At 50.0% G+C, this 72,089-nt stretch overlaps 1 protein-coding gene across 1 annotated transcript; it reads right to left on the bottom strand.

Annotated features, from left to right (window-relative positions):
• Nucleotides 1-32,001: 32,001 nt before the first annotated feature.
• Nucleotides 32,002-61,360, bottom strand: BCL11B (BCL11 transcription factor B; the record flags this gene model as incomplete). Its single annotated transcript, XM_079912784.1, has 3 exons — nucleotides 32,002-35,160; nucleotides 60,407-60,562; nucleotides 61,282-61,360. The coding sequence occupies 3 exons, from the start codon at nucleotides 61,358-61,360 to the stop codon at nucleotides 33,089-33,091; spliced, it is 2,307 nt and encodes a 768-aa protein (XP_079768910.1). The 3' UTR covers nucleotides 32,002-33,088.
• Nucleotides 61,361-72,089: the final 10,729 nt, after the last annotated feature.

Here is a 72,089-nt window from a genome sequence, read left to right as displayed (position 1 = left end):
AAATGTTGGGTCTGTAAGCTCCTTGGAGACGGGGCTTGCAGAGCAGAGTGTTAGGCACGTGGCAGGCCATGGAGAGTTGCCTGGATGATGAAATGAATCGTCAGAAAGAGGGTGGATGTGGTCCCATCAATGACACCCAAGGCCCCCTTCCTCACTTGAGGTCTGGAGGTGACACAAGAGACAAGGGAGCAGCTTCTGTATCTCAAACCAAACCCAGTCCCAAAACCACAGGCTGGAAAATCAATGTGGAGCCAAACAAATGAATAGTCAAGAGGTGGAGGTTAAAACGCATAGCCAAGTTCACGTAGCTGTTTTCAACGAACAGAGCCTGGAAGCACTGCTTTTTTCGTTCAGGAAATATGGCCCCCATCGGTCGCTGGAGAGAAATTACCCATTAGAGCCACAAAATGCCAATGCTCTGCTCTCTCCACTTGAAATGAGCAAACTTTCATGATTTGGAGGGAGGAATAAATTGCTCTAAGTATGACATGTACAAACAGCTGGGCTCTGCCAGGACGCCTGAGGAGCCCATAGTCAATAAACACCTAGAGGGCGTTAGGATGGGCTCTGAGAAAAGGCCTCCTCCAAGGAATTAAAGCCCAGAGGGGAGCTGGAAATCTTCCTCTCCATCCTGGCCCCTTCCTTGCCCATCCCCCAGCCAGCAAAGCCAGGTATTCAGCGTGGATTTTCCCTCCATCTCTCCCACCTCCACCCCCTTCCACATCACCATCTCTCTCCTGGTTTGCATTAGCATCCTTCCAGGCCTCCCTGGCCCTAGGCTCATCCCTCCACTCCAATCTCCCCGCAGGCTACTACACATGCAAATCCAACGGCAGCACTCCCAGCTCAAAGCCCACCAACGCCTCCTCAATGCCTCCAAATCAAGGCCGCAGCATTTCACCCAAGACTGGACTTATTGCAGCAACCTCCCACCTGCTTTCAGCTCACCAGCCTCTCATCTAAACCCCAGATAATTTACTGCTTCTAGGGCAGCTCCACTGGACAGTCCACAAGTGCCTCGAACTCAGTATGGCAGGACCAAACTCGTCACCTCAGCCCCACCCAGCCCTAATTGCCCTTTCCCCCCCCCACCCCCGCTTCAGTAAATGGTCCCACCTTCCAGCCAGCCAGGACCACCTCCAAGTGGGCAGTCAGGACCTGCGGTCTTACCATCCTGATCTCCTGCCCCACACTCACCCTCTCTCCATCAGCCTGCAGCCCAGCTTCTGTCACTTTCCCCATCCCCATAAGTTCTCACATGACCTTCCTGCCCCCAACTGACCCACTTCTTCCTCAAGGCAATGCCAGCTGCTGTTAGAAATAAAAACCACAACTTCAGAGGTCTAGCATGATAGATCTTTATTTCTCATGTAGCTAAGGGGCCAGGGCCAGTGCTCCTGGTTACAGCAGGTGTTTTTTCTGCAGGTGGTGACTCAGGGACCCACGTTCCTTCCATTCTGTGTCTCTGCCAGCCCGCAGGACTCAGAGCTCTCTGCTTGGAGATAGTGGAAGAGCTCTCTATGGAAGAGCTTAGAGACCCAGCTTTATCTCCAGCATCCCAGCCCCTGACTGATTGAGAGCCAGTCACCTGGCTACACCTGGACGCAGGGGCTTCTGGGAAATGTAGTTCTTCCATGAACAGCCTCACCTGAGTCCTAATACCATATGGTGGGAGAGGAAGGGTGAGTTTCTTGGTGGTCCTCAGCCACCTCGCCACACCATCCCCCTCTCCACCCCCATACAGAGTGAGGCCAGTCCAGCGTCCTTGGGGGGCATAAGGGGTTCCCTGGACAGTGTGGCTCACCTCCTCAGCCTCAGCCCTGCCCACACGTGTACCCTGTGCCCCCAGGAGGCTGAAAGCCTTGAAGGTCTCCGAATGCACTGGCCTCCTCCTCTCCACACCTTGGCACAGGGGGATCCCTCTGTGGATGCCAGGATAAAAACACCAGTTGACTGTGGAGAGCAACGATGAACCTTCAGACAGTAGGCATGGCCCCTCCGAGCAGATCTTAGACCGGGAGGGAGCTGGCTTCCGGGACATGGCCCGTGATGCTTTCTTGCACTCCTGGCAGGGCCAGGCTGTGGACAGGACATTAAGACACTTCACTTCGCTGGGACCTCCCAGCGAGCCTGGAGGAGGGTCCAGTCACCGCCTTCCCTTTGCTGATTGGGAATTTGGAGCTCTGGAGGGCAAGGGGCTCCTTCAGCGTCACACACATTTGCTGAGTGGCTCCAGTGTGCTAGGCAGTGAGAACACAGGACTCGGGCAGGGCACCCTCACGCAGCACCACCACCTCGGGGCTCGGCACAGAGCCTGGATCCCAGGCCCTCTCATCCAAGGCGCCCTCTGGCCTCTGTCTCAGGGCCTCTGGGTGGGTGAAGGTCCATCCTCCCTAACTAACGGCCACCGGTTCCAGAAGGGCGGGCTGGAGCTGTATCTCCTCCCTGCTCCCTGAACCACAGACGAGCAGCGTCCTGGGACCAGAGGGCGGAGAGATCACATGCGAGGGGTGTGGCCTTGCGGTGGAGTGGGAGTTACACTCTACCAGAAAGCTTTTAACCTGAGGAGAGAGAGAGACAGGAAGGAGTCCTAGATGGAAGAATCGGGATGACAGGATGAAGAGACCTCAGAGAAGAGGCAGGGTGCAGGAGTCCAAGTGTCGGAGCAAAGAAGCCCTGGGGCCTGGTGAGGCTGTAGCCCAGGAGGCCGGGCCTAGAGGCGTCAGCAACCCCAGATCAGGAGGGGACTCTGGCCAGTGTCCCCGCCCCAGACCCACAGCATGGCTTTATCCAGAGCAGCAAGTCGGTCACCACCGACTTTGTGGAGAACAGGCCAGGGAGCAGCTGTCCCCAGAGCTCCTAACCCTCCTGGCACCGATCAAACCCCTCCCCCTCAGGAAGTGAGCCTGGGCTGCTTGGAACGATCCCAAATCAATAATACATCTTAATCAAATAGTAGCAAATCTTTAATTGAAACCAATCATGGAATTGCATTCTTCTCCCTTCCAAAGAGCTGTGCTTTTGATTAGGCAGACAGAAGACAGCATAATTTCCCACCCAGGGACTCAGGGTCCTGCCCAGGCCCCCCCTTTTCTCTGCTCAATGGCTGAGGAAGATAAGACCAGTTGTGGGGACTGTGAGCTCCCAGGCAGGCCGTGGTCTGGGGCTGGCTGCGCTGTGGGGTTCCTTGTGTGGTCCCACAGAGGCTCCCTGATGAGGCCTGGCTGGAGTGACCCCCAGGAGGTGGGAGCTGTCCCCACCTGGGCTCCTTAAGAGCCCGGGGTTGGGTGCTGCTGTCCCTGTAGCCCCAGGGTGAAGGATGGATGAATGAGTGTCCCAGGGCCTGGAGGTGCCAGGAGGGCCTCCCTGGGGGAGTCTGCAAGCAGCTGGGAGGTGGAGAGCTGGGGATCTGGTGACTGCCAGTAACTGGACCCGGCCTCTGTATCTCAAAGCCAATGTCCAATCAAAGTGCTGTCATCTCTCCCTTCTACTCCAGCCTTGAGCATCCCGTACACAGGATGCAGCTCAGCATCTTTCCATGAGATGTGAGTGGGCTGGACTGAAGTCATCTACTCATTTACCAGAGACCTTTTTGACCAAGCATGCCCTTGGCTCTGGCTCTAGCAGGGCGACCCATCCTCTAGAGGCCTGAGTCCCTGCCCGGCCGCAGTCCTGGGCTCACTGTCTTCACCTCCATGGGGAACCTCCTGGGGCCGGACTTTGCGTGTATAAGCACTTTGGGTCTCCCGAGCCAGGATTCTGCTAGTTATCCAGCTCACCTAGCCCCCCTCAGGACCTCTGACTCTTGCCTCTGACGGTCAGGGGGCCCACCTGGCCCTGTGGAGTGAAGAGTTAGTTAGCTCTGTGTCTACATGACCCATCCCCTCCTTGGCATTCCTTGGGAAGCCTCCCCAACTCCACACAGTACTGTAGGACAACTAATCATAGGTCCTGTCCCCCATCTATCAAAGGAGCCAGGCTGCCAGCGTACCTCACCCCTGGCCACAGCAGTTTGTTCTGGGACAGATATATGAGCCAGGCCAGTCACAGGCTTCTGCCAAGATTGCTAAGCTTGGAGGATGTTGCCCAGGCGAGCACCATCTTACCTGCCAGACGAAGTCAAGAAGTAGCCAGCAGAGCCGTGAGATGCATGAGGGAGGGGGGGACTTGGCAGTGTTGCTGGAGGTCCTGGATCCAGCTGACCTGAAGGTCCAAATGGGATATCTCAGTTATCGGGACAATAAATTCCCCTTTTGTTCAAACCCCTTTGAGTTGGGTTTTGTCACTATCAAAGGACTTCTAACCTGATCCTGATGAAAATGTCATGAAATGTCACAAAATGTGTGAGCAAATGCTGGACTTAAAACCACCCAACATCACGACCCTCACAGTGAACTCCAGGGTCACTGGTTCCCAGCCTTGCTAAGGACGAGGACTCCTTTACAATGTCCAAAAACACCTCACAAAGCCTCACAAAATAATATCTGCACATTTACTATCCCTGGGATGGTTGCAAAAACACACAAAGAAATCGGTAAACTCTCTAAATGAATGTGTGTTTTTTTCTATATCAAGTATCTGCATACATCAGAGAAAAGCACACACACGCATGGTAGAATAGTCATTATTATCAGTCCTGAGAGATGCTTGCTGGCATGTCGTGTGGACTTAGGCGGGAAGTCTCAGCGTCTCCTGGCCATCTCCCAACCAGCCAGAACCCGAGTCTCCCAAGTCCTCCAGGGAGAGGTTGCCCATCTCAGGCTCCAGGTCCCTGCACTGGGAAACCAGGGGATCACGCCTCTCTTAGCCTTCTTCCAAGAGGCCCAGGCTTCCCGCAGCCCCAGGTCTGAGTGGCCCAGCCACCAGCAGTGTCAGGACCCTTTTTCTCATGCTTGTTTAAGGTACGTCTTCAGGATTCCCGCCTTCAGTTGGTTTCTGCAGGAGTTTCATTCCCTCCTGATACGCTCTACACCTGTGCTTCTCAGTTGCAGCAACAGATCACCTGGGACATCACTGGAAGTCCCAGACCCAGATTCTGTAGGTCCAGCTGCAGCCCAAGAATTTTTATTTCTAACAAGCATCTGGCTGTGTCCTTGGCCACGTGATCTTGCAGTTCAGCCCCACAAACTTGAATGTTCCTAACATCCCACGTGCCGGCTTTATCTGTGCCCCTGGTGCCCCACCCACTGTGGTGATAGGAGGGACATACTTGGGCACTTGAGGTAGGGAAAATCACTTCCTTGTTGGAGTCCAAACAGGACACGGCACAGCAGCTTCCTGGGACACTTCCTGTGTAACATCATGAACCTTCCCCTGGAAACAGCTTGACCATTTCCTATGCAATACTCTGAGCAAGGGCTGACAAGCTCTCCAGGTCTCCCCACCCGCCCCCAGACCTCATCTCTACTCCTCCACTCCTACCAACTTCTTTAGCCAGAACAAAACACTTTTTCAATTCCTCTGCAATGCCAGGCTACCAGCCTCTCTCTCTCTCTCTTTCTCCCTTCCCCTCTCTCTCTCCTTCACCCCCTTCTCTCTTCACTTTTACTGTCAGATTTCACCTCCTTGAGAAGCTTCTTGCTCCACACACCATCAGAGTTAACCATGCTGTCCCCCATGCTTCCTGACCCTTGTGCTACTGAGAACTTGCACAGAAGGGTGAGGAGCTGGAAGGCAAGGATGGCTCTTATCCACCTCTACTGCCTAACGCACTGCCTGACCTGTGGTGGGGACCCAGTATCCGTTGATCTGGAGAGAACAGAGTGTCCCAGGTTGTAAGATAGGGAGTTTTAGCTTTTAGAGCAAGAAAAGAGCAAAATCTAACACCCTCATCATAGAGATGAGGCCACAGAAGCTCAGACAAGTGAGGGGACTTGTCTAAGGCCACCCAGCAAGAAAGTATCACAGCAGGGAACCAAACTCAGACCTGAGTCCAGAGAGCTCAGGCTTTCCTGGCTTTCCCAGGCTGTCCCTATGGAGTGGTATTTGCTGAAATGGCGTTTTAGTGTTGGGTCTCTGAGCAACTCTTCTTTCTTTTGATTTTAACTTGGAGGACACTGTAAACTAAGGATGGCTTGCTTGTTTTACCCTCTTTGCATTAGCAGCTAGCAAGCTCAGAGCCAAATTTCTAACAACATAATGGATACAGGCTGGCATCTCATGGACTGGCATTTCTCTTTTTTCTTATCCTCCTGCCCTGGTTTCCTCCCTTACTAATTCTTTCCTCTTGTACTGTTTGTTGCACACCTCTAGGCACAAGATATAAATACTTGAATAGTGACGTAGCACCCATGGCAAGACTGGAATCAGAGCCACCCCTCTGGACCCCCACCCTGGCACTCCTCAGCATCTCTGAACATCCCTTGCCCTCAAGGAGCTTACAGTTGTGGAGATATTCTGACCAAACCCAGGAGAACTTTCAAAGATCTCACTACCCTCATTTTATTTATCCCAAACTTTGGAAATTTCTCTGAAAACCCGATTAAACATTTTCGCAGCACACAGCACACAAAAATCAAAACCTCCCCAGCCGTTCCTTTTGCCAGTTATTCTGGGAGAACAGGAAGAGTTCAAGGGAAAGAACAGAAGTGAATTTCATTACCATAAGAAGACACCAAGAACAGAATATGATTCACAGAGGTCACTGAGCTCTGACAGGCACATTTTGCTAAACAATTACCTGTTTTGTGCATTGTCATAAACTACGGCATCTTCCGTAAAACGTCCAAATGTTACCGAGGGTGGAATTGGACCTCAGGGCCCTATTTCCCACCACATTACAAGTCAGTAATTAACTCAGCTCAGAGGTCCCGGTCCTCCCTCGGCACCTCCAGGTTCTGCCTCTCCTCGCGTCTTTCAAGACAGCTCAGTAGCTCACAGACTCAGAGCCTCAGGACCGTGTCTGTAAAATGCTCCCCGTATTTCCAACCATCACACCACCAGGCAGCCTGATGCAGTTTAATTCACCTCCACCTGGGGTCACCCACATGGCAAAGAGGTTCTCAGGGGTACCATCAAAGGAGCACACACTGAGATTCCCGAGGAAATCCTGTTCTCATGGCAATACAGGGATACCAGACCCTAGTTCCTTGTGCCTCCAAGAGCCTGTCAATGGCTCCCTAACCAGAGCTTGAACCCCGTCTCCCAGGAGAAGCACTCAGGGTCTTCCATGACCCGAGGGCTCCCTCATCAGCCACCTTGTTCCACATACACCTACACTCCAGCCCCACACAAGCACCGGGCCGTGCTCCAAAGGTACCACGTCCTTGACGTCTCTGTGCCTTTATCCATGCTGCCCATCCCCCACCTTCTCTTGACAAACTCCCACTCATCCTGCCAGAATCATTAACTCCTCCAACAGCCTCACTCCAATCACCAATCATTAGCCAGGTCCTCCTCCTGCATCTATCAAGCTGAAAGCAAGAAAAGCCAATTCCAACCTCAAGCCTTAGAAGGAGGCCACGTGGCATGGTGTCCAGAGCCCTCTCATTCCCACTCACACCACAGTTATGGCTGGTAAATACCTTATGGCTGGTAAATACCAGAGGTACAGTCATGTACAGCAAGCAACTACTACTAAGTCACACTTTTTATCTGTCTGAGCTGTTTGGGTTCCATATCCGATTTCTTTAAAAAAATAATAATAAACTTGTTTTGTGCTTTAAAAAGAATTGTGCTATGAATTTGACACTGGCTCCTGGGAACGGGTGGAGAATGGCTGTGAACAAAGCTGTCGGAGACGACAGAGCAGGACGGGATGGCGTTAAGTAGGGCTAGCCTGGGGGAAACCGGGAAGGGCATTTCGAGCAGGGGGTACAGTGTGTACAAAGGCCCTGACTTTGACACATTCATCTGCCAAAGGCCACAGCCTCTGTCTATCTGCCCCTCTCTCTGGGTCCATGCCCCTTTGCCCTCTCAGGCCTGGCAGGGGCAGCTCACCACTGGTGCCAAGCCGGGAGGCACTCACCAGCCCTTGTTGGTTTCGTTTAGTTCTGCCCACAACTTTGTAAATGTCCTCTCAAACTCTCCAGTCACCCCTTCTGAGCATGTCAACTGCTCCCAACCAGGACCCAGACCTACATCGCCCACAGTCTCGATTCATCTACTCAACCATGGAGAAGAAAAGGATGCAAGTCTGGAATTTGTAGAGTGCCCACATCAGGCCAGGCACTTCGGCTGTGTCATCTCATTGGATCCTCATAAACAATCCTGTGATACAAGTGTCATCAGTCCCTTTTAGAGAGGAGGAGACAGAGGCGTACAAAGGTGAAGTGACTGGTCTAAAATAACAAGCATTTTTCTTTTAATCCTAGAAACATCTTTTCTAAACATCTCTCTCTCGCTGTGAAGTGACATGACTAAGGACCACTCTTGCTTCTCCCGGATTTATGTATACGGAGGATCTTGAATGATGGCCACTTAAGGTTAGTGATGCTTATTGGGGGGTGGGGCGAGTGACAAGATTTGTGGTGTATGAGATTGTTTTCCTTTTACCTTTGTACTTTTATATATTGCTTAAATCTTCAAAATAATGAACATCCATCATTTTATAAAAAAAACAATGATAATTATTCTAAAAAATAGAAACTGGGGCATAAGAAAGAGTCAGTGGTGGGGGACACTTTGTGCATTCCTCTGTCATGACTGCAGGGCCGGAAAGGAGGGTGTAATCCCAACATCACTCTGATATCAGACACTGGCTCAGCTCACTCAGGACACCCCTCACATTAAAATGGGGACCTGGGCTGAAAGTGTGTATTTTCATCCTACTCCAAAGTAATTTCACAAAAATATTTATGAATTAGTAATTCTGTGACATAGGCATTTGCTTATATCACATGCCAGGGTCATATATCTTGTTAGTGAAAGTGTTTCTGGTTCACATTTCAGGAATTAGGAGAATCTATAGTTCCTAGTGTATCACAAAGAGCCCCGTGACATCCAGATGTGGGTGCTCCCTCCAGAATATATTTGTGACCTACTGGAGAAGGTGATGTCCAAGGTCCCATCTACCCCAAGTGTCAGGATTCTGTGTATTAGCTGATGTAGATGTCACCTAGAGATGATCCCATCTCCCAGGCTAAACCCAATAAAAAGTTGGTGAGTGCCAGGAGTAAACTGAGAAGGATTTGATGTTACAACTGGGTTCATGGGGAAAAGAGCAATGATAGATTAGTCAGGTCTGCATGGTCGTGAGAGGAGGTGTTGGAGCAATAAAATCTCTCACTTGATTCCAAGTCCTCAGATTCAATCAACTTGATCAAAACTTTTGTTACATTAACTCCTCAAGATATTTAAAATTGTCTGAAATATTGCGAGGTGGCATGCTGCTCACCAGTTCTCCACATTTCCTGCTCTCCTGGGCACATCGGAAGTTTAAGCATTATTTTTTTCTTTTAAATTAGCTTTAGTGAAGTATAATTTACATACAATAGAATTCACCAATCATAAGTGTACAATTTGGTAAGTTTCTGCAAATGTACACAGTTATGTAACCACCACTACATTCATGATATAGGACATTTCCATCACCCTGAAAGTTCCCTTGTGCCCTTTGGAAGTCAATCCCCTCCTCCCACCCAGTGGCCCCCTCCTACTCACTAGTCTGCTGTCTATCACTGAAGCTTTGCCTTTTCTAGAATTTTACATAAATGAAAAGCATTCATATAGAATCTTTGGCTTCTTTCACTTGGTTTCTCTCATTTAACATAATGCATTTGAGATTCATCCATGTTCTTGCACATATGAATAATTCAATACATTTTATTGCTGACTACCATTCCACTGTTTATCCATTCAAACACTGATGAACATCAAAGTTTACCCAGGGTTTTTGGCTATTATAAATAAAGTTAGGCAAAGCCTTCACGTGAACCCATGTTTTTATTTCCCTTAGGTAAATATCTAGAAATGCAATTGTGGGTCATACAGCAAGGGTGTACCTGACTTGTAAGAAACTGTCAAGCTCTTTTCCAAAGCTGTGTATTATTTCGCATCCCCATTAGCAATATATGAGCGTTCCAGTTGCTCTTCATTCTTGATGGCTTTTGTCAGTCTCTGTCTCTGTCTTTTTTAATTTTAGCCATTGACGGATGATGTTGTGCACGTTTTCATGTGCTTGTTTGACATTCATGTATCTTCTTTGGAATAGTGTCTGTTCAAATACTTTGCCTGTTGTTTTTATCTTATTGTCTTTTTATTATTGAATTGTGAAAGTTCTTTTTATATTCTGGATACTAGTTCTTCATTAGATAGCTGTTTTGCAACTGTTATTTCCCAATTTGTGTCTTGCCTTTTCATTTCCTTAATGGGGTCTTTTGAAGAGCAAATGTTTTAAATTTGAAATCCACTGATTTGTTTGTTTGTTTTTTAGTTCACCTGCTTTGTGTTTTATTTTTTAAATCTTTACCTAATTAATACAAGGTCATGGAGATTTTCTCTTGTTTTTTGTTTTTTGAAGTACGCGGGCCTCTCACTGTTGTGGCCTCTCCCGTTGCGGAGCACAGGCTCCAGACGTGCAGGCTCAGCAGCCATGGCTCACGGGCCTAGCTGCTCTGCGGCTGGGATCTTCCCGGACCGGGACACGAACCCGTGTCCCCTGCATCAGCAGGTGGACTCTCAATCACTGTGCCACCAGGGAAGCCCTCTTGTTTGTTTGTTTTTTAAGTTTTATAATTTTAGCTCTTACATTTAAGCCTGTGATACATTTTATGTTAATTTTAAGGTGGGAAGTAAGGGTTGAGGTTCATTTTTTAGTATATGGATACTACCTTGGGACAATAGTCAAAAACCAGTATGTATGTATGGTTCTATTTCTGGACTCTATATTCTATCCCATTGATCTATAAATCCACCTTTATGGTAATACCAACAGTCTTGATTATTATAACTTTACAGTAAGTTTTGAAATCAAGTAATGTGGGTGGTCCAATTTTTTAAATTATTTAGGTTATTCTGAATCCTTAATATTTCTACATAAATTTTAGAATCAGTTTGTCAATTTCTACTTTAGAAATCCTGATGGAATTTCAATTAGTATTGTTTTGAATACATAGATAAATATAGGGAGAATTAATATTGAGTCTTGCCATCTATGAACATAGTATATCTCTTCATTTCTTTAATTTCTCTAAGCAGGGCTTTGTAGTGTTCAGTGCACACACATGCATTTTTTGTTAAATTTATTCCTTGAAATATCTTTTTTTATACGATTGTAAATTGTACAGGCATACCTCAGAGATATTGCAGGTTTGGCCTCAGATTGCCACAATAAAGCAAACATTGCAATAAGGTGAGTCACGTGAATTTTTTGGTTTCCCAATGTATATAAAAGTTGTGTTTACGCTATACTGTAGTAAGTGTATAATAGCATTATCTCTAAAAATAGTACATACTTTAAAAAATAGTTTATTGCTAAAAAAATGCTAACCCTCATCTGAACCATCAATAAGTCTTAGTAGTAAGATTAAAGATCACTGATCACAAATTACCATAACAAATTTAATAATAATGAAAAAGTTTGAAATATTGTGAGAAGTACCAGTATGTGACACAGAGACTGGAAGTGAGAAAATGCCATTGGAAAAATGGTGTCTATTGACTTGCTCAGTACAGGATTGCCACAAACCTTCAATTTGTGAAAAATGCAATATCTGTGAAGTGCAATAAAATGAAGCACAATAAAACAAGTTATGGTCGTATTGCTTTTTAAAATTTATATGACACTTATTCATTGGTATTTATAGAAATACCATTGACTTTTGCATATTGACCTTGTATTCTGCAACCTTATCAAATTCACTTATCTGTTCTAGTAGCTTTTTTGTAGATTCTTTGGGATTTTCTATGTGGAAGATAATGTCATCTGGGAAGAAACAGCTTTACTCCTTCCTTTCTAGTTCATAAGGCTTTTATTTCTTTTTCTTACCTTATGGCATTGTCTAGAATCTCACATATAATGATGAACAGAAGTGGTAAATGCAGACATCATTGCCTTGTTCATGATCTTAGGGAAAAGCATTCAGTTTTTCACCATTAAATAGGATGTTAGCTATAAATTAACTTAGAAAGTTTCTTTCTGTAACTACTTTGCTAAGAGTTTTTAATCATTACTAGGTACTGAATTTTGTCAAATACATTTTCTGCATACATTGAGATGATCATTATGATTTACTTTCTAGTCTGCTAACGTGGTGAATTACATTAATTTATATTTTAATTCCTGGCATAAAACCCACTTGGTCATGATGTATTGCCATTTTATATATTACTGGATTCAATTGGCTAAAATTTTAAATATTTATATCCAAGAAGGATGTTAGTCTGTAGTCTTCTTTCTTGTAATATCTTTATATTGTTTGGGTATCAGGGTAATGCTAGCCTCATAAAATAAGTTGTATTATCCCCTCTTCTTCTATTTACAGCAAGAATTGGTATGCAATTAACATTATTTCCTTCTTAAATGGTAGATAGAGTTCACCAGTGAAGCCAGCTGAGCCTGGAGGGACTTTTGTTGGTTTATTTTCGTGGGAAAGATTTAAACTACAAATTCAATTTATTTGCTAGATATAGAGCTATTCAGGTTGTCTATTTATTCTTGACTGAGCTTTTGTAGTGTAGTTTAGAGAACTTGTCCATTTCATATAAGTTGTGGAATATATTGGCATTAAGGTGTTCATAGTATTCTCTTATTATTATTTTAATATCTGTAGGACATGTAGTGATGCCTACTCTCTCGTTCTTGATATGGATAATTTGTGTTGTCTCTCTTTTTCCTGATCAGTCTAGCTAGAGACTTACCCGTTTTATTGATCTCACAAAGAACTAGATTTTGTTTTTATTGATTTTCTCTATTGTTTTTCTTTTTTCTATTTCAGTGCTTTCTGCTCTTATCTTTATTCCTTTTTTCTGATTACTTGAGGTTCCGTTTGCTCTATTTTTTCTAGTTTCTTAAAGTGGAAGATTGTCACTGATTTGATAACTTATTTTCTTATATAAATATTTAGCGCTGTAAATTTCTCTTTAAGCACTACTTTAGCTGTGCCTCACAAATTTTTATGTTTTGTTTACATTTTTATTCAGTTCAAAATATTTTTTAAATTTTCTTGTGATTTCTTCTTTGATGCATGAATCATTAAGCGTGATATTTACTTTCCAAATATTTTGGGAATTTTCCAGATCTCTTTTTGTTATTGACTTCCAGTTGAATCCTACTGTGATCAGAGAACATTAGTATGATTTCTTACCACTAAAATTTATTAAGACTTGTTTTTATAACCCAGGATATTATCTGTCTTAGTGAATGTTCCTTACGTTCTTTAAAAAAATGTGTACTTTGCTTTTGTTGTTGAAGTGTTCTATAAATGTCAATCAGGTTGAGGTGATAGTGTTGGTTGGTAGTAATGTCTTCTACAACCTTTTTCATTTTCTATCTATTTGTTCTATCAAGTATCAAGAAAAGAGTATGAAATCTCCAATTGTAATTGTAGATTTGTCTATTTCTCTTTTTAATTTTTTCAGGTTTTCTGAACATAAAATTCTATTATTATATACATATGCATTTAGGATTATTATACCCTCTTGAGGGTTATCATGGTCCCTTTTATAAGTGATGCTCAACTTTTTTGTCTGAGGCCCACTTAGTTGGAGCAAATGATCCTGAAGTTCATTACCCTGCCCATTCCCATTTTCCAAAGTAATTACCAAGAAAAAAAAAGATTAACAAAATGAAAACCTAGAAGCTATTCCACCAGTATATTTACCAATGTGAGACTAGAAACCATTGAAAACCACTTGAATTCAAGACCACACTGATAATTCACTAATAACAAAGTGTCCCTACCCAAAACTAGGGAAATTTCAACTCTTTACCTATGTATTTGATCTACTGTAATTTTGCATCAGTGTCAGGAAGTCAGGTTCCTTGATGGAATGCTAAAATAAAGTTCTTGGTAAACTCCGGTAATGCACTAAATTTAATTTATGAGAACTATATTTGTTAACTTTGAATAACTCAATGAGTTATTGCTAAGTAAACATCAGCCATGCATAACAACAAAAATAAATGGGCTTGTGCATCATTCACAACTATGAACTGGACTCAGAATGTACATTTCTAATTAGTTTGTGACTTTCCAGGAGTCCCTTGCTTCCCACCAGTGTGCGGTGGACCACACACTTAGAACCACAACTCCATGCAAGGATTCATTAGAGAAACTGCTTTCAGACTAAAGTACCAGGAAACACTCTGCTTCCCCTGAAGCAGTACAATGGGTTCACACTGATGACTATACTCGTTGTATCCCTTTTCTCTTTGACAGCCAGGAAGCTCGGAGCCAAACTTTCAAATTGTCTTGCGTGTTTTCATTCTCACTTCTTTTATTTAAAGCAGAATTTACCCTAATCGTATTATTCATACTGTTCTGATTATTAAACATTGCTCTTATCAGCCATCTCTTTATCTTTTTTCTTATTTGTGTGTGTGTTGAACAAAGCACTGACATGAATAAATAAATGCATGACTCTCTGTGGGTCGCTTCAGATATTCCCACCATCCTTGAATGCAAAACTCCGACCCCAGCTTTGCATTCTGCTAGTCCCCTCCGGCCCCTTCCAAGCTGCTAAAAATACCCTTGCGTACTTAACTCTTTTAAGATAGAGGAGAAACAAAGTCAGCTCCCTGCCAGCCATCCCAGCATAAGAACATCCCAGAATTGCAGACACGGCCAGGGCCTGGTGGGCATGAGATGACTGAGAAATGAAAAGCAATCCTGGTCACATGGCATCGCAGTGGAAGCCGGGGGATGCCTTGTGCATTCTGCTAGAGCAGTTACCGGGGTCTGGAGTCCCGGCGAACATGACATTGTAATCTCAGTTATGTTTTATTTATGGGGAGTGGTGGCACATCGAGGGTGTGTTAACAAACAAAGATGATTGCTTCTGAGCCACTCTCGTCCTGAGGTAATTAACACAAAGTAATGCACCAGTTGGGGGATTCAAAGAGCCAACAACATTTTCCATAGGAAAATGATCGGCAACACCCAGGCCAAAAGGGTGGAATCTGGAGAAGTGAGGAAGTGTTTTATCTCTGCTTAAAGGTGCCTCATTAAAAGGCACTGGCATAAATTATCCTTCCTTTTTTAAAAAAAATCCATATAACGTTAAGAAAACTACAGAGTATAAAATGTCAGGGACAGAGATGTGTGGATTTGCAGCTGTTGGTGAAGTGGGCCAGGGGCTCCTGGTGTATCTTGCATGGCATAAATTAAAAATATTGACTGCAACCCAAATAGCATTTGCAATCAGCGCAATGTGGCAATGTGTTATGCAGACCATTTGCTTTTAAAAAAATTAAAATATGAATCAAACTTGGATGACAAAGAAGTTCAACTCGGGAAAAATCAAATACATCATCAAAAGGTCACAATTCGTAGACAAATTGCTGTTAAAATTTATGACTTGTTTGCAAAATGTACTGTTGATCATTGGTAACTGCTAAATGCTTGGGCGCCTTCTGACAAAATAAATAAATAAATAAAGCACTCTGCATTCATTAGGGGGAAAAATATGAAAAACTACCTGGGATGCTAATACCTAGCTGAGGGAAGGTAGAGGGTGAGGTTGCTAGTCTGGGCGAAGCAGAGGAGGAAGGACTCAGGGACCTCAGAACCCAAAAGCAAAGAGGAATGAGCGTCAGCCAGGCTGACGCACGATCACTCCTTGGGAGGATCTGAGATGGCCAATTGTCTAAAAATCACAAAAATCAGAGCATCTAAACATTAACCAGCAAGGTTCCCGAGGCCCCAGAAGACGTGCTTAGAGATTCTGTGCAATTCTAAGCTTCCCGAGGGCCCCAGCTCTGACCCTCATCTGTGCCGGGTTCTCCAACCTCATTACCTACACATCTCTGAACTCCCTGGTGGCAGAGGCCACGCCCAAGTCAGATGGGCCCCTCCAGTGCCCAGCAGAGCACCCAGCACTGAGCAGGGCAAACTGGAGGGCTTTATGGTCTCTCCCCAGCATCCCTTCCACCTTTCTTGCACTGGGCAGCAGCTACAGATCTAGGGTAGGGTAGAAATGCGCCCCCAGCATCCCAGTCCTACGCCCCTGGCCACCCTGATTGGTTTAGAAAACCAGGATTAAGCCAGTTGGCACATGGCTTTCTTCTGGCCAAGGAATTGGTTTAGAAATAGCCGTGCAGTCCATTTCAGGCCAATGAGAAGTGAGGCAGAGTTGGCTGGGGAATTCTAGGAAAGGGGGTTCCTCCCTCTTCTGAGAGAGCCCCTAGAAACCTGTACCCTCATTCCTCGGGACCATGTGAGGTGGGGATAGGAAATGGAATAGAAGGAGATGAAACGGGGAAGCTACGCTGAACCCAGCTATGAAGGATTAGAACGCCATGCTGAAGCCTCCGCAGCCCCCCGTAAAGTTAGGTTGGGGCCATGTCATTGCTTTCTGGCCAAGGGGATGGGGACAGAAGTGATACTCACCACTCCCTGTCCTGATCCAGTAGGACACCTGCGTGTGACTCTCCATATTTCCCAGTACTGATGGCTCAGCACAGAGGATCCAGCAGAGACCCCCGAGGAGACTCTGCTCAGCTCCATCCAACAGAACTTTCTGTGACGGTGGAAATGTCCTATGTCTGTACTGCCCAATATGATGACCACTAGCCACATGTGGCTACTGAGCCCTTGAAAGGTGGCCAGTGCAACTGAGGACCTGAATTTTTAATTTTATTGATTGTTAAAATTCACTTGAATTTAAATAGTTTCTGGTAGCTACCATATTGGACAGTACAGTTCTAGAAGAGGGCAGCAAAACAAGACAGAAGGGGCTGGAATCCCTGACTCTCTCCATAGGAAGCTGCCCATCTTTCACTTTATGGGACTGTGACATTAACAAGAAACCAACCTTCATTACATTGAGTCATTGGGATTTTGAGGTTGTGCCAGCAGAAGTGTGAATGATCCTGGCTGACTCACTGGTGCCTATTGGGTGTTGACTCAGTGCACCGTGCTGAGCACTTTGCATGCCGTACCGCATTCAATCATCCCAACAACTGAAGGAGGCGTGTAGCATTATTACCCACATGTTACAGATGAGGAAACTGAGGTGTCGGGTGGTCACACATATGGAAAGAGGCTGAATGGGATTACAACCCGAGACATCCGGCTTCAGAGCCCCTCCAAGGTTAAAACCAAGGGATCCATGAGGGATGTTCTTGTCGGGACCCAGACGGAAGGCAGTGGCTACATTGGAGATGAACCCCAAAGAGTTCTATAATCCAAGGGAGCTCAGACAAGAAGGCCCCTTGGCAAAAGAGGCACCAGGTACCTGGTGGTCCTGTTCCTAGCTCTGAAATCCTCCTTGCCATGCTGCTTTGACAGTGCCTCTGAGGGGAGGGTAGCTGATTCCCCAGGGTTCTGTACCCCCACACACACAGATGGGTGTTCCCCCCACTGAGCACAATGGGACACCTCCTCCTTCCTCAACTCATAGCCCTCCAGGACCCGGGATGCTAAAAGCTACAGGGGACCATGCCAGGGCCTATGTGCCCATAGGTGAGAAAGCAGCACATGGTCTGGGGTGCAGGAGGTCCAGGAGACGGGGCAGGAGAGGATCTCGAATCATACATCCCATAGGACATGGATGGGAGGGGACACGTATTCCTGAAGGCGGGGACAGTGTGGAGAAAGGCCAGATGTCTGGGAAGAGCTTGCAGTGTTCACAGGGGCAGGAGGCTTCCTCTGAGGGATGTGCTGTGGCAGGTGAGGTGGACTTGGGGTTGCCATCGTTCATTTGGTTGTTTATTTAATACATCCATCATTTTCTGATATATGTCTAGGAACATAAGTCCTTCAGAGCCTTCCTCATGCATCACCTCATCAATCTTCCAACCATGCTGTGAGGACCGTACATCCACCCGTTTGCACAGAAGGAAGCAGGCTGAGAAGTGACGGGACCCGTCCAGGGTGAGGCCTCAGGAAAAAACGTGGAACCAGGAGGCGCCAGCTGACGGGGGCAAGGCCGACTCTCCCTCGCTTCTCATCGGCCTGAAATGGACCGAACCAGCTCCGGAGACTAGCACTCATTTAACCCACACGGGGCTTCTCGCATGTGAACCTCCCCAAAACCCCAGCATCAGAATCTCTCAGGATTTATGTTTAAAATGCATACTCCATATTACTCAGCCACAAAAAAAGAATGAAATAACGCCATTTGCAGCAACATGGATGGACCTAGAGATGATCATACTAAGTGAAGGAAATTAGACAGAGAAAGACAAATATCATATGATATCACTTATATGTGGAATCTAATTTTTAAAATATGATACAAATGAACCTATTTACAAAACAGAAACAGACTTACAGACTTAGAAAAGAAACTTATGGTTACCAAAGGGGAAACGTGGTGGGAAGAGATAAAACACGAGCTTGGAATTAACATACACGCACTACTCTATAAGATAGATAACCAAAAAGGACCTACTGTATACAGGGAACTCTACTCAATATTCTATAATAACCTATATGGGAAAAGAATCTGAAAAAGAATGAATATATGTATATGTATAACTGAATCACTTTGCTGTACACCTGAAACTAACACAACATTGTAAATCAACTCTACTCCAATTAAAAAATGCATATTCCAGGACCCAGACCTGCAGACTCAGAGTCTCCAAGCAGCATGAGCTGGAAATCTGTATTTTAAATACAACCTCCATGGATGAGGCTTCTACTAGTTAAAGTGTGAGAACCAGCAGACTAATCAGGTTTTGGGGGCTCCACATCTTCAGGGAGCCTGTGGGACTTTCTCCAAGAGGCAGCAGCCTCTGGACAGGGTCACTGGTCCCTAGAGCCCTCAGGATGACCTGGGTGGGTGCCACACAGCATCTTTGCCCAGAAGATGCTCGCCAGGGTGGGTGCACTGGGTATGCAGCGCAGGGGAGGGAGGAAAGGATCAGAGATGAAAGAACAGAAGGAGAGACGGAGGCGAGTGAGACTCAGTGATGACAGACAGACAGACAGAACGAGAAAGTGGAGGGAGAGGGAGGGGAGGGAGCATAAGAAAGACTAGAAGACAGAGGAGATGGTGCAACGTGACGGCTCCCATCTGCCAGGTCTCTGGCCCCTCCTGCAAGCGGGGGCCGGCCAGGCCGGATCAGCACCCCACCTCCGGAGCAGCGCCCACCCCACATGCCAGCCACCCCCTGCCCAGCTGCCTGGCACTCAGGGCTGGGGCAAGTGGGTGTTTCCATGACTGTGCCCAGCAAGGCTCCCCCAGACACACACATGGTGGGGGGTGCAGTGATGGAGCCAGCCTTCCCGAGTCCAATCCCAATGGCGATCCGGAGGCTGCAGGTCATCTGCAGACTGCAGGGCGTCACGGGTAGGAGGCAGGGGGCAAGGAGGCTGGAGTGGTGAGGGGTGAGGTCTTGCTGGGAACATGGGACCACAACCAGAAAAGGTAAGGGAAAGCAATGGAATTTTGCTGGGCACCTTGCTTGTACCAGGGGCCTTGGCTACCTTTTGCTATTTGAGCCTCACAACTCTGCAGTGAAGAGATCTTGTCCCCATATTACAGATAAGGAAACTGAGGCTAAGAGACTACAGACCTCAGGTATTTAGCTGGTAAGAAGCAGAGCCGAGATTCCTGATCAGTCTCAAGTGCATCCAATTCTAAATTCCATATTCTTTCCACTGCACAAAAGTTTCTAAGTTCATAAGAAGACAAAGAACAGTACAGGAGATTTTGAAAACAGTGCAAGTTGGCAATACCAGAGCCATCACAAGGCAATCATGACCAGTCATAGACAGGCATGTTTGGGAGTCTGGGGGAAAGAAGAGTAGCTTCAGCATAATGTCTTGGGAAGGCTCCATGGGGTGAAGGGAGTTATCTACTTATTTATAATTCTCTATCTCACCATCTTCTAAAAAGTATTGAAGAGGTTACAATAAGATCACATATACAATAAAGCTGTCAAAATAGAAACTCAAAAATAATATAGAAGAAGGAATATTTTTTTCGACATCACTACAGCAATCGAAGGAGGAATATTTTTTTTTAAATCTCAAACTATGTGGATGCTGTGGTTGAACACTAAATTTACACGGAGCTTCCTGGCAGTTGTGGCAAAAAGGGAAATGCAACAAGTTACATGATTCAAATACAAGATGAGTTATATGGACTTATCAAAAGAGATGTTTATTTCTCAATGCTAAGTCCTAGAAATCAGGAATAAGAGTTCCAGATGGATAAGATATCACAAATACTTGTTATACACTCAGACACACACACATATATAACTACATATATAAAACATGTGTGTATATAACAATATAGTTGTGTAATTACACAGTTATACAACCATATAACTATACAAGTATAGTTGTATATAAAACTTGTATATGTAACTCTATATACTCTTATAGTTATATATATATGATTGTAAATACAGTATATAACTATATAGTTATATATACAACTGTAGCAATAGAACTAAATAGTATATCGCTATATGGTACATAGTTATATATAGCATGTGCCTGTGTGTGTGTGTGTGTGTGTGTGTGTTTGTGTGTCTAAACCCAAAAGAAAGGGAATCCTTCCTGTAATGAACCATAATGGAAAAGAATATGAGAAAGAATATATATATATATATATATATGTGTATAACTGAATCACTATGCTGTACACCAGAAACTAGCACAACATTGGAAGTCAATTATAAGTTTTAAAAAAAATTAAGCTGCATGTACCTAATATAAAAAAAAAAAGGGAATCCTGGAAAGAAAAAGGAATCAAAGCCAGAGTGGTGAGAACTGACTCCACAGCTCATGGGTTGCAGACCCACAAACAGAACCTGGAACTAGGGACTGGAGTTCTGGCATCAGTCCCTGTGATGCTGGGCACGTAGACTGGATCCTTCTATATAAAGCCTGGATTCTGAAGAGCTGCTCTATTGGCAAAAACAGGATAAGAAACACTATACCCACTGGAATGTAGTAAAGAAGTGTGTGGCCTCTCTGGGCCTTAGGTGGAAAAAAGTGCTGGGGCCAAGCATGTGTGGGATCCAGGTTTACACTCCCTTTCTAGACCAGCTGAAGTTGCTGGGGTCCCACAGAAGCAGCCAGTAATGTGTTCTGAAAGACGTTTTTATAGCAGAAGTCATCAGACTCACCCAGAGGGGGAACCCACAGAGATGAATTCACAATCCGAAATCACAAACCATCATGGCATCAGATCCATGAGAGTCCTTGGAGGAAACAAACCAGAGAGAACTCAGAATGATGCAAAGAGTTGAGCAAGAGATCAAACTACTGTGTTCGAAGGATGTCAAACAACATAACAGAACGTGTCTTTAACAAACTTTTTGTTTGTTTTCATTGGCCATGGTTGAGAGAATTGTTGAGTGACAATACTTGTTTTTGTAGCCAGCCCTAGAAATGGCCATCCATGGCAGATGAAAGTATCACATTATAATGAACCCCATTTTAGGTGTAGCCATAGAGAAAAGTTAATTGCTCGTGCAGTTTTGTGATGTTGTACCTGGAAATGAGGTAGATCGTGAAATTCAGAGAGAACTGGACATCTTGAAGGATACAAGTGGTCAGACTCCGGTGAGAGTCTAAGTTCTGGTCCTCTTTAAGAAAGGGGACAGTCATAAGCCCAGTTACAGGTGCTCAGAGGTTTCCAAGTGGTTGGCTCACTGGATATGGAGGCACGTTTACAAGAGTTATTAATTGCAGCCTCATCATAACTCTATGACAGAGTGTCTCGATCAGCTCACGCTGCCATAACAAAATACTACTATCTTCTGTCCTCCATCACCTGCTTTACCTCCTGTCCATGACAGTCCGCCCTCCACATGCAGCCGGAAGGGTCCCACTAAAATGTAATCCAGAACCAGCCACCAGTATCCTTCCCACGCATTTCCTCCTGGCACTTGTTTTGACTCATATGTGTCTTCATAAAATCACAAGTATATAACAGATCCTGTAATGTGTTTATTTTAAAACCTAACATTCCACCACGAACACCTTTGCAGTGCCATTGAGGTCGATCCAATAGCATTATTTTTGATGCCTGAAAAAATATTCCATTGCATGGATGTTCCGTCACTTACTTATCTCATCCCGTGTTTGGGGCATTTTCTAGATTTCCAGCACAGTGAACGTCTTTTTAGTTAAATCTGTGACAGAATTATAGTTTCTTGAGGATGATTTTCTAGAAGAGACATTATGTCAGAGATTAATAAAAAAAAAAAAGGCAAGTTTGCTTGTGTTGTGATCCACGCTAGGTTTAGGGATGTATAGGCATTTCCAAATTGCCCAATGGTAATTCTGTATGGAGCCTTTATATGTCTTAGAAAATCATTTGCTAGAGCAAAGGGCTCCAAGAGAGAGCAAATACTGGAGAGACATTTATTAGAGCCTCTCTGACACACATTATTCACTTGAATATTTTCAGTTGCAAAGGCAATAGCACTAACCTCCTGAAACTCTGGAAAAGGTAGGAGAAATGAGGCTCTCCCTGAAGCAGCCACATCTGATATATTTCCATAGCCACACACACGTTTAGCTAGATAATTTGGAATCATAGCATATGAACATTTTCTATTCTTTTAAGAGTTAACATTAGGTAGGGCAGAAGATCTGAACAGACATTTCTCCAAAGAAGACGTACAGATGGCCAAAAACACAAGAAAAGGTGCTCATCATCACTAATTATTAGAGAAATGCAAATCAAAACTACAGTGAGATATCACCTCACACTGGTCAGAATGGCCATCATCAAAAAAATCTATGAACAGTAAATGCTGGAGAGGGTGTGGAGAAAAGGGAACCCTCCTACACTGTTGGTGGGAACGTAAATTGGTACAGCCACTATGGAAAACAGTATGGAGGTTCCTTAAAAAACTACAAATAGAAAGACCATACGACCCAGCAATCCCACTCCTGGGCATATATCCAGAGAAAACCATAATCCGAAAAGATACATGCACCCCAATGTTCATTGCAGCATTATTTACAATAGCCAGGACATGAAAGCAACCTAAGTGTCCATCGACAGAGGAATGGATAAAGAAGATGTGGTACATATATATAATGGAATATTACTCAGCCATAAGAAAGAATGAAATAATGTCATTTGCAGCAACATGGATGGACCTAGAGATTGTCATACTGAGTGAAGTAAGTCAGACAGAGAAAGACAAATATCTTATGATATTGCTTATATGTGGAATCTTAAGAAAAGGGTACAAATGAACTTATACAAAACAGAAATAGAGTTACAGATGTAGAAAACAAACTTATGGTTACTGGGGGGGAAGGGAAGGGATAAATTGGGAGATTGGGATTGACATATGCAAACTACTATATATAAAATAGATAACTAACAAGAACCTACCATATAGCACAGGGAACTCTACTCAATACTCTGTAATGGCCTATATGGGAAAAGAATCTTAACAAAGGGTAGATATATGTATATGTATAACTGATTCAGTTTGCTGTACGCCTGACACTAACACAACATTGTAAATCAACTATATTCCAATCGAAATTTTTTTTAAGTTAGCATTATCTCACATACAGTTTTTCTACTATTACCCAAGTCAACCCCCTCATTTTAAATGGATATAAACATTCCATTTGAACAAAGTCTTTTTCAATCATTCACTTCTTTTTTATTGAACACAGAGGCTGCTTCCAACGTTTGGCCGTCATGCATGTCATTGGCTGGAAGTTCTCTTCATGAATAATAAGCAGCGTGTCTATGTTTCTTCTTTCCCTTTGGCTAGTGAGAAGCTTAGACTCACACTTATGATTTCAGTGCGGCACCGTATAGCCTGCGTCTCTATGATATACTTGTACACAGGTGCGGACGCCTTGCTCTATCTTTTCTTCTCTCTGGTCTTGACGTTTTGCCGCTTACTTATATTTTATTATGTTTCCTATTGGCCTCCTCAGAGCTTTGTGGAATCATTGCAAAAGAATTTAATGACATGTCAGAGTGACCATCTGTAAGCATATAACTCTTCCTCTCTCTAGGAATCGCTGACGAGTATACTTAGTACAGTTGCTGAGAATAACATGACCAAACCAAATAATCACAATACCATTAAGCCCTTGATATGTACTACCCCAGAGCTTTCAGAAGGAAAAAGGGGAACGTGGTTGAAACACGACAGAGGTAACAAAACTGAATCCTCAATTACACCACCAAACACAGGCCAAAAGGCTGAGTGCCAAAAGTGGTTGAACGGCTGGGAGTGTCACCTGGAGTCTACCACTTAATTTCTTCCTTTCACTTACCAATTCCTAGGATCTGTTTCCACACTGTACCGTGGGCCATGGAGTAGATGCTTTGTACAATCTTGTCAATGGAAGGAGGAGGAAGGGCTATGAAGAAAGAAGGAGGAAGGAGACACCATCCCCGATCCTCAGTAGTTCCTGGCTTTGCTGGAAGACCTGCCTACCCTTTGGAAACTTCAGCCTGCAATGCATTTTGTGCCAAAGAAGTTCCATATGGCCTGTCCCATGAGCGACATGCCAGCATTGTTATCACATCATGGGATTTAGACTGGAAGGGAGACCACCCACTTCCTCTAGACAGGACCCCTGCGTTCACATCCTGGATGTGTCCCAAACTAGACATTTCTTATTTTTTACATCTTCGGTTATAAAAGGCCACAGAAACACAAGTATATTTTCATCGTGGCCTGTGAGAAAGAGATCACAGTAAAGGGAGACAGTTTGGACTGCAGCAGGACACAATGGGGCAAGGACTGTGTTTCTAATCTGTAGTGAAGACATGAATGTCTCCCCCAGCCTCATGTTGGACCCTGAGTTCCCATCCAAAAGACAGAACCCTGCTTGTCTGTTCACTCACTGCCTCCCCAGCTAACTGGAAGTCATCCATGCTGTGGACTACATCTCCAGGGTCTAGGAGCATGGGGCACTCAGCAGGAACTCCAGGGTCATTAAGGAAATAAATAACTGAATAGATGGATGGATGTCCCATCCTGGCAACTGAAAGGTAAACCCCTGGAAGGCAGGGGTGAGTCTTACTGATCTGTAACTTCCCAGCAGAGTATGTGACACAGCATATGTCTTTGATAAATGTTTATTAAGTGAATAACTTGTGGGTGGTTGGCTGGATGGATAAATGGAAGGACGGATGGATGGATGGATGGAATGGAATGGAAGGATGAATGGATAAATGGGTAGGTGGATGGATGAATGGTTGATGGGTGGAATGGATGAATGGATGGATAAATAAATGGATATATAGATAGAAGGATGGAAGGGTGGATGGATGGATGGACGGACAGATGGATGGATGGATGGATGGATGTGCTATAATTTAGGGTTTGGGAGAGGATTCCTATATTAGATGGGCTTGTAATAGATGACTTCTAAGGGTCCCAGCCAACGATAAGATTTTGCTTCTCCATGGGCTTCACTGTGCTTTCCCAACATCCATGCATTCTCCTGTTCCATACCCTCTGCAAGACATGCCATTTCTCCCTCACCTCTCCTCAACTTCCCAGTGAATCCTTACTCATCTTTCAAGGAGCAGCACAATTTCCCTAGTCTGCCCTCCCCCCAGCGGATGAGTTGCTCCCTCTTCTGGGCTGCTCTCACTGCCCACATTGCCCCATCCTGCAGCCTTGTTTCATAATGCATTTCTTTCATTAAACAAGGAGTCCCTCGAGAGCAAAGACCAGGCCCTAGACCTCCCTGTGTGCTCAGGTCTGACCTCCAGCTCAGTCTTTGCTTTGGGAATTAAATAGACTTTTGAGCTCAACCTGCTTTGACTTCTTCAGTGCATCCTAGATGATCTTTAACCAGAATGCTATAAAATTGTTTTGAAGGCTAGACAGAGCAGACAATTAGTGACTAAGATTTCACCTGCACACAAGAGAGTCAGAATTTGATCCTCCCTGGCTTGAAAGTTACATGCGTTTCATTATATATTTCATCACATTAACATTTTTTTAAAAGTTCTATTCATCTAGTTTTAACTCCAAAGCAGAAGAAGATGTTTTCTAGCTTTAATTGCTGAACTTACAGTTGAAGAGTGAGCTGTTTTGCAGCCTACTCTGAGGTCCCCAACGTCCTCGGGACCGCTTAGAAAATGGGGAGACCCTGTGACTTGCAAGGTGGCGGAAGACCCCGAGGTAAAACCAGCAAAAACATGGGATTTTCTGTTCTTGAGAACCCATTCTCACCCTGTGTTTTGTCATCTGAATAGGGCACATTTCTGACCTTAACTTGTCCATCAAATTTTGTTACTCTGTGCACACACGGCAACTGAAGGCAGAATGGTTCCTTCCAGATCACCTTAACTCTCCATTTTACAGGTGGGAAAACTGAGGCCCAGAAGAGGGAAAGGACTGGCCTGAGGTCACAGAGCTACGGATGGGACAATGAGAATTGAATGGAGCTTTTCCTTTGCCCTGCTGGTGATCTCCAAAGTGGGCTGAGGGAAGGGACAGGCCATGAGTGTGAATATCAGGCATTCACACATCATCCCAAGCATATTTTTTTTTTACTCAGTTTAGATGTCTGTTCCTCAACCCTAAGATGGAGGTTCTTCCCCAAATGACCACATCTCCGTGTATCCCTATCAGAAAGCAACTGACCACTTCAGTTCTGCTATTTACACCGTTTTCTGGGCGGGAAAAATCACAAGTCAGTGGGGGATAGGCAGGACCTACGGAAAAGAAGAGAATTCTTATCGGGGCATTCTTATTCTCTACACCCCTAGAAAGCAGGGCAGGCCACCTGCCCTGAATGGCTACCCACTCCGTTTTTAGTGCTGGACTTTAAATCCTACCTCTATTCATCCGCTGGTTAGATATGGCCTTGGGAGCATGGTGACTTTTTGAAGACAGCACACAGAGGAACACATCTCCCTCATTCTTCCTATCATCTGGCCAGAACCCACACAGCATCTTTGCAAGCATGGCTCAGTGTTTTCACTTTTTGCAGTCTCCTTGTGAAGATTCCCAGGTTGCCTACCTTGGTACCTGGTTTGTGGATGGTGCCCAGTGAGTTTGCAGAAAAGTGACTTGACTGGAATGTTCTTTGTGTCTTGAAGAACAGGAAACATAAGAAGAGTGGTCGAGAGGGACGTCCCTGGTAGGTGGTTAAGACTCTGCATTTCGGCTGCAGGGGGCGTGGGTTCGAGCCCTCATTGCGGAACTAGGATCCCACATGCCGCAGAGTGCGGCAGAGAAAAGGAAGAGTGGTCGAGAACCCAGTGGATCTTTGATCCCGTTTCACGCAGGGGTGGGCTCTGACCGTCACTCATTGGAGGAAAGCAACAGTTTCCTAAGTGGGTGAAACCCAAAGGAAAGCTGCCGTCTTCCTCTTCCATCTTGTCAGTTGCTCTGGGCCCAGCAGGGGGAAAAGCCAAGCTAAAGGCTACTTCCTTCTGAAAGACATTGCCTCCTCCTCCGGATCTGAGATTATCCCTAAAGAAGGCATCCTCAACTCTATCAACCTCTCGCACAGGGGGAGGGAGGGTGGTCCTCCTGTGTGATTCTATTAAAACCCATGGATGGGTGGAGATGCTCTCTAGTCCAACAGCCTCCCTTCATGATGGGAACCCCAGGGGACCAGACCAGACCAAGGACCCAGAGCAGCAGGGTCTCTGTCCCACTCATTTCTGACCCCTCGGTGCCTCACCCAGTGGCTCTCCCTGGGAATTCAGGAAACGTTAGCTGAATTATACTAGACCTGAGCCTTGTCATTCCCAGACAAGGGCTTTTAGTTCTAAACGACTTGTTCTCAAACTTGCCTGTGTAAGAGTCACCTGGGTCATTTTCAAAAATACTGATGCCTGGATCTCACCTCCAGATTCTGATAGAAATTGGTCTGGGGTGAGGCCTTGGCAGTGGAATTTTGAAAAATTCCCATGTGATTCCAATGTGCAGGTAGGATGGAGAACCACTATTCCACATCACAGTGCTTCACAGGGGTAAATGAGGAGCACTGTTGGTCTCTCATGGCATTATTTCCTGTCCGCCCAAATACAGCAGTGAGGGGTTGAGTCAGGAGAAAAATGGAGAAGGACCTTTAAGTCACTCTTGGAAATAAGCTGTCCATTCCCTACCCTTGAATGACACAGAAAAGGACAAGGTTTGGAGATCAAGTTAAATGTCCGATTTATTTTTATAACTTGAAACCAGAACAAACTTGGTTTTGAACAAGCGTACAAATGAAATGGCAGACACATGCTGAACTGAACATTGTGACATTAAGGGAAAAAAGAGGCCCAAAATCTTGTACAGAGAATAAAAGGAACAATAAATATTTTACTAAGCCATATTGAAATGACCTCCTGTCATCTCAACATTTTATCCATAATAAAAAAAAAAGTGCCTGTTTCTTAAACAGAGCACAAATACCAAGCAATAATAAATAGTTCCAAACTTGTAGTAAAAGACAGAACCTCCAAGTAAACAACAAAATCTCATACAATAAGTAATAGAAAAGGTAATAAAAATATTTCGCCTTGCCAGTACAAATGCAAACAACTTAACTCAATGTAACTTTGCTTCACAGAGCTGATACAAAGAGCACCAAAATCATGGGTTTGCCTGTGTTCCACAAAATCTTTGACTGTCACTTAGGACAGGGACGAAAGGCTGATTTCCCTACTTTTCACATTTTTGCTTAGAGGAATTCAGCTTCCTCCTCCCCCCGTGAAAGACCCTCAAATGGCAAGTGGCAGGTTCCAATTTGGGGCAACTTTGAACCAAGTTGTGGCAACTTTGAACCAAGTTGTGGCAGTGTGGAAACCGGCAGGGTCAGCTGGGTCCCCCAGGCTCGGGGCCTCTCTCACTGGGTCATCTGCTTCAGTGTTGGCTTTTTAAACATGAAAGAGAAGCAAAATGCTCATTTCTCTGCAGTCGACAGAGACAAAATCTTTGTGCTTTAGGATGGCTTAGTCCTGGAATCGTGGTGACTTTGCGGAAGCTGGTGAGAGCTGGCTAGCTTTTGTTAACTACAGGAGGATCGCCTTGGAGGCTCTAAAGGACCTTCCCAGGGCATCCGGAGGAAAGGACGGGCCCCTGGGTCTTCGGATCAAGCAGGTAGGAAATGGACATCTCAGCTTTATCTTCCACTTCCTCTCCCTTTCTTTCTACTTTGCAAAGGTAAATGGCAAGGAGCAAAGAGCATACTAAACAGAAAAGCGCCCAGAAGAAAGATTTCTGCATTTGGTAAAGAATTGCCCGACAGGATGCTTGGTTATACTTTCGTAACCTGAAATGGTTTCTTAGAGTTCCTGAAATAAAAAATGGCTTCCTGATATAGGTATTTTTTTAAAAACGTATTATTCCCTCATCCAAAAAAACACCATTTTATTATCTTAAAGCTACTTGGCTTTACAAAAAAAAAAAAAGGAGTGGGGGGGACAGAGAGGGAGAAATAAATCGAATAAAAACAAAAAGAACAAATAAAGGACTGACAGAGGCATAAGGATGGAGAGGAAACACAGAGGAAGGAAAGAGAAAGCTATGGAAAGGCACCGAATTCGTCCCAGGCCCTAGGCATTCGGAAACTTGACGGAATGTAGGTTTCGGAGAGAAAAGCAGCAACGCAGGTAAGAAAGACAACAGGCCAACACTCTCCAAGGGATAAAAGGTCCTGGTTGTGATGGGGACTCCTTCCTGAAATCCGATTTGCGCTGGCCCCAGCCACAGATCACGTCACCCGCGCCTAGCTGATACACCAGCTCCCTTTATTACAATTTTTGTTTGCTTGTTTGTTTAATGCTTTCTCAAGGACTAAAGAAAGCTCAGCTTGCGTTTCTCTCTGCTCTGAAGGGCAGGGTGACGGCAGAGGAGGAAGATGCTCTGGGCTCTCCTCTACATCTGACATCTTTTACAGATGCCTCTTAAAGAAAGGGAGGGCTCTGTGAAATGGTACCTATACCTTGACAAACACTGATTTTTCCACTCAATACAAATAAAGAATTTCCCATCTGGTTTGCTGTGGCCACACCAGGGAGCCTTGATGCAAGGTTCAGGGCATTCAGAGTGAAGCCCTATTCGAACAGTCCTTTGTAGAGGCCAATTCCGACAAAAATATATACAACTAAAATGATTTGTGAACCAAAGCATTTAGCTACTTCCTTTTGTTTCTTTTCCTCAAAGGTTGTCAAACAACCCTTTTTTCTCCTGTACAATAGGACTTAACATACAAATTTTTTTTTGCAATATTTTATCCTGCCAAATTAAAAAAATATATTATGGCAGCCTGCTTGTTTTTGTTTTTTTTTTTCTTTTTATTTCCAAATTCACTAACAAAAAGGTACATTAAATCCTTTTAAAAGGACAAGCTTACAGTTAAAAAATTACAAGCTCCAGTAAAAATACAGCAAGTGCTTACATCATATGAACCAACCAATATCCATTCCAGAGAGAGGCGGGAGGAGGAAAATAAGTACAGATCAGAAATGTGGATTTTTTTTTCTGCAAAGCAATAACAATATTAAGCACTTTTTTTTCTACATACTTTTTCTACATGGTGTAGCAATCCCCTTTTAATCCCCAAATACAAGTTTCTATACATTTTTTTTTGAAATAAAAATTCAACACCCAAGGCAGAAAAAAATTTACTAAAACTCCGACTTTACAGTTACTGTGACAAGAACAAATTATTATAGACCCCACCATTTAAATTTTACTGCAACATTTTCAAGGAAAAGAAAAGGGTTTTTTTTTTTTTTTCTTGTTTTGTCAAATGCCCAGGCATTCTCGATTATTACAAATACTGGTCCACTTTTACAGTAATCAAGAAATTTTCATATATATAATATATACTAAAACCCCGTCACCAAAAGAAAACAATATACACGCAGCCACTGTGGCATCTTTTTATAACCTATTAAGCAAACTCTGAAAAAAACGATCGCTCCAACACACATACACACAATTTTTTTTTTACCCTTGTATGTATCCAATACTGTAAACGTATTTTTAAGACAGAGTGCACTAAATTTAACGTCAGAAAAAAATTAGCCGTTGTTCCTGAATTGTTTTTGTTCTGTTTTTCATTCAACGATATCAACTTGTACCTTGTGTCACTTGAGTTTTAATTCAGCAGTAAATCACCTCCACTCCACATCTAAGCAGCGTTGTCCCACAGACAAAAGGGGCTGAGGATAATTCAGCTAATGGATATCCAAGGTTGTGCTGGGTTTATTTCTTCATTTGATTGGGTCTTATGGCATTTTCATGTCTTCAACCAGGATTTTTGAAAATTTATTTAAAGTAAATGTGGCTTTGTTTGTTTCTAAAGAAATGTACTTTTCTCGTTTTACTTTTTTTTTAAAAAAGTCTTTTCATTTCAAAAAAAAAAAAAGTTTTGCATTTGTCTCAAGAGACTCAAATAGGAAGATCAGTTTTCAAGGCACTCACATCAAATTGAATGGCAGTAGAAAAACTGTCCAATAAATTATTTTATTTTGTTCTTTATAGTGCCAGTATTGTGAATGCCACGCTTAGCAATACTGACACTCCATCTCAGCCATCCCTTACAGTTTAACCCACCTCTGGGCCAAAACGAAGAAGATGCTGCAATTTCTTGTTTAGAAGCCATTTAATTTAAATGCAAACAAAAGCTTTAAAGTGCGGGTCAACAGAATTCAAATGTCTAATCTTAACAGTCCAATGTTTAGTACCTTCCAACCTAATGGGATAGAAAAAAAAAAAAACCAAAAAAACCTGGGAAGTAGCGCTGGGCATCTTCGGATGGAACTCTTCCCATTCTCCAGTAAAAGGGAACTGAAATTGGCAAGATCCTCCCCCCACTCCCCCCCCTCCCGCCCCCCCGTCCGTACAATGTCATCAGTGTGCATTACGTGAGAGAATAGTAACTTCCCTCAATTCACCATCAGTACACTTGTCTGCTTGGGAAACGATCAGTTGTCACTGGCAGCAATGTATGACTTAGGATTTCTGTGGTGGGGGTGATAGAGAGAGAGAGAGAAGCTGTCAAGCCAGAAGAAGCCTGAAAGAACACCACTGGTTTCTCTCCTTTCTGTGTCACTGCAGGCCACCACCATCTACCCCCAAAAGTACCCTCAGCCCATTTTATTTAGTCTAATCTACGGCAAATAGCAGAGATGGCATCCCAGGGCCCACCGACATTCCAAGAAAAGTACGGGATCTGATGGGAATGCACAATTTTAGAATGCTCTTGGGCCATTTCCCGGGGGCAGCCCTCAAAAACTCCTGTTTCTCTGGCAGTGCTGAGTTTTCTGAGGGCCTCTCCCCACCACCACCACGCAAAGGTTTCCTTATGTATTGCAAAGTTGAAATCAACACAGAAAAGGCCTCTGTTACTCGGGACATCATCAGTGCTACATCTCCTTTCCGATTCTGAAACAAAGTGCTACAACTTTAAAGATTGTTATCCGCTGTTCATCCACCCCCTCCCCCAAAACAAAAACAAAAACGCATGCCACTTTTTATTTCAGGACAAAAAAAAAAAAAGGAATAAAAAAGTAAACAACTTTAAAAGTCATTTAAGTGTTGGCTTCTTCACAAGAAATTACACATGCTTAGCTTAGATTTCAAAAAAGCAGCGCCCTCCCCCCCCCAAATTATAATTTAAAATATATGCTTCCCCTCTACATAGCTCGGGAGTCATCGCTCAGGCTACTACTGAGTTTTTAAAAAACAAACAAAAAAAAGAAACAAAAAAAAGAAACAAAAAACTGAAGAAGGGATGGATACCCAACAAAATCTCTTAAAGGAATTTCAACAGAAAGAATAATAATAAAAAGTACCTGCACATGCCAAAAAAATTACAAAACCCAATAAATACAGAAATTATTGCACAGTTAAAAGGCTCCACAATTTTTACTGCCTTAATCAACCCTCGGGTTTCCATAGGACTTCGCAGACACAGGTTAGGTTGGAGGGCCGCCTCCCCTGGGGACCCGGGGGCTCGCAGAGGGTGCCGAGCGGCGGCGGCGACACGGAGGCAAGTGTCAGGTCAGCATTCTCTCGCTTGGCGACGGGGCTACTGTACAGGTGCGCGGGGGCCGCGCGCGCTTAGCTCCTCTCGGCCTGCTCGATTTTGACGTCGTTAGTCAGCAAGTGCTCGCCGTGCCACTTTTTCATGTGTTTCTCCAGGGTGCTGTAGACGCTGAAGGGCATCTGGCAGATGTCGCAGCGGTACACCTCCTTGCCGATCTGCCCGTGCGTCTTCATGTGGCGCGTGAGCTTGCTGCTCTGCGCGCACGCGTAGTTGCACAGCTCGCACTTGTAAGGCCGCTCGCCGGTGTGGCTCCGCCGGTGCACCGTCAGGTTGCTGCAGTTCTTGAACACCTTGCCGCAGTACTCGCACGTGTCGCTGCGCCGGCCCTCCTTGGAGCTCGGCCTCCCGGGGCCCGGGCCGCCCAGGTGCGGCGTGCTGCCCCCGCTGGCCGTGCCGCTGCGGCCCGACAGCCCGCCGTCCAGCAGGTCCCCGGGCGGCGTGGAGAAGCGCAGGCTGCCGTTCTCGGACGAGTGCTCAGACGACGTGGCGAAGGGCGACTGGCGCGCGTCCGTGAAGCCCAGGAAGGGGTCCTTCATGAAGTGCCGCGACGCCGCGTAGCCCACGAGCCACTGCGAGTACACGTTCTCGGACGGGATGAGCGCGGCGGGCGGCAGCTCCAGGTCCTTCTCCACCTTGATGCGCTTGGCCGCGCTGTTGAGCCCGGGGCTGGGCAGAGGCGCCGGCTTGCGCGGGAAGAGGCCCGGGAAGGGCTCGGCGCCCGGCGCAAAGCCGCCGCCGCGCCCGTTGACCGCGCCGCCCGGGCCCGCGTCGCCGCAGCCGCCCGCGTCGTCGTCGTCGCCCGGGTCCCCGCCGCCCGCCGAGCGCTTCAGGAAGGCGCCACGCTTCTGCTTGTCGGCCAGCAGCTCGCCATAGGGCGGCAGCGCGCCCAGGCCCACGTTCTCCATGACCTTGCCCAGCACCAGCGCCTTCTCGTCGGCCAGCGCCTTGGCCGCGCCACCCACGCCGCCGCCCGCGCCCGGCACCCCGGCCACGCCGCCGCCGCCGCCGCCACCGCCGCCGCCGTTCTCCCGGTTGCGGCTCAGCTCCGAGTCCATGCTGAAGCTCGACTCGGGCCGGCTCTCGTTCTCCAGCAGCAGCTCCTCCTCCTCGTCCTCCTCCTCCTCGTCTTCCTCCTCAGGCTCGTGGCCCAGCGACGGGTCGCTCTCGTGGTGGCGGAAGTCGCCGTCGGCCGCCTTGAGGCCCTCGCCGGCCAGCTCGCTGGTGCCGGGCTCCGGGGAGCTGGCGGCCGAGAGCCCGTCGTCGGAGCGGCCGGCCAGGGAGCCGGCCTTGTGCATGTGCGTCTTCATGTGGCGCTTGAGCTTGCTCGCCTGCGAGCACGCGTGGTCGCACAGCTGGCACTTGTAGGGCTTCTCGCCCGTGTGGCTGCGCCGGTGCACGATGAGATTGCTCTGGAACTTGAAGGTCTTGCCGCAGAACTCGCACGACTTGCTCTTGGCCGGCGGCTGGGGCGGCGGCGTGCCGCCGGGGGGCATGGGCGGCAGCGGCGGAGTGCTCAGGAACGGGGACTTGGGGCTGGGCTGGAAGGGGTTCAGGAGCCGGTGCATAGGGTTGCCGCGGCCCGGGGACACGGGCGGCGGCGTGGAGCTGTTGCCCGCCAGCTCGCGGAGCCGCCGCGAGAAGTCCATGGCGGGCGAGTCGATGGCCATGGGGTTCAGGCGCATGACTCGGTCGAAGGCACTGGGGTGCTGGGCGACGAGCCCCATCTCCTCGGCGCTGAGGCGGTGCGGGTCCAGGTGGTGGCGCGGCGGCGGGCTGAAGAGCGGCGGCGTGCCGGGCAGGCGGCCCTCGCCGAAGCCCGGGTGGTCCCGCAGGATGGGGCCCGTCATGCGCAGCAGGTTGAAGGGGTTGCTGTCGCCCAGGAAATTCATGAGCGGGGACTGGGCCACGGCCTCGGGCCCGAGCGGCGGCGGGATGGTGAGCCGCGGCGTGAGCGAGCTGCTGGCCGGCCCGGGCTCCAGGTAGATGCGGAAGCCGTGCGTGTTCTGCGCGTGCTGCAGCAGGAACCACGCGCTGTTGAAGGGCTGCTTGCATGTTGTGCAAATGTAGCTGGAAGGCTCATCTTTACCTGGGGAGACACACGGACGGAAAGGCAGAGAGAGCGTGAGAAGCGGAGGACGGGGGCTCGCGCACCACGGGGCCACTGACCTGGAGGCGAGCCGGAGCCGAGTGTGTCCAGGGACCCGCGGCCCTTGAGGGCGACAGCAGCGGGACGGCTTCTGAGCAGGCCCAGGCCTGCGACCCCCTGGCAGGTCCCCGGCAGAGGGGCTGAAGAAGCCTGCTCTGTGGGCTGGCGGCCCTGGCAAAGCCCGGACCAGGCATGCGTCCTCAGCAAGTTACCGCAATTCGGTAGACATCCCTCTGTGCCCCTAAAATACGGTGTCCTTAAGCCCATCACCTTAGAAGCCAAAGGAGATGTGTTTGTGAGAATGCCTGATTCCAGTAATAGGAAGTATGGGAAGGCTGGACTGCATAAAAGATAGCAGGGCAGATTTCAGCCGTTCAGGGCTACCTTCACACTGGCCACGGTCTAGACCAGGGATTGGCAAGCAAGGCACTACTGACATGTAGACCCTGATGATTCTCCGCCTGGGGGCCGGGGGCCGCCCTGTGCTTTGCAGGGTGTTCAGCAGCATCCCTGGCCTCTACCCACTAGAAGCCAGTAGCACTCCCTCCCCTCCCAATCATGAGGATCCAAAATCTCTCCAGGCATTGCCAAACCTCCCTGGGGGGCAAAACTGTCCCCTCCCCCCCCCCCCCCAGTCACTGACTAGGCAATCTTTGATCCAATAAAGTTCTAAGAAGCACAAATCAAACCAAATCGCCTTGCAAACTTTTTTTTTTTTTTTTTTTTTGGTACGCGGGCCTCTCACTGTTGTGGCCTCTCCCGTTGCGGAGCACAGGCTCCGGACGCACAGGCTCAGCGGCCATGGCTCACGGGCCCAGCCGCTCCGCGGCCTGTGGGATCCTCCCGGACCGGGGCACGAACCCGCGTCCCCTGCATCGGCAGGCGGACTCTCAACCACTGCGCCACCAGGGAAACCCGCCCGAACATTTTACGAGAAACGGCTGATACCTCTGCATCACTTGGGATTTTAACTACAGGAAATCCCAGGGTTTCACACACCAGGGGCCATGCAGAAAGCGCTGTCAGATTTAAACACGGATGCGTAGGAACAGAAGGATTCAGCATGTCATGAACATCACTACTGGGTGACAGCTGTCCCCCACCATTGCTCTCCTGGCCTCACACACACACACACACACACACACACACACACACCCCTAACCACAGTGTGGAATCTGGCCTCCAGAGACCCCTGGGGAGGGGGAGGAGTGAGGTCCTTTGCCAGAAACACTGAGTGAAAGAATGTCACATCTGACAGGACGGTCAGGATTAATGGTGGCAAGTGTGGAATTGTTACAAACTGGCTCTGGTGACATCGGGAGCCAGTCTTAGTGGATGCTGGTGGCACAGAGCCAAAACATCCCTGTCTTTGTCCATCATTAGGGTCATCACAAAATGGAGCCTAGACCTTCCAACCAGAACCTCTTTTGCGGCCAACGTCCTGAACCTGCGGGTGAAACTGGCTGCTTCTCCAGCCTGAACTTCTTCTCCTCATGCTTCACGTGAACAGGACAGGTGTGGGCAGGTCCTGCTTTCCAACATCAGGTTTGCTCACTGGCCGGGAAAGGAAAAGGGAATGCGACATCACAGCTGAGATCTTGAAATACCCTTTTGTTTTTTCAAACGTTCTTGTACCTGGAAGATTTGAACGCTGATAAAGCACGGTAGCCGCAAGCTCCCTGGTGGAGCCAAACGTGCATGTTAATTTCCATACCCCCGTATCAGGAAGGGGAGGGGGGAGTACACGGGGCGGGCTGGAGCAGACAAGCCCCATCTCAGCCACTCCCTGGAAGATTAAGGACTTCTGAAATCCCGTATAGAGATGTATTTTTTTGGTTTTCCAGCCACAAATTATGTTTCTTGGGGGCTTCACCCTTAGCAGTGAAATCCAAGTGGCTCTGGGACCAAACGTCCCGAGTTCCATACAGGTTAAACTTGACCTCTCCCAAGGTCCAAGGTCCAAGGGGCCTGGACCTCCCTGAGCCATACAGTGTGTGCGGGCTGTCCAGGGGGCAGGGGGGCAGGGTGGAGATTCTCCCAGACACAGAAGCAACTGGGCCAGATCACCCACCACTGGAAACCAAGACCTGCCTTCCAGGTCTGGTGGTCTATGGGCATCACTGCACGCTCACGTGCAACAGGACATGTGTCTGTGTGTTTGGTAGTGAGGAGACCAAGAGGGGTGCGGGGGGCAGGGAGGACAAAAAGGAAAAAAGAATTCCGAAGGTCGCTTCACCTCACTTTTAAACACAGCTCCAGGAGAACTTCTGAGGCAATTTTCTTTCTCCAGGGTGTCTGGGCAACTTCCTCCTCCCAGTATGTCTGTGTAATTCAGTTCCCCATGCTGGAGCCCCTGGGGAGAATTTCCCCACCTGGAAACAGGGCCTTTCCTTCCCAAGGCCCTGGGCGGCCGTGGTCCTTACTGCGGGAGCGGTAAGGCCACACGGACACCCCAGCCTTCCCGTCCTGCGTGCCACCCTGCTACGGCAGAGAGCGCCAGCTTCCTGGAGGCAGCATCTCCTGTCCTGGCTTATTAGTTAACGCGTGTGGGGAGCAGAACTCTTCACCTCAGACAGCCTCACGGGAAAGCGGGCCAGAAGCCATGCTATTTAGAGCCCTCCGCAAATCCTTTTCTGGAGCTAGGCAGAATAAACGAGTAATAAATAAGAAGATAAAGGAAAAGTCCCTTTCTGGTACAGGAGCTCATAACACAAGTGAAGCCCCACCTCCCGCAAGGTCACAGATCTTCCAATTAAAGCGCAGTCTGTACCCTTCACCTCCGCTCCAGCCACTCTCATTAACCAGGCTACTGCGCACAGCTGCTCTGGTTCCTCATGTTTTTAAGATGACGGGCCGCCTCCCTTCCCCCAATCTCCTTTTTCATCATCTTCATTTCCTTGGGTCTCTCCAGAGCACTTCCTGTTTCTTCTTCTGATGGCTACACATTTTCTAGAAAGTTCTGCTGCCCGTGAGGAATGTTGGGTATCAGAAGACGATGCAAAACTCTTAGGCAGGCCAGGAATGAAATGGCCAATTAAAATATATATATTTTTTAACTCAAACGGCAGCTGCTGAGAAGCATGTAGCTGCGTGTTCTAAAGAGTTCAGATGTTTCCACTTTTTGTATTAAAAAAAAAAAGAGCAAAAGACACTGCTAAAACTCTAACTTGGAGCAACCGGGAGGAAGTTAACTGTCCGGAATTCACCATCACGGGGAGAAAAGCTCTGTGCGTATCCCTTGAATAGGATTCCAGGGTCCCTCGTCAAGCCAGGGTAAGCTCTTTTCCCGCACCCCTGAACCCATCTGGCGCCCACACTTCTCTCCACGCCATGGCAAGATTCACTGCAGGTGCCGGTCTTCCCAGGATCTGACAGCTTCCGATGTTTTTAAAATCTCCCAGCCCTCAAAGGCCCTCCCTAGACAATGCACTTTCCACTCTCCTCCGTAACTTTCTCTTTTAAATAAAATGTTCATTTCCATATTACCACTTCATGGTTATCTCTTACCTAGAAGCAGCCTTGAGCACTGGGGCTGCTCACTTTTGAGAACTGAACAATGTCAGGAAGCCTTTGAAGAGCCGCTCGGAACATTTTTCTGTTCAAAAACTCACTAAATATTTTAAAGCCCCAACACACACAGTCACCAATGGCTCATTTTTAAATGCAGCGGAAGACCCTCGGTGAGAGGGCTGCTTCGGACTCAGGGCTGTCCCCGCTCCTGGAGCTCAGGGCCACCTGCCCAGAGGTGAGCTGGAAGCTCTACCACGTGCCGACTTCGCTGGTGGCCCAGACAGGGTCCATGTCCCGACACGCTGCCACTGTGGCTGCCGACGTTCCAACTGAGAGGTCGACGCCTAGGTTATTTTTATTTTTATTTTTATTTTATTTTATTTTTTTGCGGTACGCGGGCCTCTCACTGTTGTGGCCTCTCCCGTTGCGGAGCACAGGCTCCGGACGCGCAGGCCCAGCGGCCATGGCCCACAGGCCCAGCCACTCCGCAGCACGTGGGATCTTCCCGGACCGGGGCACGAACCCGCACCCCCTGCATCGGCAGGCGGACTCCCAACCACTGCGCCACCAGGGAAGCCCGACGCCTAGGTTATTTTGAAGTGACTTACCCAGCGACGCCAAACCTGGCCTACAGGCCTAGAAACGTCAGCTGCGTTTGGATCACTGCATCAGGCTTGGCGACTCAGAACCCAGGGCCCGTGTCTTGTTTGCTTGCTTCCTTCCTTCTTTCTTCCTCAGACATTTTTGGTATCCATTGGCAGAAACCCACACTGGGTCTTCTTTTGCTCTCCTGGCTTTCAAGGGAGGCCCTGTGTTTTTCTCAAATTCAAAACCCTCCCAGTGATCTCTGCTGAAGAGAACCCTGGACAGCAGCGTGAGTTCATACCTCCGCCTTGACATTCCCAGCAGAGTGATGTTGATCAAGTCGCTTAACCTCTCTGAGCCCCTGTTTCCTCATCAGTAGAGCGGGAATAACATATCTGCTTCCAAAGAGGGCCGGGGGAGCAAATGAGATCGCGCATGTGGACACACCCTACAAAATCCACACATCACTGCGCACATGTTGCGGTTGGGCTTTGCGTGTTTTGTTTATTATCCATCTCGTACCTGGCAGTGGGCGCTTCGGGGATGCCTTTCAGTCTAACTCCGGCAGTAATAACACCCTGGGGGAATTTTCTTTTCTTTTTTATTTTTTAACATCTTTCTTGGAGTATAATTGCTTTACAATGCTGTGTTAGTTTCTGCTGTATAACAAAGTGAATCAGCTATACATATACATATATCCCCATATCTCCTCCCCCTTGCATCTCCCTCCCACCCTCCCTACCCCACCCCTCTAGGTGGACACAAAGCACAGAGCTGATCTCCCTGTGCTATGCGGCTGCTTCCCACTAGCTATCTATTTCACGTTTGGTAGTGTATATATGTCCATGACTCTCTCTCACTTTGTCACAGCTTATCCTTCCCCCTCCCTGTGTCCCCAAGTCCATTCTCTACATCTGCATCTTTATTCCTCTCCTGCCCCTAGGTTCTTCAGAAACTTTTTTTTTTTTTTTAGATTCCATATATATGTGTTAGCATACGGTATTTGTTTTTCTCTTTCTGACTTACTTCACTCTGTGTGACAGTCTCTAGGTCCATCCACCTCACTACAAATAACTCAATTTCGTTTCTTTTTATGGCTGAGGAATATTCCATTGTATATATGTGCCACATCTTCTTTATCCATTCATCTGTCGAGGGATGCTTAGGTTGCTTCCATGTCCTGGCTATTGTAAATAGAGCTGCAATGAACATTGTGGTACATGACTCTTTTTGAATTATGGTTTTCTCAGGGTATGCGTCCAGGAGTGGGATTGCTGGGTCATATGGTAGTTCTGTTTTTAGTTTTTTAAGGAACCTCCATACTGTTCTCCATAGTGGCTGTATCAATTTACATTCCCACCAGCAGTGCAAGAGGGTTCCCTTTCTCCACACCCTCTCCCCTGGAGGAATTTTAATGCAGCCTGCCTAATGCATTAGAGGTTCCAGGGAAGTAGAAACTTGCAAACGTTGAGGAAAAGGCATTTTTTATTGTGACTCTTGGGAACCAACACGCAACTGGGCTCCTGCAATGAAGTGCTACCGCCTCCCCACCTCTGCTAGTAGGAGTTGTTTTTTTATTTTTTTAATGAGCATTTAAATAATTGTTCTTCCTTATTATGCTGGTTACTCTAATAATACCAATAAAGGTATCAGGGATGTTCAATAAAAAGCACACCTTTAACTGAGTTATTATTCAATAAAAAGGCCATAACTGAGAGCAATAATTTAAGAGGGCTCTCCTAAAGCCAAGTGATACCCAGTGGAAGGGTATTCCTGCCTGCAGGGGATTTAGTGGTTCACGGCTGCTCAAAAGCCGCCTCCCAGCTCAAGCAGGGCCTGGGGCGATCACCGGCCAGGGCCTTTCTCCTCCCAAAGCTGGAGGCAAAAATGAGAGCCCTGACACTTGGACACTGAAGAAAGAACTGGGTCTTGGCTTCACGTGGCCCTCTACAGTTTGCAAAGCACTTGACAGTTGGTTTGGCATTTTCACAGCCATTAGCGCATTTCATCGTCACTCACACGACCGCTGAGGGAGGCCAGGCAAGGACCACCTCCCTGCTGGCACGTGATGATGCGACAGCTCAGAGAGGCAGAGTCCCCCAGCCAGCAAGGGGAGGGCCATGTCCCTGCTCGGGCTTCCAGAGACCTGGCTCCATCCCAGCTGCACCCCCTGAGATCGTTCTCTTTACACTCGTCAGGGCCTGTTTCACAATGAAAAGGTCCTCCCATCACACTGTGTGTGTCCTCCCAGGGAAGGGCATCGATGACCCTTTGATGGAGCCCAGTCGGGTCCACCACGGGCCTTGTCCCTGGAGTGGAGATGTTTAAGAGAGCAGGTGAGCCTACGGGGCAACGTGCCACTCGGGACCTGGTGAAGGGGTCATGAGACACTGGCAGCCAGGGTCTGGGGCAGGCTGTTAGATCCAGGGTCTCCCTGGGGCAGGCCCCTTCCCTCTCTGGATTTTAGGGTACCCGGTGCCCAAGGAGAGGGCTGGATTCATTGGCCGACCACCCAATCCTCCTCCAGAATCTATGCCCACTAGCAATGCCACCTCCTCAGCGCCAAAATGTTAATAATTATTGTCACTATTATCTCTAGATGTGTAGACCCCTTATTAGTTTAAAGACTGTCTTCCCTTTCATGATCCCCCAGAAAGAAAATGTCAGTTGGTTTCCTTGGGGAACTCTGTAAGTTTCATGTTCATATCATTTCTGAGCACAGTCACCTATGAAATCTATAAGCACCCCTGCTTGTTCTGAAAGCATCCTATCAAACAAAAGCTCAGCCTCTCCAAGAGAGAAGGTGGAGCTAAGGGAAAAATAACAGCAGTAACAAGAAACCGTTATTAAACCCTTACATGAGCTGCCTGCAGCTAAGGAGAACTGTCCTCACAACCCCCAAGGTCAAGAACTGTCAGCAGCACCATCTCACAGATGAGGAAACTGAAGACTGGAAGAGATGAGGTCATCAGCCCAGAGCCACACAGACAGCCGTGCTCTAGATAAAAGCTTAGTCAGAAGAGGAAAGGGTGCGGACCTGGGCCCCTCCCAAGACAAGGGACCCCAGGGTAGGAGACGGGGCAGTTGTGTGTGCCTCGGGATCTCACCTTTGGTTCCAGCCACGTGCTAGTGAAACGTGGAGACGTGTTGTTCTCGGCTAGAATTCAACAACTTGGTGAACTCAGGCCAATCATCTCGTGGAAAAGTAATAGATGCCCTTGGTTGGGCGTTGGTTCTGGTGGTGACAGTAGTAGCACTACTACTGCTACTAAATGGTCTCCCTGGTGATGAAGTGCTGAGCCAGCCCCAGTCTAGCACAGCCAATGCCCGGGGCGGACATTGCAAATCCATCCCCACACTCCCCCACCAGGCCTCAGAATCCTCCTTAACCCAGAGCTCCAGACAGCCATTACCACCACACAGGGCGTGCGTCTGCCTCTTTGCCATCCCTGGATCCCAGCTCACATAAGCCCACTAAGTGGGGGGACCAAGATAGGTAGAGCTGAGTGGACTAGGTAGCAGGGCGTGTCCTGCGAGAGCAATGCCTACGCCTGCCTTTCGTTCATTCATTGAAACACGTAGGAGCTGGGCACCCTTTATCCACTAGGTATTCTGCTGGTATCGAGGGATGCAGCTCTCGAATTCCAGGGGGAGACGAGAGCACCTAATAACCCTCTCAGTTATTTCATGAAAAGTGAGAGTGCTGCTAGGACCAAGCTCAAGGTGCAGGGAGAGAAAAGCACGCAAGGGCTTGGCTGCCTTTGGGGGTTAGAACCTGCGTCACCCCATGTAGTCTCATGATAGCTCTCTGCCCGTGACCACACAGGAGCAATAAAGGAGGCTCAGAGACCGCAAGTAAGTTACCGGAGGCCACATGACTGGCCTTGGGTCATTTATTTAAAATGCATCATCTGGTCTGGATTCCAAGCTCCCTGAGGACCGGGGCTGAGGTGATCATGCTACTGCCCCAACTCCGGCCATCAGCAGGGTGACGAACGCACACGTGCTTCAGAATTGCCGGCACCTGTGTTAGCTGTGTTCTGTCTGTTTGCTCCCGCCGTGGTCAGCGTGGCTAAAGTCATCACAGGCAGCACAAGGGCGTCTGCCCAGGTCTGGGTGAACCTTCCCAGGCTGCACAGTCTGCCCTCCAGGCAAGGCCGCCTCTGGAGCAGGGCCCAGCTCGGCACTCACCACGACCCCGCTTCCCGGGCTCGCTGGGCAGGACCCCACCTAGCATGCCCATGCCTCCCCGCTGGCTGTGTTCCAACCACCAGAGGATGCTGGGATCCAGGTGACTCCAAAGAAGCCAGACGCTCCGCCACCGCCCCCATCCACCTCTAAGCCGCCCTGGCAGAGGGGGCAAGCGGGCCAGCGATCCTCCCACATCACAGCCCTGACAGCCGCTGCTGCCCGGAGGAAGCACCGGGCTCTCAGCCTTCAGGATCCGGCCGGACTCACTGCCCACTCACGCGCTGGACCCCCACCCTCCTGGTCCTCTCCCTGCCCGTGCATCTCACACCTCCTTGCACCTGCCGTTTCAGCTGCCTGGAATACCTGCCTTTCCTCCTCTCCCTGCAAAACATCTTCTTAGACACAGCCCAAGCGTAGCCCCCTCTGAATCCCCATAGCCTTGGGGAAATGCTGCTCGACACTGATCACCACACTGGTATCACCTGCCCTTGACTCTGGTGGGCTTGACTCACGTACCACTGCACGTGCCAGAGGTGGACTTGTGGGCGCTCACAGCCACTCTGGAAAGTGGGCTCTAATCCAGATCTTATATAAAAGAGAAACTCAGTCTCATCACAGCTAAGTGAGGGGCCCTGGGTCAGACAGCCTGTGGGTCACAGAGCCCAGATTCACAGCTGGGTCTGAGCCCAGGGCCTGGGTCGTGTCTGACGCACACCTGGCTGCCCCTCCACCGGGCTTGCAAACTCCGCCGTAACCGGCCCTGGACCAGACACAGCACACCATTCCCCCTGCCCCCGCGCACACCAGCGAGCTGGCCGGTGCCCCGAGCTGGAGGCTCTGTGCAGGAAATGCCACGTGGAGCTTGGCTGAGAATCAAGAGGCCCCACAAGTAAGAAACCTCACCCGGCTGCGGTCCACTCACCCTGAGAGCACCCATGCGGCAGAGGTCAGCTTTGTGCTTCCGATGCCCAAGTTACCTCGGGCTGGAGGACTGGGCCTTCAGGCTTCACCACAGCCTCAAACTGAGGCCCCAGCATCCCCCTAGACAGCCAGGGGCACAAGAACCCCAGCAGAGCAAAAGCAGCGTCCTGGGAAGTTACTAAGGCCAAGGAAACCTAATCCTGTCCAAAATGTTCTAGGGACATCCCTTTCCCATTCATTCATTCACTCGTCCATCTGGTCACCATGTGCCAGGCGCTAGGACCCACAACAGGACCTACTTACTTGGAGGGATCAGCCACAGGTGGGGGTCGGGGGGAGCAGGGGTGGGTTAAGCTGTGGACACAAAGGATCCTGAGGCAGAGCAGGATCTGCCGAGTGACCTCAGAGCATCCAGGGAAGAGGCAGGCAGGAAACACCGCGTGGAGGTGAGTTCAAGCCAGACACAGGGAAAGTGGCACCGGCCCAGATCCAGCAGGGAAGGCACTCGGGGTGGAGAGCCCTGTGTGAGCACCCTCGGGGTGCACCAAAGAGAAAGCAGGTCTGTTGGCTGCAGAAGCAGGCAGGGGCGGGGAGATGGGAGAGGCGATGAGAAAGGCAAGGACCTGCGGAGAACTGTGCAAGTGTTTCCATCCGATGCGTCCCCTGCTCGTTCTGCAGGGTTTCCCGTGCAGGGCTGTCCTCACTCACCCACACTCACCCTCCAAACCCAGGGCTGAATCGTAAACGTGAAAAAGATGCCCCACTCTCGGTGTTCGCATTCTCCTCCTAAAAAGCCAGGAAGTCCCTCAGGACAACACCCAACGTCTGCACAACACTACGTCTGCACCCGGAAACCGAACCACTGGAGCAAAAGCTGAGAGGCTCTTGTCCACACGTCTGTTTGTTTGCTCCTTCCTCCCTTCCTCCCTTTACTCTACACGTGCAGGCAGCGTGTGTCGTCTGCCAGGCCCGCACTGAGCTCAGGAGGGATGCCCACGCAGAGCCTGCGGTCCAGGACAAGAGGCTCTTGACTCCACAAACATGCAGTAAGGGCTCAGGCCACTAGTTCACTAAGAAAGGGTGTGCCACACGGTGCAGGGCCCAGAGGAGGAGAGACTGATGGCCTGGGAGGATCGGGGGAGACTTCTCGCAGGAGGAGACCCTGGAGCTCAATGAGTCCATTGTGCAGAGAAAGGGCAGAAAGTGTGTGCCCAGCGGAGGAAACTGCAGGAACAAAAACATGGAGGTGGGATCTTAAGATTCGTGGAGGCGAGGACCTGGATGTGGAACTGAAGAGGCGATGGGGGATCCACCTGAGGAGGCTCTGAAAACACACAAAGAAACTGAGCTGGAGAGAGACCAAAGTCCATTGCTGCACATTCCATCGCAATGAAAACTTTGATTTTGTTTTTTAAATGAAGATTTTCAAGCCCACGCTCAAGGTCTATTTGAATCACGAACTGTTCAGTACAACAAAATCTCAGTACAACGAAAGGATGGAGGTAAACCCCTCGGAGAGTTTGGTTGCAGGCCAGACCTGCCCTTCCCAAACTAAGAAACCGTAATGTATAAAGAAATGACACTGGGGGGTGGAAAACACAAAGAGGGAACTTCAGGTCCAATCTACGAGGACCACGAGCCCAGGAAGCGAGGCGGCTTCTACGTCACCGTCTCCAGCAGAAGTTCTATTATTCCAGCAGAAGCCTCTTATCTGAACACCCACGGCTGAGAAGCCCGCCTTCAGGAATGGGGTGGTCCAGACGCTTGGGGAAACAGGGAAGTAGGAAAACTGCACTACGGCTGCCGGCCCCATACACCCAAGATTTCCCCCCAAACAGTCTTGACTTCAACTGCTCGATTCTGTGGTCACACCAGGCGTGCAGGTCAGGCTCAGGAAACAGCCACCCAGCCCTGAAACAAAGCAATACCTCTAACTGTGGAGGGGGCATCTCGGGGCAGGGTGAGAGCCGTGGTGTTTGCTAGTCAGATGCAAGAGCCGGAGGCAAGACACACAGAGTGATTTTATACGTGGCAACTCACAGCATTCTTGAGAAACTACAGCGCACTCCTCAAGATCATCTCTATACAGTCCCCCCCGCTCTACACCAGGCTCTCACACGCGTTGGAGATAATGTCTTCCCCGAGATAGACGAATGCATCGTCAGACTCCCTTGAAATCTGCTTTCTGTAGACTTCTCTGAAAAGGACCTACACTTTTCCAGTGGGTGTTGGTGGACTGAGAGATGAATGTACTTCCCCAACCCTCTCCCCCCCAATATAGGGTTTGCTGAAAGGATTCTAGAATTCTGGGGACGGGAATTTAGCAGAGAACGTGAAGAGGAGGCATAGAGCAAACCATCCTTATCACTTAATAAAATAAAGAGTGAATTAAGAAATACACAGGCAAAACCCATCACGCAGCGAGCTGCTTGGGTGCTTGAGCGCCGGTGTGTACACCGTTGTGCACACACGTACACACGCCAAGCACATCTCACACACACATTCTGGCTGACACAGGAAGTCTCCCTTCTCTGTAATTCATGACTTCCTTCACGAGGCGGGCCTCCATCCTTCCTTTCCTTAAATCTACAGAACTCTCCACGTTCCACCCCGAGAAGTATTGCAGGGGCAGTAAACCTCGTTTTAACGGAGTGTACGTTTAGCCCGGAGGAGGTAACTGACGTTACGGAGAGCCTCGATGCCGAGTGATAAGGGTTAGCTAACGCGGAGCGGACCCACAGCCACACACCACAGACAAGCAGTAATATGTTACATAGATTGTTCTGAGCGGCGTGCGTTAGAGCAAAAGTGTGCGGGTCCGCTGGGATTGATAAAACACAAGGAAACAGCAGATGCGCACCTGTAAATGTGTCTCATTTGTCTCTGAAGTGAAAGGTTATTCCCTTGTTCGGAATTAGTGATAAAAACATGCTAGCCCAAGGTTTGTGGAGAATATCTGAATATTTAAGTTGTGTATAATGATAGGCGATCATAGGATAAAAACTGGACCTTATGAACGGGGCAGGGGGCACTGTCTGGATCACCAAGTGCTTCCCACCGCTGAGTCATTTATCTTTAACGCACGAGCACTTCCACGCCACATGCTCCCCCCACCCCCACAAAAGGGCTGCAGGGACTGTTACCAGACCCCACCGCCACGAACCGGTAACCACCCAAGCTTGACTCTGCCTGGGTGGGTGGATTCTTTTCTTTTTTTAGTTTTGTTTTCTTAAATATGTCTAGTACCTCCCTGCAACCAAGAGCTGAGACTGAAGTCATGCCGCTCCAGGACAGCCTCCTCCAGTGGGCCACCTTTCCCGACCCTGAGAGCTGAGGCCAGGCGTAGGGAGGGGCCTCGGCCCCCGTGTGGGCGCCCTGCTCCCCAGCACCCTCCCTGGAGGCGAGCAGGGGGGCTGGCAGGAAGCACCAGCTGTGCCGCGCGCCCGGGCTGGCACCTTGGCATCCCGGCTGGAGCCGAGGTGCCCGCCTGGCCCCATCCAGGTTAACCAACTGCAATGTTACAGTAACTCCAGACAGCCTGTCACCGAGCACAAAAGTCACCAGCGAGTGAATGTTCTTTTCTGCACCACAATTAAGACGAATCAATACGACGGGCCACAAATGGTATTTTACTCTCAATAAGAACTCGAGCTGAGTTTATTCAGAATATTTTAGCGCTTCCCCGGGGGATTTTGGGCCGACGCAGATGGCAAATAAAGTACTCAGCCTAAGGCTACAGCACATTATGGTAATTCTAATGTCAGATGTACTTTAATATACAGCTCTATTTAATCACCCCATTATTTCACATTTCCATATGAAAAACCTGCAGCACTTCTGCGGTGCTTTGCCTCTGCCACGGTGCCAGCTTCCTGCAGCCCGCGGGCGGTGGGGAGATGGTCATCCTCGCCAGCCTCGGCTCACAGTGTCGAAGTTCCCAGATGCCCCTCTGCACAGCGGAGCTGCCCGGCATGATCAGAGAATCAGGGCGTTCGGAGACGCACCAAATGCCACGGGAGGTTATGGGAGAGAAACCTAGCAGCCCCCACACCGCTGCACACAGGTTCACATGCAGGGGCGTGCGCGCGTACACACACACACACACACACACACACACACACACACACACGGGTGAGGGCTCACCACTCAGCCTCTCTCCAAACACCACTAACCCCAGCAATGTGGCTGGGTGGCCCAATCGTTAGACCCAACCAAGGCACTGGGTTGGACCAGACGCGCCTCCTGCACGCGGTTGTCACAGCACCGCCCCACGCCCCCACCCCACAAGGGCAGAGGAAGGCGGCAGCAACGCCAAGGGCGGGGAGGAAATGTGCAGGGGCAAGCGGAGGCTGGCTGGCGACAGAGGAGGCGGGGTGGGAGGGGCAGAGGAGCTGCAGCCCAAACCGACGCTACATCTGGAGCCAGGAGGCCCCCAGGATGTCCTGTCGGGTTCGCACTGGAGAATGTGAAGCTGCGGAGCTCAGGCCCCAGGGGAGGTGGAGTCCCGCGAATTCCAAATGGCCGGAGCACCTCAAGGCTGGCTCGGGCGGCCAGCTGGCGGGAAGAAGCCGGCGGAAGCACGGGTTTTGGCTGAGCCCAGGAAATCACGCTGACGCTGTCACGTGCGCACTTGGCCACATGGCGTTCCAGAGAAGCCCAGCGCGAAACCCGCGGACCACCCAGTTCTAGATTTCTCACAGATAGGCTGCCGATAGGCGAAATGAAACCTGGCGCCTGGCGCCTGACCCTATTGGATGCCCCACTAACCAGTCAACATTTAAGGCCACAGAACAGGATTGCTGTACATGGGTACAGCACATGCCATCCAAATGAGGCCGCTGCTGCCCGTGAGCGGGCCCGGTCCCACTCCTAACATGGGGGAAACAACCTCTAAGGGAAGCAAGGAGGCAGGCGGGGAGAGAGGAAGGAAAGAGAGGCAACAACACTGAGAAAGTCCTAGCGTACGTTGCCAGAAACACTACCAATTCCTCAGAATCGTCCACTTACCAATAAGACTATCAGTTACCTAATTCTAGCAGATTTGTCTCATAAGCTCAGTCTGGGAGATTTTTTTTAGAGGAAAACTGCTTGATTATTTGAAGGTACAGACTCTGGCGGTTCCAAATCCTGCAGGTATCACCGCGACAAACGGCTCACCGCCCAGCATCCACCACCCACCGTCGTTGCCCCTCAAACCAGGATCAGGACTTCTTAAAATACACTTTGTGGGGGGGAAATTCAACAGCGGGAATTCTTTCTCCATTTCCAAGGCCTTTGATTCCACCCTATTATTTTTGGTGATCCGTGAACCTAAAAATAGATACTAATATTCCCCAGTCCTTTTCCTGGCTGTAGCGAGTGCCAGTTTGGAAAAAAGAGCTAGAACAGTGGTTCTCAACTGAGGACTATTTCGCCCCCCTCGGGGATTTTGGCAATGTCTGGAGATATTTTTGACGGCCACGATTAGGAGGGTGGCGGTGTTACTGGCATCTGGTGGGTAGAGGCAGGGATGCTGTCGAACATCCTGCAAAGGTCAGCAGCTCTGGGGCTGCCAATCCGAAGCTAGACGTGCCCCGGCTTCCCCAGCAGCACGGAAGCTGCACCTGGCAAAGCTGACTGCAAGGGGAAAGTGGGGATCGCGGGTAAGGCAGAGAGTGGGAAGGGGAGGAGAAAGAGGGGAGAAAGAGGGTGGAGAGAAACTCTGAGACCAGAGAAGAGAAGGAGGGGCCCACATCACTGACTTTTGGCAGTAAGCAGACTTGTGGAATCCCAGTCAATTTCGTCATTATAGAAATCATATGAATTCCAGAACGGCCTGGAGCTGCAAATATCCGGGGCTCCTAGGGAGCTCTGTGCCTGGTAAAGGGGAATGCCAGCCTCAACAGGCAGAGGGAGCAGCACCCCCTCCCCCAAGCCTGCCACCAAAAACCGTCCGCCTGACGGACGCCTCCCTCCAGAACTGGGCTCGGCCACCAACGCCAGGACGTCAGGGGCTGCCCTACATTCGGCTGCTCAGACGTGAGCCTTGCAACAGCGGCTGCAGGAGATGAAAACCCAAATACACTTCCTGAAGTCAAAGAGATAAAAATACAGTTTCTGCTGCGTACACCACGCTTTAACAAGGCAGCAATCCTGCCGCGTTGGGGGAGGGGGAGGAGGGAGCAGAGAGGATGACCACGCAAGCTTGAGTCCATTAAAAAAAAAAAAAAAAAAAAAAACGCGATCCGGAGAGATTACATAAAAAGTACAATTAAGGACCGCTCAGAATCCCGAGGCCTTGGAGAACGTGCTGCCTCCGGAATATTTTTAGAACAATCACTGGAGTGATTCTTCTGAGTTGTAGAAACACTCCCAATCAGAAAGTCAATTTTTCCTCTATTTGCAGAAGTGAGCTGGCTCCACGGGACGGAATGCGTGTGTTTTGCTTGGCGCCCGTTCACAACGCTGTCTTGGCAGGCTTTCCTTGGATCGCGCGCGGTGAACCTGGCGCTCGCACAGTAGCACTTTCATCTGAAGCGCCCGGGCCACGCTTCCCTAATAACAGCCTGGGAACTGCAAAGCCCCTGCAAGCCCAGCCCTTTACACGGGGAACAGAGACGGGCTTTCGGGGGGCCCCTCTCGCCACAAGAGGGATTGTAAACCGGGGCTGGTGCTTTCAATAAAGCTGTTAAAAGGCGGAAAAGAAAACAATGCCAGCGAGTTCTGGCGACCTTTCACCTCACCCCCACCCCCCCCCCCCACACGCATACACACACATACACACACGCACACGCACACACACCCAGCCCTGATGGCTCCTCCTTCCCTCCCACTGCCCACACAGGTACCAGATTATCTCTGGACCATCTGAAGTCTGGATGGGAAGGGACACGGCCACTTCAGAACCTCACCGAGGCTGAGTCCCTTGGGCCTGACAGATCTGAATCTCCTGCTTGGGAGCTTCGGCTGAACGTGAATGTGTGAACTCAACTCTGAGCTACAGTTTCCTTCTGCACGAATGAGGTTAATACCTGTCTTGAGGATCTCGGGCACGCATGTAAAGAATCTTACATCTGGCCGGCACCCAACAGAGGAAGCTATTCATGGGTAAGAATGTGAATGAGTGAATGAATGAGTGAGTCAGTGAATGAATGAGTGAATGATTAAATGAGGGAATGAATGAATGAGTGAGTGAACGAATGAGTGGGTGAATGAATGAGGAGGTGGCGCCCATGAGCCCGCCCTTCACCATCACTGATCAGCAGCCGCGGTCCCGCCCTCCCCATCAGGGGAGCTGTCACTCAGAAAAAGGACTTCCAGGTACCACTTCCTCCCCTCCCTGGCGTCAAGAAGTGTAGTTATTTCGGCCTCTTGGAACTGGCGCATCACCACTGTCTTGCTTCACACATTCCCTTTTCTTTCTCTCTGTGTTGTTTACAAAGGTTTCACTCTGTTTTCAACTCATCAGAAAGGCCCCGCTAATACACAATTAACATGTGATTATAAAAAAAAATTAAAATAGCTTCCAGAAGAAGGAAATGTAATTAAGTAGAGAATGCTTTTCAGTAAGTGCTTGCTTTAACCCATTGTCAGAACACAGTCTACGTTCATCCACAATGCCTGGAACAGATGCCAAGGGCAGAATGTTAAAAACAAGTAAAAAAGGACATTATTTTCGGGGGGAATAATAACCATCGACTTGGTATAACATGCTGGAGAACTCAGATTCCGGCTGCAGAGGGCTGACCTCCCCCCAGTCCTCTCACCACCCTTTTCTGTAAAAACGCTTCTCTTCTAAAAAATAAAATAAATGACTAAACCCAACTCTGACATAATAAGTGAAACAGAGTGAAAAAGCAAAGCCAAACACACATATTTACAAACTCCACCATTAACAGAAGCTCTAGTCCAGACCATGAAAAGAGTCTGACGTCACCACTTTTTAACCAAGTCCGGGATCATTTAGTTTCAGATCATTCTGGACAAATTTCACAAGGGATCTCTCTTAAAAACCCCCAAATCGAAAATGGACTTTTAACCTCATGTTCAAGAAGCAATCTGAGAAATCGAAGGAATTTTTCTCCCAGCTTTTCCTGCAGCCGCCCCGATGAAATCCAGTCACTCTATGGGCCCGACGTTGATGGTTTCTGCCCACCAATATGGTGCCACAGCAAAGTCGAAATTCAAGGAGTTCCCATTTCCTTGGGAACCCTGTGAGAAACGTGTGTGTCCCCGCACACGAACCATCTCCCAAAATGATGGAGAAGAAGCAACGTCGGAAAGCTCAGGGCTGGTGGCAGGGCCACCACGCCAGCCACCTGTCTTCCATCCTTTGAACCCGAGCACAGAGCAAACGCTCCCAGCCCCAGACTGTTCCCAGCCGCTGAGGGAGCAGTCAGTGAACGGCCCACACTTCCACCTGGCCGGCCAAGAAGCTGGGGCTTCTGGACAAACAGCCCACCGTGGAGGCATCCCTCTGGGCCACTCAGGACTCCATCCAGCGCCGCCCCTGCGCCTTGAACCACGCATGAGGCACGGCTCTATTCCTGACTCGGTGGGTGTTAGCTGGGTGACCCTGGGCAAGCTTCTCCTCTCCTCTGGATCCACCTCCAGTGTGACATTCCTCATCTGTGAAATGGCCCCAAGAGGAAGCAAATGTCTGTGTCTTACAGGAAGAAAAGTGAGATTCAAAGGGTTTAGGTGTCTGGCCCGAGCTCCTGTAGGAAGTGAGGGAGCAGAGACCACGGGCCAGTCTTCTCAACCAGAGGGCCGACTGCCCTCGGGGACAGCAGCCCCCGGGAGCCGACAGACCCTGAGGGGCACTGGGCACCCACGGGCACCAGGTCAGCAAGACCTCGTTTCATCCCACAAGTTACGTGCTGTCACTGCAGTCCATGGACGAGAAGCCTGTGGCTGAGAATTTACTCATGTCTGTCTAAGGCCACCCAACGTGTAAAGTTAAGGCAGGCAACAGCAAGGTCATCCAGCCCTCCCCACGCACCGGATGGGGAAACCGAGGCTGCCCAGTGGAAAAAAGACTTCCCAAGTCACACGTGTGTTCGGTGAGCCAAGCTCTGGCTCCTAACCTGTGCTTCTGAGTCCCCTCGACAAACCCACCCCAGGCACCAACAGGCTGGTCCGCCCTGACCCAGGGCTTCTTCTGAAGAAAAGAAAGAGAAGCCACCAATGGCTCCCCCGATATTCCCCACGCCTCCTTCGTGGGGTCTCCCCCAGCACCCCCATTTCACAGATGAGACCAGAATGCAGAAGGCGGACAGCAGGCCCACGGCCTACACTTCGCCACCCAGCACCCTGTCATCAGCCCACCCCACAACCCCTGAGACCCAGGACCCTTCTCTGGGACCCCAAATACAACAGCCTGCATATCTCAGCATTCGTTTGATAACTCCTACTAGGGTCATTGCCTCGGGTTCAGATGGAAAATCCAAGGCTCAGAGACATAAAGCAATCTGCCTGAGGTCACACAGCTCAAACCCATCCAGCGGCCAGCAGCCACAGCGGCGCTCAAACTAAATGTAAATACATTTCCCAGTAAAGCGCCCCGACTCCGCTCCCAAGGGACAGCAGATCCCTCCAGAGTGGGAGCCTCTCTCCATCCATCCCGGAATCCCTTCATCACTTGGCACCGTCTTGACACATAGTAGGTGCTCTACCAACACCTGCTGAACTGAATCCTGCCTGCGTCCAGAAAAGCCATTAAAATTCTGCAGCCGGCGCCTGCCCCGCGCATCTGCACGGCGCAGCAAGAACTGACAATTCTTCCTAGATAAATATCTGGAAAGAAGTCGGGAAACAATTAAAACTAGAAGCTAATAAATGATGGAGAAGCCCATGAGCCAAGTCCTGGCCCACTTCCCAGTCTTCATTCATGCATCAAAAAACCCCAGCGGTCCGAGGCTTCAAGAGGGCAGCTGGGCAGTGGGGCTGTCCGGCGTAATATAAATGGGAATTAGATATGATCGAGTGTACTCATTGCACTCGCAACAGCAGACACTATCTCCCAACTCCCCCTCTCGTGTCTCCCCAGCCAAGCCCCCTCCTCAGGGAACTGGTGACAGATGATCTTGTAACCAGGCAACCAGGCGGAGGAAAGGTTCCAGAGTTCCTCCACTGGAGCGCGGACGGCTGCGTTCTGCTGAGCGTGGCTCCCGGGATGCAGCGCCGTGACACCCTCTTCCGGACCTTAAAAAAATTGGGGGAGGGGGCAGGTGCACGAGCTATCCCCCCACCATGAAAACAAGTGCTCTGGCGTCCTCCCTCCCCCTCCCAAGCTAGGCCAGCGGCCAGCTTTTCAGGGAGACAGGTTTCCATGTCTCCACGTCTCCCCCAGTGACAACCATGGCTATGGACGGACCTGTAACGGAAGGTCCCAGGGCCACAGTCTTTCCAGAAAAGCTCTCGCTCTGTGGCGGCCATCCTCCTTGCCTATCTGCCACCTGTAGCTGTCTTAACAAATGCTCCCAAGATTCCAGGGAGCCTCAGAGGTTCAACCGGGTCAGCTGCACTTTGGGCAAACATGTGCCTACAAAGAGAATGCCCTGTATCCATGGTGCGGGGGAGGCAACGGAAAAAGGATGTTGGGGTTCTCAACCGACAAAATGGAAGCTCTGTGTGCAGGGAGCACGTGTACCCGTCCGCTCTGACACGTCAAAATGCTTTCAAGCTGTATTAGACACCTCGAGAGCCCTTTCCCTGGGCGTTTGCCATAAGCCAGGTGTCCTCACATCCAAGGCGATACTGGGTCCACACCAGTTAGGTGGGTATCATGATTACCATGCCCATCATGGCAGCATCGAGGCTCAGGGCTAGAGCGGGCAGGAACATGTGCCCCGAGCTAGGAACTTGCTAGGAACTTGGTCGGGAGGATTTGTATACATGATCTCGTGAACTTTATTCTCAGCCTGGTAGGACACCCAAGATACACAACCAGGGGGGCAGTGGTGTGGCTTCCTGCCTCCCTCACCTGTGCCCTTCCCAGGGTTCATGACAGAGCCTTTGCCAGCCGTCATCTCATCTTGGGGCACTGTGTAGGATTACGGTTGGTGGCATCGAGCAGATAAGTGAGAAGAGGACCACGGGCAGATGGGCACATCTGCAGAGGGCCCAGAGCCTGCCAGGCGCCGCCCCGGGTCTAAAGAACGCCCTGGCCCCTTCCTGCCAGCCGGCTGAAGTCGGTATGCAAAGCAGGGTGCGGGCACTCTGAATTCAGGGCAGAGCTGTCATTTTCTTTCTTTCTCTCCAGTAACCATAGTGCACTTAATAAAGAAAAGGAGTGAAGTTGGAAAATTGAAAATTGGAAAGAGAATAATTTCTTTTCCGGAAGGCAAGCCTCCAGGAGGTTCCTGTGGGTATCAGAGGGTAAGGGGCACTCAGGGAGGAAATGAAGACCCTGTTTGGGGGGGTGGATATCATCCAAGTATCTAATAAGGTTCTTCTGACAACGCTAAGATACACACACAAACCGCATACTCCCTCTTCCTAGCTGCATGAACAGATATGATTCTTTCTAACATCTCTATCAGAATGGAAATGACCACTGCCAGAGACTGGGCAGACGCTGGAGCGAAGAAGATGCAGAGACTGGGGCCCATCAACTCAACAGATGTCCTCACCATATGCCCCCACTTCTGGACCGTGCAGCCCCAGACCCAGAGGAGGAGGGCCTCTGACTCCCAATTCGGGGCCACAAGAAGGGAATGGAAATAAAGCCAATAAAAAGAAGAGGCCTCCCAAACGCACAGGGATCCAAGCCTTCCGTGATGGGAAGCTATCCATCACCACTGGGCTGACACAAGTGTTTTCAGCTCGTATCCCCCTGTTACATCTAAGGGCTGAATGGTTTTCTGGGAAGTGGGAGGAGCTAATGAAACCACAAGGTTGGCAGAGCCCGAGGCAGGGTGTCCGGCTAGAAACTTCTCTTTCCGATCAGCTAAAGTCACCACAACTTTAAATCAATGTTACTGCGTCTTCTGATTTTTAAAGGAACACTTTCTTCTTGTAGAAAATTTTACAGATACAGACCAGGATACAGAAGGAAAACAGAGACCACCAAAGTAACTTCCATTAACATTTCGGTGCTCCCTTCCAGTCCCTTTTCAGTGGACTTGTACAAACAGACATCTACTGACTGAGCTATTACTGTATACCGTTTTGGTTTGTGCTTTTCTCTCTTGATATTACATTGGGAGCATTTTCCCACGTTGGGAGAAACGCCGTAAAATCCTTATTTTTCATTGCTATGTGATGTTTCCCATCATACGGCTGGGACACCGTTCATGTAGCCATTCTCCTCCTACTGGAATCGACTTGCTTCCAAAACTTTCCACTGTGACAAGGACACTGCAGTGCGTGCCCATGTTTTCAGGCATATACCTAGCTAATCTTCAGGATGGTGACCCAGAAGTTGAATTCCTGGACCCAAGGGCATGAGGGATCTCTCTACATGTTCCCAGCTATGTCTCCAGCCCTCTAAATACTGAACTGCTTTACAACCACCCTAAAAGGACACAAGAATACCTACGTATTCTCAAGTCAAGAAAGCTTTCCACCCGATCGATAATTTTGGAAAAACATTTCCCAGAGGGGCTGGCAGGCATGCACTCTCCTGGTCCCTGCCAGGCTGACAATACCTATTGTACGGTACAGCTGTCTCCCCCGTGCACCCTAGAAGTACACCCAGCACCGATGACCCACCAGCGTGCCTCTCTGGACGCCCTGGACGCCACCTCCCTCCACATGGAATGATGCTATTGTCCACAAACAATCATTTTTTAAAAAACAAACAGAAAGGGTGTGTAGGCCAATACTTCAGCGAGATAACTTGTCCGCTTCCTGAAAATGTGAGATAATGAATAAAAATGTTCATTACGGAATTATTCACTTTCCTCCCCGATTCACGTCCTGGTAATTACCGTGACCAGCCTAATAAAAACTGCTACAAACCGAAGGTCAACTGGCAGTTAGAAGTGTTCATTTTCATTTCAATGTATTCATCTCTGGCTCCTAATGGCCTCATTTTCTCCCATGCTCCTTAATAAATACCACTGAATTACAGGTTAAATAGCTAAATTAAATTATTGCAATTACAGCGTGCAGAGCCCTGAATCTGGGTTTACCTTTCCCAGTTCAATTAGAGGCGAAGTTTCAACAGCCACGGAATTCTGACTGCTGTCAATATTCTCAATTGCTGAGAATCTGCGCAGACGCCCAGAAATTTGGTGAGAGGGCATTTTTTTCCCCCTGCTTGTTTCTGAGGGGCTGATTGGAGCGCTCTCGACTGAAACAAAATCACAGCATCAAAAGTGGTTTTTGGAAAGAGACCACAAGGCATAATTGATTCTTTTCGACTGAAAAGGGAAAAGACTTAGCAGGGTTCTGGCTAAATGCTCTGTGCGTGCGTGTGTGCGTTGTGTATGTGTGTGTGTGTATGTGTGTGTGCGTACACAAAAGAAAGTCCCATCTTCTGAAGGGGAAAAGTACATTTCAATAAATCCAATCCCCCCTCCCTCGTGCCACTGGCCCACAATGATTTTACAGGTCCACATTAAAGAGCTTGCTCATCATTTAAATATATTTGAACGTTTGTTGCTATTGTCTCACCACAGGATTAATTATCCAACATCCCTTATAAGACAGAGTGTCTTAATAATACGGAGTGCCTGGGAAGGAAAAAAAAAAAACCCTCACCAGTTCTGTTTTCCCAAATCCCAAGATATGAGAGTCTATTTCTTGTGGAAGAGCTCCCCCTTACTTCTCCATCCCTCTCCTTCTAAAGGCACCAGATTCCACCACGGACAGGGACTCTTGTCTGGCTGTGGTTTGTTTTGTGTTTTTTTTAACAATCTTATTGACACACAGCATGGGTGAGCGATAAAACCCCTCTAGGCCCACCCTGGCCCCCAAGCCCAGGCCTGGTCAGACTTGAAGGGAGGGCCGATTCCACCCCGGTGGGCGGGGAGGTAGGGGCCCGGCTGAAATCCCATTTGGAGATTCGTCATCCCTGTTCCGAAAGCCCACAGCTGAGCGCGTGCCAAGCACTGAAAGGCTGGTCGCGTGGCCAGAGCCCGTGTATGTGGGCGGCGGCTGAGACCCCGGGCACATCGACTATCAGGGCCAGGGGTCTACTCCCCGCCCGTGGCTCAGGAACCCACATCTGGAAGCCCTCCAACCACGACAGACCTCCTCTGGAGGCCTGGGCACTTTGCCCCCGCAAAGGTGGAGGATTCTCTGCCCAGGGCCCAGGGAAGCCACCTTGCCCGTGACGCTGGGGTGTGGGGCATCTGTGTTCACAGCGTGAGGCCCACCACTCCAGCCAGGACCATGGCCAGGGCAAACGCCTGTTCCAGGCCTGGGCCACAGCCACTAGGGACACGTGCCCCCGGCACAGGGCAAGAGGGTGGCACGGCCACTTCCAAGTCAACCCAGAACGGCATCAGAAGCAGGGGTCCCGACGGGGAGCTCCCCGAGGGCAGGGCCTGCATGCGGGTCACCTGTTGGGCCCTCTCCCGGGCCTGGCACAGAGCAGCCGGCCCTCCGTCAATATCTGCTGATCCAGACTGAGTAGGCAACAGCCTCCCAGTTGTCCACGGGCTGGCCAGAGGGAGCCAGGCCTCCCTGTCCACAGCCAGGGGCCTCGGGGAGGCCCTCGGGCCTTTCTCCTCCTACACCACGCTTTGCTGACATGGGGACAGCCAGGCCCGGCGTGGTGAGGAGATGCCTGGGCGTTGAGGCAGGTCAGAGAGTGGACAGACATGGCCCCAACTTTCCAGGCCCCCAGCATTCTCCTAAGGACCGGATTAACACCACAGAGCATCCAGTTTCCCAGGAGAAGTGGCCAGTGGCCCATGCAAATATTTCTACAGAGGAAAATGCGACTCTAGCCAGGGATTTCTACCCCTGGAAGCCAAACCAAGACTCATTTTAAAGAACGCCTGAAAAACAAATTGACCATCCACTGCTTAAAAAGGATCGGTAGTTGAAAAGCTGTCACGCACAATTAACACATCAAATACTGGGGGGTTTTTTGGAGGGGGGGATGACACAAATGGCGACACCAGCCCTCCCAAGTACTAGGCGTGTGCACATCTGGATCCCTAGTTGAGCCTTGCAACAATCTGATGAGACATCACCATTGTCATCATCATTATTCCACTGGGGTGCTTCCTCCAGTTTACAGATGACAAGCTAAGATTCAGAGAGGTGAAGTGACTTATCCAAGGTCACACAGCTGGGAGCCCTCAGTCTCCCATTAGAGGGCTGCCCCCCTGGAGAAACAGCAGACCCCCAAAGCTGGCACCTGGGTACCTCTTGATCTGCTGCCAGCGGCCTGCTCCACCCCCTGTGCACTTTGTCCCAGGCCCCCGACGTCAAGCTGGCTACTCGTAGGGCCCAGAAGTGTCTATTCCCTCACACTCTGTGCGCTGTCGCTCCCTTTGCCTACAGTGGCCTCCCATCCTCCGTGCAGCCTGGGGAAAGTCTTGGCCTCCCATGATGGTCCCTGGATGCACTGCACTGTTCCCTGGCCATTTACCTGGTGTCCTCCAGGGGCTGCCTCCCTTGTCCCTGGATCCCAGTGCCTAGAACAGTGAGTGGCCTGAGCAAGGCCTTTCCCCACTCTGGACCTGGGTCTCTGGCTGGGGAGGGAGTCAGGCCAGACAACTCCCCACCCTCCACCAAGAATCCAGGGCCGCAGAGCCCGAGAGCTCTGGGGCAGGGGTGGCCACTGAAAAGCTATGTCCACGGAGAATCGTGTGGGGCTCCCTGGTCCCTGCCCTCGGCCGTCCAATACCACAGCCCACTTGGACAGGACAAATGTCAGCTGCCTTTTCCAAGCCTCTAGCACGCCCAGGCACCAGGCTGGGCCCTTCCACATGTCATCTCAATGAACTCCCCATTTCCCGGAGGAAGAAACTGAGGCTCAGACATGGGAAGGAGGTTCCCAGCCACCGAGCAGGAAGGCAGCGGCTGCTGCACCGCCCACCAGCCCCGTTCTCGTCCCTGCTGCCCCAGCAGGCAGAACAGGCCTCGATGGCCACATGAGCACGGACCCGCCAGAGGGTCCACACTCGTCTCAGGTTTGCACCCGCAAATCCCACCGTCACGGGCGGAGACGGTGCAGGCATCACCAGGCTCTGAGCTGGGGGGGGGGGCATGCAGTTATAAAGGGACCCCCCAACACACACACCTGAATGCATCATTACAGCGCAGCAGCAAGCAACTACCTCTACCCCTTGGGGCCGGATAAATCCTTTTGCAGCACCCCTGCCCAGCCCCTCTCACCCCTACCTTCGAGCCAACAGGCATCGCAGAAAGGTCCGGGGTACCATGTGGTCCTGTCCTCCCAGGCCGCTGCAGATGGAAAGGCTTCTTCCTCATGGTTTGGGCCACTGCCCCTGCCCCAGACTTCCAGGCTCTTCCTGGCCCCCAGAGTGTGGGCACAGTCAGAGCTGACCTTGGAACGGAAAAGGCCGCATTGGACATGATGATGGGGTGTGCAGTCCCCATCCTGGCCAGTTGCTGCAGTTAAGACCAATGCCCCAGCTGCGTGGTGGCGCCTGGTGAACTTTGGAGACCGGCTATTTCCTGGGGGTCTGGGGTGAAGGCAGAGGCTGAGGCTCCTATGAAGCCCCAGCTAGCCTGTACCGAGCGCCCTGAGCTCCTCTTGTCTGCCATGACTGAGGGCATCTCGCCCTACAGTGCAGGGGGGATGGAGGCCCAGGGGCAGGGAGGCAGGTGGGGGACCCAGAACTTTGCTCCCCCCGCCCTGGCATTTCACCCCAACAGCGCACAGGTAGGGGGTGCATGGCGACCCCTCCCCCCAGGACTTGCTCCACAGATGTCCTGCCAGTTACCCACCGTGACCCCTCAGCTGCTCACTCAGCACATCCTCAGTGATAGGGCCACCGCTGGGCAGCCAGGAGCTGGGCATTGACATGCATCCGACAAAAGTCCAGAACCTTCTCCCTGAAAAGTGACTTCCCTCTTTCCCTGCACCCAGGCAGAGGGGGAGCTTCAGCGAAAGTTGGGGAAGGAATGTTTCAGACTAAACTGAGCGCCAACATCTTAAGTTCCACCCTTGGGTCCCTGAAGGTGGTCACGAAGGGCATTCCTTGTTCAAAAATGTTAAAAACGCTAAAACCCGAAAGAAACTCATGAACTCATTCACAATAAGGTCACGTGGGCAATGTGAACACAGTTGCTTGGATTGGTTCCTAATTTAAGCCCACCTGGTGTGACAACACCTCTTATCAAAGGTACCTGGGACGGGACAGGTGGGCCAGGTCCCAGACCTGTGGGCAGGTGTTCGGAAGATGCACCTCCATTAAGGCTGAATTGACCGTTACTTAATGAAACGTGATTTTTCACAGCAGTGGGAGGGGGGAATTAAAACAGTTCCTTGAAGGAAGGGTAGGGCTGTCCTGGGAAGACGAGAGAGAATTCTGGGGCTGGTACCTCTGATGCTGCTTTATCCTCGGCCATTACTGCAGGGTGGTGTGGCCAGTGGTTCTTCAGACCCTAAAAATGAGCGTCCGGGGACATCCCTAACTCAGAATCCAGGGCCGGCTGGGATCATGGAGAACTCCCATCTACTCTGGGTGTCCCATGCAGGTTTTACACAGTTTGGGGAAATTCAAGGATTTTCCCAAAGGCTGCACTGCCCACTTCTGACAACAGTTAGTTAAAAGCAGCCACACTGCAAGGTGTCGGCTACACTGGCATCTAAGGAAAGGGGAAAGTCAATTCCCCGCGCCTCCTGTGTGCCAGGTCCCGCCCTGGGAGCTTTACAAACCTCCACTTTCCAGAGGAGGAAAAGCAGCTCAAACATATGTATATCTTAGCAGTCCTCGCCCCCCTCCCAGCCTTTGGGGAATTAGGTCAGGAATAAGTAAACAAACTGAGAGTAACCGGGTCATGGCATGCACAATCTTCTAATCCCATACAGCGTCTCCAACAATCAAAAGAAAATACCAGCCCACCTACCTCTTAACCACTGTGAAGCCATAAAGCCAGCCCCAAGGCCTTCCTTCAAACACCTTTCCTTTGCAGAACAAGTTGCTGAAGGAAGGTCAAGGTCACCCCGTAAGGGGCCGCCCTTTACAGTGAGGTCTCACAGGAAGGGAACCCGCAAGGCCAGGGCTTCCTGAACACCTGAGGCCAGGGCTTCGGGAAGGGAACATCTAAGCCAGCGAGGTGCATCTGCCCGGGGCTGGAGCCGGTGGCCTCCTCGACCCGATTCTCTCTCTCTAGGGACAAAGATGCCGAATGAGGTCTGGGGATGAGGAATAAAAGGACCAGACCCTCCACTTTATGTTCTGTCTCAACTTCTACCAGGGTCAGTATGAGAACCTGTCTCCGTTTCTGTGTGCTCAGTGCCATGGTGATCTGCAGTGTGACAGTCACTATTCCTTATCTCAGGGATCCTCAAACGACAAGCCTTGGCTTGGCTACCTGTTTTTGTAAATAAAGTTTTATTGAAACAGCCACACCCATTCAGTACACACTGTCCATGGATGCTCTTGCCCTGTAATGGCAGAGTTGAGTAGTTGCAACAGAGATGGTTGGGGCCCACAGAGCATAACATAGTTACTACCTGGACCTTTATCTTAGATAAAGCCCTGTCTTATCTAAAAAACCCTGAGATGAAGTCTCCCAGACTTGAAGTTGATGCAAAAATCTCTCTGTCTTGAACCATTATGCTTTGTTCCATAAGCAAATCAGAAGTCACCGTGTTTCCCTTTTTGCAAAGGCTGCCAGGAAGCTCAGAGCTAAATTCTGTGTTCCTCTGCTGTGTAGTTTACTGGGATAACCTTTCCAATAGCTTGAATGTATGACTCCCATTGTTTCATCATTGCTTTAATGCTTCTGTTACTGGTTTACTTAAAGTAAGAGACTTTATATCCCTTTATTATCAATGTGGCTACGGTATAAATCATAAAGAGAAAAAGAGTATGAGGACAGGATGACACTCCAGCTCAGGGGTCCCTCTGCATCATGATAAGTCTTTGCAGACCCCGCTCTCGAATTCACCCAGGCAAGGGACCCCCCATTCCTTCCCTTCCAATCTCAACTCCCTCCAGCTGAGTCCTCTGGACCAGGAATTCCTGCGTGAAACCAGGTGAGCTTCAGGCACTCGCTCTGGTCACTTCCAGTGCCCTACCTGCTTCTGATGGGCAAGACACTCATTCACTCAGACCCTCCTGGACAGTAAGGCCCACTTACATGCTAAGACTCAGAGACAGAAACACAAAGCTCAAAGCACAGTCTGTGCCCTGGGAGCCCCCCATTCCACACAAGAAGGTGATGGACTCAGTCCAGAGGTGTGTACTAAATGCCGCCCAGGGGAGCTAGTCCCGAGATGCGGACGAGAGCTGGCTCTTTGGGAGTCAACAGGCTACCCAGAGTGCCTGAGGGGCTTGCCGGGTAGAGCGCAGCCAGGCCAAAGGGCAGAGGTGCCCAGGGCTCAGCAAGGAGCCCTGGAGGCCGAGCTCAGCCACCTGCCAACCACCACCAACGGGGTTCGGGCCTAGCAGTGTCCCACGGCTCCACCCAGAAACCAGGTGTGTGGGCTGGGTGACCCTGAGCCAGCTACAGATGTTTCCTGTACTCACACCAACGTCGCAGCAGCAGCCTTAGGAAGACGCGAGTAGTTTATCAGTTGAAGCTGTGATGCACGGCCTGGCTGGGTGATGGAGCCCAGGGACAGCCCTGGAGGGTGAGGCCAGAGGTCTCGGAGGCCGTGAAGGCTGCAACGAGGAGCTTACTTTCCCCTGGACATCCCCAAGGGTCCTGACATTTAAAAGCAAGAGCTCAGGATCCAATCCCTCGTCCTCCCCAGCAGCACAGTTTGAACTTGAGCTCAGCTAGGCCTGCCACCCCTTCCCCGCTATGGAAAAGCCCAGGCGTCACCGGGGTGCCAGCCACAGGCCCTGGGACTTCACTGAGCCCTGGATCCCAGGTGCGGACAGGGACCTGCCCCCGCAGAGGCCAGCGTCTCCAGGGCCGCCGCGCCGCTAATCACCACACTATTTACCTGGAGTTTATAGGCAGTTGCTGCCACTGGCTGCTGGCAGGCTCTCATATTTACACCTAGCTTTCTCGAGGTCTCCCCAAGTGCGGAAGTAATAAAAGGGCCGTTCCTTCGCGCCGCTGGCGGGAGGCTAACCCAAGCAAAACCAAGCGCGGGGCTGCGTTTAACGAGAGGAAAGGGGCTTTCGGGCTCTCTCTGGCTCGACTTCAGGATTCCGGCTAACAAGCCTCCCTTGGGTGGTGACACACCCAGCCGCCTCCATCCTGTCCAGGGAGGCTGGGGACAGAGCCTCTGCCCAGAATTCAGCCAGACTTGCTTGACGCATTCCTGACCCAGGGCGCAATGGGGTAGCGTGAAGGTGTATTTGCTGAAGGACCACTCTGGCTGTCCATCCACCCATCCCCCAGACATCAGCAGGCCCCTTCAGTGAGCCAGGCAGGATACTCACACCAGAGATACAGAAGTCACTAGACAAGGTCCCTGCCTCAGTCTAGAGAGGGGGACATGCAGGCAGACACCTACACTGCAGCCAGGCCAGGGCACCCAAGAGGAGGGAGGGAAGGCTCCCGGCAGGGAGCACGTCCCGGGGGAGCAGAGCACAGAGACGGCTGCACAGGAGGGAGGCAAATTCAAACCACATCTAGAGGGAGGAAAAGAAAGGCTGTGGCCTCGGAGACCTGGGATGAGCTTCCCTCTGCTGCTTCATAGCCGTGCGGTTCTATAGGAGAGCTTGACCTGTACCAGCCTCAGTTTCTGCATCTGTAAGATGGGAGTGGCCACTGTGACGAGGATTCAGGAGGCAAAGGATTGGAAAGACGGGGCCCATGGGTCCCCAGTCTCTCTCAGCTCACATTCCTACTGGACCCCAAAACATACAGCCTCAGCTGACATCAGCCGGGAATTCTCAGGTGACGGAAGAGCAGGCTCGTCTCTGGGGTGCAAACCCCTAGAGACCACGGAGACCATGTGACGGAACAAGCCGAGTCCCGAGCCAGGACCAGGTCAGTGCAAGGGCCTCCCCAGCCCGTGGCAGCTGGGACGAGCAGAGAAGAGAAGCGGGCGGCCACCGTCCCGCACGCGCCCTCTAGGGCTCACAGTGATCTCAACCAGGTACCAGAGAACACGGGTCCCCGGGGGCAGGGAGGGGAAACCTCAGCCTCGGGTGGGCCAGTGCCCACCACTCCAGGCAGCCAGGCCAGAGCAAGATCTGGGAGGGTGAGGCCCCCGTAGCTCAGGTGAGAGGTGAGAGGCCTGGGGTTGAACTGGCCGGGTCAACCATCCTCTCTGCCTCTAAGTCTGTGAGCTCACGCCAGGCCTTTCCTTCTCTGCATCCTCACCGCAACACTGGGCAATACGCTCTGCTCCAGAGGGTCAGACTGGCTCCGGCACACACCAGCCCTCAGCGAGACAGCATCATTTTTACAACGGCTACACTTCAGCCGAGGCCTCCCAACTACCTCCGCCCAATTGTCCAATGACTTGGAAAGACCCACAAGACGCAGACATTCCCCTCAAGGGCTGAGGGCACAGTGCAACGTGGTGTCTCCTCTCTTATCAGTTCCCTCACGGCAAAGTCATGCCAGGATGGAAATGAAATTTCAGCTTCTGGGCTGGTGTGATCAGTTAGCAGTGGCAGCCTCGCTTAGCCACTTAAGACGCCCAGGCCCAAAGGACAGAGGTACCGTGATGGACTAGTAATAGCTGTCATGGGTACAGGAGGGGGCAACGGAGGCACACGTGTTATACACACCTGACCCCAACACATCTCTGGACAACAGCATGCCACGTCTTCAGGAAGAAACAAACGAACACAGGCAGAACACGGACTGTAGAAAATCGGAAGGCTGGGACAGCTGGTCCAAAAGGATGGGCAAGACCAGGGGAAGGAGGAAGAAGAGTTGCCCAGAATTCCCATAAACCTCTGAACTTTACCAGCAACAATAAACACAAGGCCACGGGTTTTCTACAGAGGTGTCTACTGAGAAGGTTCTCTCCAGGGAGAAATGACTGAGAATAGATCTCTCCGCTCAGCCAGCCACCTCCCTGGCTCTGGCCCCTCTGCTCTGGGTCTGGAACAGGCTCCCAAATGCACCCAAGCAGCTGGTGCCCAAGGACCAGGAAACCGCCATCCTGAGGTCTGGGTTCGTGGCGAGGTGCGGAGGGCCATTCAAAGAGGAGACACAGGCAGCAAAGTCGGAAAGCCAGGACAGGGCACGGCTTCCCACAGGGGACAAGGAGGGCCAGGCGAGCCCCAAAGAGCAGCTCACACTGGTCTAGCAGGGGACACCTGGGTACTCCAAAGCCTGGGGCCTCCACACATAGGACATGAGAGGACCCTGAGGCAGGGGCCCGGCCCTCATCATCACCCCCTCTGCTCAGCTGTCCCCAGCGTGGGTCATCATGGAGAAGACACCTTCCTCTCCACCGACAATCACAATGATCATCATAGGACAGTCAGTAAAGGTGCCCTTGCTGGGGCCTTCCACGGGCCAGGCCCCGTGCTTAGCGCCGTGCACACACTGGAAACTAGGTAACACCATCATCTCCTCCTAGTAAGTGAGGAACCCAGGCTCCAAGACGGAAGCGAAAGGCCACGGTCACCCAGTTAGGAAGGGGCAGAGCCAGGGCAAGCCCAGGCCTGGCAACTCCCCGGCAGGGTTCTCTGCCCGCCCATCTCTGCCCCTGAAAGCACCAGCACGGTGGCCAATACGCACCCGGAGAGTAAGAGCCGGGGCCCCCAGGAAAGCCTGCATTCACACACTAGGGCATCATTTGGGTCTCACTCCCTCTTGGTCCTGTGCATGTTTCACTGCTCCCTGGCCCTTCAAAAGCAACAGAGCAGCTGACCGTGGAGCCTGGTCTTCAGGATGGAGGGCGGAAGCACCGTTCATGCACACACATGCACATGCGTCCGTGCACGCATACACATGTAGGCATGCACACATGTGGACACATGTACATGCGTGCATGCACACACACGTGCCTCCTTCTGGATACTCAAGTCCATTGCCCTAACTCCCCAGGGTGACCTCCTTAACATAAATGAACCTGCTGCCGTAGGGTCCAAGGCTCTGACACGCTGCCACCTCTAACCCAGAGGTTCACTTGAAATGTTTACCCACCCTTCGGAGTCCTCCATCATGGGCTCCTCCGATCTAAACCTTTGTTTATTTTATGGGAAATTTAATGGGTAAACGAACTGCTTTTCCAGCCTGTGCTTCTCATGGTCTACACGGGCTTTTTCTTCTTACTCATAAAAAGAGAAAACTTCAACTTAATAAAGGTAAATGAACTTGAACCCCTGCCCACTCCTACTGCCCCACACGCATCCCCCAAAAGATGTGATGGTGCCAAACTCAAGAAACCAAACTCTGTATCCCATTCCAAACCAAGAGCCTTCCCCTATCCTGACTGCTGACTTCACGGGTCCATCCTCCCCACACGCCTTCCGTCTCTGTCTTTCTCAGATGTGTCCCTAAGCACTGTCCTCCTACCTGAGGATTCACCTGAGCGGTGGGCGGGCTGGAGCATCTTGTGGAATAAAGAGAAGCAAAATGGACCCCCCAAAAAGGCTAAAATTCCAGACATCAAGTGACGCACCCAAAGCCAGAGAGACGCAACTCCATGTTGGCCTGACGGCTACATCTTACAGAACTCAAGTCTTGTATTTCTTCGATATGCAAAGCTGCTGTTTCCCCTGGCCCAGCAGAGACTTCCCAGACGACACTCCCTCCACCCCTGCCCCCCTGCAAGCTGCATCTGGGGCCGAAGGTCAGCTTACCTGTTGCCCAGGCCGGTGGTGAGAGGATGAGAGGGTGGGAGGCACAGGAGACAACAGCCCAGGGGCTGACCCCAGCCTCACTGCACTCTTCAACCTCCCGCCTGCTTTGGTTGCTTTCCCCCAAAGCAGGATGCACGGCCTTCAGACCAGAAGTCTCTGGGTCTGGCCCCTCCCCTCCAGTGACACCTCCCTGCCTTGGTTTAGGACTTGGGCATCGGAGGCTCCTGGGAAAGATATCCCAAATCTAGAGACCAGTTTTTCTTCTTCTTCCTTCCTTCCTTCCTTCCTTCCTTCCTCCCTCGCCCCTCCCTCCCTCCCTCCCTCCCTTCCTTTCTTTTTTTCCGTGCTGCACAGCTTGCGGGATCTTAGTTGCATAACCAGGGATTGGACTCGGGGCAGGGCAGTGAAAGCCCCGAGTCCTAACCACTGGACCACCAGGGAATTCTCAAGACCAGTTTCCTTGAGGGAACAAAACCTAGCCTGTCTTCTGCACCCTCACCTGAGCAGGAAACCCACCAGCAGAGGGGACCCTGGGACTCTGTGCCAGGGCCGGGCACGGAGCGGAGAGCTCACTGTACCCCACGCCCATCTGCTTCCAATTCACATGAGCAGACAGATATGGAACCCTTTCAACTGGACATTAATCATTCACAGCAATTAGATCCCCGAGACCTCGCAGAGGGAGTGCGACGAGCCCAGGAAGGAAGGAAGGCCCGAAGCGCTAAGCGGCGCGGCTGTGCCAACCTACGTGTGCCGACACAAAGGGAGATAAAGGCCCCGGGTTGCTCCCTCTCACCTGCCGCGTGCAAAGCCCCAACTGTGATCAGATGGCAGAGGGCTGCGCTGCAAAACGCTCAGTGGATTATTCTGCAGTAAGGTATAATTGGAAGGATTAACATGAAGGCGATGTTTCCCTTCCAAAAATTCGAGGAACGCCGAAACGACTCTCATCTGGTCTGGTATGACTCATGTTTTAATAGAGGAACTTAATTTTCACTTCTGAGGAATTTGGGCTCCGGGAAACATCGTCTAAGAAACACTCGTTTTGCTCCACCGACGAGAAGTACCACCAGCCCGAAAGTAAAAATAAAGGTCCCCCAGCCTGTCCCGTCTCCCAGAATCCACCGGGCGGAGCCTCCACACGCTGGGACAGAGCACGAGGTCTCAGGGGAGAGGGTGGGGTCTGAGGTCAACCAGGCAAGTCCTAACTTGGCGTGGTGGCCCTTCCCGTCTCGAAGGCACTGCTCAGGCCGGGCCTACCCAGAGGCACCTGGCAACACTGCACAGCAGCCCCTGGCACGGGACACTGTGTGGGCAGGATGTGAGCCTCCTGAAGAGGGACGGTCTCCACATCCCGACCCTCTGGCATCCTCCGCCCAGCAGCAGTGGCTCCCAGAAGATTTCGCCCCAGGACACTGACTCCTGCCCCTGCCTGAGCCTGGCCCTCACGCCCAGCAGGGGCCGATGGAACCAGGGCTCAGAGGTCAGGACAATCTGTCACCACCCACCAGCTGCCTAATTAGTGGAGGCAAGATTCCCTACCTCCGTGATGAGACATCACAGAAGCTCCAGAAACACCCATCCCTTCCCAGACCCCGCCCTCCTCGCACCACCCGTGTGCCCACGTCCGTGTCCCTGCCCTGAGCCCCACAGAGACCCTGCCTCCCAGGGACCCTCCAGACACCCCACCCCACTCCGGATTCCAACACGTGTTGAGTTTTACCTAAAAACTGAACCCACGATGAGCATCTGGGGTGCAGATTTCTTGCAACCAGCAGTACCTGGCAAGCCTCTGCTTTTCTGCCTCTCTACCTTCCCAGCTGTATTTTCTTATTTACATGGCCCCCAGCAGGTCCCTAGCGCCCACAGCACCTAGCCGATGGACGGTTCCTGAAGGGGAGCAGGGATCACGGGGGCCGGCTTGAGGCCACAGCCCCCGAGTACCACCGTCACACCACGGAAGAGCCCCACAGGTGAGAATTGCCCATCAAGCATGCCTGGACAGAGGATGCTCCAAGATACCACCAATCCTCAGGTGCTCAGCACCGCATCCTGGCAGCTCTGTTACCTGACTGGCCGCAGCAGGAGTCCCTTCTCTGTGCTGCGCACCCTTCACCAAGGCTTCCGCAGGACCCGACGGTGACCGGGATGGCGCCTGCCACCCCTACCCCAACCCTGCAATGGAGAACAGATATCCAGATCCCCTCCCCAACTCGTCCCCACCTCTGCTCCGGCCAAGGGAGAGGCGCTCATTTATAAGTTGCAGATAATGTCACCCACCATTCATCCAAATGTGTCAGTTACATCCCATTAGACAGTAATTATTTTTTAATTAAAACTAAGAAAACTGGCATGCCTGTGCCGACTTTATGCATCTGTTATGGGTTAAAATAGCTTTTAAAAAATGTTTCGGAGACCGCAGTCTATTGTGGCCATGGCCTCTGCCAAAGAAAACGCAAGCTTGCTTATTTTCTCTGTGGGGCGCGACAGCGCCTGTGTGTGCCGGAACAGAATCGGCTGGCCGTGAAAAGAATTCTAAATAAAACACAAACATGGAATTTGGCAACGCCACAGAAGCAAGCTTAAGACTAATTCCAGCATGCGGACGGCTCTCACATAGTAAGTCTGGCTCCAGCATAAATGAAACCAGGCACTGTAAAATACCAAGCAAGTTGGAGTTTCAACTTAAAGGGACAGAACGCTGGTTCCAGGTATAAAAGCTTATTAAGCCGGCTCATACTGGCTCCATAAATCCATAGGTTATTAGCTGTTTGCTTTCAGCCAATCCCTCCTTAAAGAGATGCATATTAGGAGAGAGAGAAAGAGAGAAGGAGAAATGAAAACCATCACTTTGCACTTGACTTTTAGTACAGCCGTTCTGGAAATACTGTGTTCATTATCTCAATTAGAGGAGAAAGACTGTCAGACCTCAAGTACACACAAACCCAAAAGGGAGGGGAAGGTGAGGGAGGGCCCGAGGGATGCAAGGTAGGAATGCCCATCGCACTGGAAAGATGAAAACGGTCCCCCCACCCCCGCAGAAACCAGAAACATCAGGGGGCGGGACTCGGCCACAGGGGGAAAGCCATGTGGATGCTGGAATACCCCCACCCAGGGAAACAGCAATGGTAAGGATTTTGATAATAATTATAGCAACAATAAAAATAGTATAGTAATACCTGCTACTGGGCACCACCTTTCATATACCAGCTGCGGCTGAAGGTGGTATAGTATAACAGGGACAGTTCTAAAGTCTAATCAAGGGGTTAAGGTCTCTGAAGTCAGACTTGCCTCAGTTTCCAAATGTGTAAAATGGGGATAACAGTGCCTTCCTCACAGAGCTGGGCTGAGGGATGCTGAGGATGCAGCCCACGGTAAGCATTTAGCAAAGCACCCCTGTCAGAGTCGGGACTTGAACTCAGCCGTCCTAAGGCAAAGCTGGCAGCCCCCTGCCACACTCTCCTGGGCAGGGCACCCACGGGACTGGCCAGATTTTCCGGACTGGGAACTGCGGGCTCCCTCTGAGATTGGGGTGGGGCAGGGGCCGCAGTCTCCCCCAGAAGGTACTGAGAAGGCCAGTTCATCCCCAGAGAGAGACTTGCCCTCAAAGGCTTCAGCGGACCTCAGCGCTGAAACATGATCGCACACACCGCAATCCAGGAAGAACTGCAAAGTTCAGGGAAGAAAAATAATCAGAAGTGTCTCCACCATAAACACCCGGCACTGGGCGGAGGTGCAGGTGGGGGAGGGCCCTGTTCTGTGCTGACAGTGCTTCCACACCACCACACACACACACACAACGCGCACACACACACATGCATACATACACACACTCACATATACATACACATGCAT

Source organism: Stenella coeruleoalba (assembly GCF_951394435.1).
Source record: "Stenella coeruleoalba genome assembly, chromosome: 2".
Classification (NCBI taxonomy): Eukaryota; Metazoa; Chordata; class Mammalia; order Artiodactyla; family Delphinidae; genus Stenella; species Stenella coeruleoalba.
Note: the sequence above shows the minus strand (reverse complement) of the source record. Positions and strands in the feature narration are given on the sequence as shown.